The sequence below is a fragment of the Vicia villosa genome, linkage group LG1 (genome assembly GCF_029867415.1).
Source record: "Vicia villosa cultivar HV-30 ecotype Madison, WI linkage group LG1, Vvil1.0, whole genome shotgun sequence".
Taxonomy (NCBI): Eukaryota; Viridiplantae; Streptophyta; class Magnoliopsida; order Fabales; family Fabaceae; genus Vicia; species Vicia villosa.
In genome coordinates, this window is record NC_081180.1 from 40,873,562 (window position 1) to 40,934,509 (window position 60,948).

A 60,948-nucleotide genomic window follows, 5' to 3' on the forward strand; every position below is an offset into this window, starting at 1 on the left:
CCAAAGGCGGCTCATCCTCCATATCTTTCTACAAGGATGAACTGCCCGGCGGAGCGCCCAATGCGACCATCCCCCTCCTTATCCGAGCCCAGATGGCCAACTTTGACGTTCGCCGCATTTTAGTCGATCAAGGAAGTTCAGTGGACATCATGTACTCCCAGTTATTCAAGACATTGCAACTGAACGACAGCCACCTCACCCCCTACGTAGGGTCCGACCTACAAGGTTTCAACGGCACCGTGACTAAACCATGAGGATTCGTTGAGCTCATCGTTTCAATCGGGTCGGCAGAAACCGCAAGGGCCATCAAAGTCCAGTTCCTGGTCATTGATTGCCCCTCAATCTACCAGTGCATCTTAGGGCGCCCGACGCTGGCCGAACTAATCGTAGTCCCCTCGACCGTACATCTCAAGCTCAAGTACTACACGGCCAAAGGGCAAGTTACGACGCTCAATGGCAACATCGAAGCGGCCAGAAGGTGTTTTGAAGCCTCCGCCAAAGGACTTAGCTCCATAAAAGCTGCCGCCCAAGACAAAATAGCAGGCAACCCGGGCCCCGAGCCTGGTAAACCTATGCCCCGCATCGACACCATCGACCTGGACAGCCGCTTCCACAAAGAATCTAAAAGAAAAGCGGATGCAAAGACACCAAAATGAGGTTCAACCCCGAAAAATGCACCTTCGGAGTCCGAGCCAGAAAATTCCTGGGTTTTTATCTTACAGAGCGAGGAATCGAGGCGAATCCGGACAAATGTCGGGCTGCCGGACAAGTGTCGGGCCTTTTCAGAGTTCCCAACACCGAACTCCAAAAAATCCATCCAATCCCTAAACGGCATGCTCACATCACTATCCCGATTCGTAGCCAAGTCAGCCCAGCATGCCCTCCCACTCTTCAAACTCCTCCGAAAAGAGACAACTTTCGAATGGACGGACGAATGCGAACACGCTCTGACTCACCTCAAACAAGCTCTCTTTCGCCCGCCCGTACTCTCGAGGCCCGAATCCGGAGAAATCCTCTATCTCTATCTGACCGTTTCCACCGAGGCAGTCAGCACCGCTCTCATCAGAGAAACACCAGAAGGCCAAAGACCCATTTATTTTACGAGCAAAGCACTCCAAGGCCCAGAAATCAGGTACCAGCAGATCGAGAAAGTCGCCCTTGCACTAATCACAGCGGCCAGGAGACTAAGGCACTACTTCTTAGCACACACCGTGGTCGTGCGCACCGAACAACCTATAAAACAGCTCTTAGGTCGCCCCGACATGGCCGGAAGAATGCTCCGCTGGTCCCTGGAACGCTCGGAATTTGACATAAAGTACGAGGGGAGGAAGGCGCTAAAAACACAAGTCCTGGCAGACTTTGTAGCTGAGATGGCCTTCCCGGACACGACGACGTGCAACACTCGGAAATGGACCCTGTACGTGGACAGAGCCTCCAGCCCGTCTAGAAGAGGAGCAGGCATCATTTTAGAAAACGAAGAGGGAACGCTAATAGAAGTATCGCTATCGCTCTCCTTTCCAACCTCCAACAACCAAGCAGAATACGAAGCACTGCTCGCAGGGCTACGCCTCGCCGACGACTTGGACGCCGAGGAGATCAAAGTATTCACCGACTCCCAACCGGTGGCTTCATACATCTCCAGAGAATACCAAGTCAAAAGCTACCATCTCGCCGGGTGTTTACGGTGATTTCCGGTAAACAACCGCTAGTCTTCCAAACTATAATAAATATGATTTGGTTACTCGCAGGATCGACTAGATTGATCCTAGGACACATAGTCAAAAAGATTGTTATCAATGTTCATTTGAACCATATTCATGATTCGTCTTCTTCAATAAGCGTTGTTCGATTAAAGAACAAGTAATCTTGATAATCACTTTGTTATATGTAAGTATGATTTCAATGAAAAGATAAGTAACATAACATATGAAACTAAAAGGACTGTTAAAACGTAAAGAATCTTAGAATGCAGAAACGTTAAAGACTTTGAAAATAAATGACATGAAAGTAATTCGAAAGTAAATGACATTAAAGTAAAGATACAGAAATGTAAATGGCAAGAAGTAAATGGAATGCAGTAATTCTGAAAGATATTTGAAAATGAAAGATAATACACATGTATTAAAGTGGTGGTGTCATACGTACATTTTCTCAGCGAACTCTTTCTATTAACACTTGATACTTGAGTAAATATGTGAGTGATTTGTACATAATGAACACACAGAATCCTAACATTAAGACTCCTATTTATACTAGTTTCGACCTTAACGGTCCTACACTAATCTGCTGCCACGTCTCTCATAAGAACTTCCAGCGACGCCATCTGTTACTTGGACAGTTACGAAACCATCTTCGAATTTCAAATCTTCCCGCCTGAGTCCGTCTTCGACGCGTGGCAGTGTATTAAAAACACTACGAAAACACGCTAAGTAGTAATACTTGAATATATTTTATAAATTTTGTCTAAGTCCCCGAAGACACATACTTTCACTAGCTTTCAGTATTCATTATCTTCATAACGAACTTAGAAATCTTTATTCTCGAAGCATGGCCATCAGTAGCCATCTTTTATTTTTAAGGGATGGCCATCAGTAACCATCTTTCCTTCGATTTTCCACTTCTTCGAAGGACAAATATTACAAGACGAAATCTTCAGCTAACAAATTGCCCCCAATAAATGCCTGTTTCGAAAATCAACCAGAAATAGGCGTTTCTTGTTATCATAAGATTTCGTTTGTTATTGATCTTTGAGAGTTCCAAGACTGCTGACTAACGTCATAATCATTGATGACCCTGTTCCCGAAACGTGTTGTCATTTTCAAAGATGTCTTCTCATAACTTACATTCCCACGTTTTTGACCTTACTTCTTGATCATTACTCCTACATACTAGGAGTGAAGCTAATTTATTCGACCGCCGTCGGATTAAATCACCAGCCGCCACGTGTTCTTTGGGTTTTACCCAAAAGATTTAAAAAGGGTTTCCGTTAAACCTTTAAATACTTGGTCTTACACTTCTATACAACCTTTCATTCCTATTTCTTCATCTTCTTCAACAGAAAAACCAACATCCTCAATCTTTTCAAAATCTTGCTTTCTTAATCAAAATCTCTCTATGGCTTCATCTTCAAATGTTCTTCAACCTGTTCTGAAGCTCCAATCAACAACACGGTCTGGGGAACAAGAGCACATTCCAAACCCTAACACCGAAGAAGTACGCACTATTTACGCTTCCCAGGTAATCATTCCCTTTGAAATTTCTGGAAAATCTCTTGCTTTTATGGGTCCGTTACCAGGTGAAAATATTTCATCTCTGAATAGATTCTTCCCTGCTTATTACAAGACTAGACCATTAGTTAGCAAAACTAAGATAGATGAAGATGGTTGTTCTCCCTCAGGAGAATCTGCTAACATTGGAGAAACTTCAACTGTAACCCCTTTGGCTTTGACGAAAATTAGGTTAAACTATATGACCAACTTTGTAAAAGTGTTTAGGTCAATTCCTTTAGCCAAATATCCTGATTTGTACTATGCCTGGTTAGAAAAAGTAGAGAAACAGAAAGAATCCTTCTGGAAATCGTTAGGAATATACGATTTGATTCAACTGTCAAAAACAGGCTTAGAATATAACCAACCCATGCTAGTAGCAGCGGTTCACTTTTGGGATGCTTCTCACAACACTTTCCATCTCCCATGTGGAATGGTTACCCCCACTCTTTTCGATGTGGCTGCGATTACAGGACTTCGACCAACTGGCGAAACCTTCGATCCCAATGAGATGGATACTGATACTATTGGTTTTAATGACTCTCTAGTCACTTATACTGCATTCATCCAGAAGCACCATATCACCACCGAAACGGCAGTATCCGATGAAGAGCATATTGCTTTCTTAGCGCTATGGCTCTCACGATGTGCCTTCTGCTCAAGATCCATACAAGTTGCAAAGAGATACCTTTGCATGGCTAATCAGTTGCATGCTGGAAAAAAGCTCAACCTCAGCCAACTGCTTTTAGGGTTTCTTTATGAAAACCTCAGCGAAGCTGCAAACCTTACCAAGAATTACAAATCCGGTACTTTGCTTTATGCTGGTCCTTTCTGGCTATTGCAACTGTGGCTTAACGCTACATTCGAAACTCATCTTCCCTTTCGAGGAAACGTCAATGAGGAAGATAGCAAAATCAAGAATCGAACTATAGAAGGGACCAGGTTAGCTTACCTAACTCCAAAAGAAGAAACTGGGAAGCTTCGTGAACACTTTCTGGCGTATTCAATGATGTTTGCCCAGCGTAATCAGTTCGATCCTTCTATGGCCCCGTTTGTACACAGAACAATAGGTCCCGAATGGTTTACTCGAAAATTCCCATCAACATCTCAGGATCAACAAACTGAGTCTATGGAAATTTGGGAAGCCTTTCTGACTCCAAGGTTATTTTCTCATCGCCTTCGACCATCAAAAGGTCAATGTATTCTCGTGTGCTATCAACCAAATTTGGTCTCGAGACAGTTTGGGTTGGTTCAAATAAAACCCAAGTGCTTATATGAGAAAAGGAGCCATATGTGTTTCCATACCTTGTACTTGACTGAAGGAGAATGTGAAACAAAAATCAACAAATACGTTGGCACCACCAATTTTTCTCCTGTTCCTTTCGAACCTGATTTTTACTATACACCAGATTTTCACCAATGGTGGACGGATTATTATAGCTCCCAAATCTTTGATGCCGATAGTCTTGCTCAAGAACTAACTACAGCTTTTGCTGATGTGCAGGAGAATTTTCACAAAGGTACTTCAACTCATATTAAAGAAATCCAAGCTTTTCAAAAATTCTTTGAAACTATCTACAGGCCTGATGATCTTAGTCGGACCGTTCGTGAGGCTGCAGTCATTTTGCGCGAAAAGTTTTCCGCCAAACTGGATAAGTTGAAATTGCCCTCGTATGTTCGACCAGAACTACGTTATGAAGTGGCTTTCAAACTTAATCCTCCAAAATTCCCTCCACTGCCAAGTGCGGATTTTGGTGTGGCTTTGAGCCCTCCTTTTCCAAATTGGTTTGTGTGTGGCAACGTTCTAAAAGACCTTCAAAACAGTACTAAAAAACGCGCCGAACGAGTGGTTCCGACTAAGCATACCTTGGATACTTTCAAAGGACATCTTCATATAGATCTTGAACATGTTCGTGTCTTGAATCCAATACCTGAAGGTTTGGATTCAGACAATCTTTTCGACTGACTTTTCTTTTCTTTGCTGATATACTGATTTCAGTTTCAACTACAGCTGTTGCTCGAAGGAGGAAGATTAAGGAAGCTCATGCCCAAAAGGATTCTGGGACATCTAAAAGCAACAAACCAAGTGAGAGTGACTCCATCGTCACTGACAAAAAGCCCACGGTACATACCCATCTCATATTCTTAATCTTGTACAATCTGTGAGTAGTACTCATCTTACTTATCATCTATTTTCCAGAGCTCGAAACCCCCAACAGGTTCGAAGCGGAAAGTTTCTTCGACAGCTGCCTCAGATGACGAAGATAAATCCCCTCCTCGTACTAGACAAGGACACAGGAAGAAACAAAAAGCTGTTACCCCTTCAAGAAAAGGGAAAGGGATAAGTCCCTCTAAAGCTGCTTCTCCTGGCGATAAGGCATCCTCTGAAGAGTCTCCTTTGAAAGTTGCTAGTAATGCTTTCGTTGTAGAAAGTCATAATTCAAGTCCAGACAATATCCCAACCAAGGTATTTGGGTTTCACCCCACATATTATCTTGTGATTTTAACTAAATAATTGAACTGACATTTTACCTTGTTATTGCAGGATGATGCTGACACTGCCACTTCAGGTTTTAAGGATCATGGCCTTACCATTAATGTTGAAAACTTTACGGTAATCGCCAAACTTTAACTTTCGTCAATAAACCCCCCAAAGGCTTATCTTTATGACTAACTCTGCTTCGTTTAATATAGATACCTCTCAAAACAAAACTCATGTTCTCTCGCCAGTCTTCGAAGATGCTAGGCCAATCGCCACCATATTGCCTAATAAACCAGTCGAAGAAAGCCAATCCACTGACGAATCCCCACCTACTCACCAAGACAAAAATTTGGAAGAAGATCACCCATTCTCAGGCAGCGACAATGTGAACCTACAACCACATGACAGCGAAGATACTGCATCGGAGCAAGATGCTATGGAGGAGACTTCTAAACCAGAAAAACAAGATCCTCAAGGAACTTCGACTCTTGATACAGAAGCCATTCCTGGGACAACTTCGACGCTTGCCCCTGCGAAGCCTACTCCTTCGGAGCTGGAACAACTTAAGCAAACTGATCCTCTTAGTTTCCTAAAGGCTATTATGAATGTGAATACTTCTTCGCCTTCGGAACTTGATGTCTCTCCAGCTGTGACTGTAGAATCTAGTGACAAGGAAGATATTCCTAGCCTCCTTCGACAAATAAAAGAGAGATTCTTTGGGGTCAATCTTGTGGATGTCCTCAGCCGGGAACCTATTAAGAGTCACAACTTAAATCAACTTTTAAAGAAAGTAGATTTGCTTCAAGTCTCCACAGAAGTTTCAGAGGTAATTGTTCTGCTAGGTTCTCTAATTGATCAACTCCAGGCCAACATTCTTCGAAAGCAAAATGTCGAAAAAGAGCTATCTGAGACAATGGCCTCTCATGACTCTTCATGGAATTCTGTTGTGGATGCAACGAAACAAGGTGAGGCCCTCAAGCTTAAGCATTCAGAAAATCAGAAGGCTTTTGATGATTATGAGAAGAACATCAACTCCTGGAAACAAGAGATAAAGGTACTTGAGGACAAGATAAAGGAAGCTGAACGTTGTCAGGCAGCCATACAAAAATCCAACCAACAGGATTTGCTCGAAGTGGTGCAGTCGGGGATTAAACATTTCGAGACTGCACAGAAATTAGTGCCAGAGATCGAAAGATTGAAGAAACAACGGGCACTAATTGAGCTTCGTATGTCTTCGTGGGAAACTCAATACTTGAAGATCAAAAACAATCTCCCTGAGGATTTTAACTAGCTGTTTCCAATCCTGTAACTTGTTGCATTTTCGTTTTGTAATCGAAGCTTTTGTAGAAACATCTATTTGTATGCTTGACTTCTATTTTCTTCGTTCATATCTACAATGTTCGCCAACACTATTTTAGCGAATCTTTCAATTTCTGCCAAAATATATCTTTAGATTTTCTACAGTGCTTTTATTTAATGCAACGTATAGACCCTGAACATCCTTCGCAGCATCCTTGCCTCTAGACTTGACGTTTCCACTTCTCTAGCCATAATCATTATTGAACAGTGACGTCACTTTCTTCGAAACGTCAATTTAAGACGTGCGTGCATCAGTTTCATGATTACTTCTCAACTTCCAAGGGCGGGAAACGGCGGAAGCCATAACTTCTCTCTTTGGAAAACCAAACGCAGTCCAATCAATCATTAACAATTTAAAACCACCCTTCAGTATCCCCAGTCTATATAAAGGGTCTAATATTGCCTTCATTTCTTCATTCATGCGCTTTCTCTCCAAACCAAACACAAAAAAAGAAAACACACAACTTCTTTCTTAAAAACCTTTCTTTTCCTTGCAATGGCTGAACCTCTTTCCTTTAATAACATCAAAGCCCTCATCAAGAACGAGTTCAGACTCTCTGAGGATGAACTTGTTCGTAACTTCATCAACATCGAAACCCTCTTTGTCAATCAAGAACTGGACTTCTATTTTGAAGAAGTCCTGGAGGGTGCTATCTACCCCAACATGGTGGCAGAATTCTGGATGAATGCGTCTTTACGCATAGATCCTGAAGGTAGGACCACCATTGATTCTGATATTCGACATGCTCGTCTTAGCATCACTCCCACCACCATTGCCAACCTAATGAGATGCAAAAACTCTGGGGAAACTTTTGATGACAACAGTTTCAACATGACTACTCATCTCATGTTGAGAACTCTTATGGACAACGACCGCTTTAGTGCCAAAGTTATCAGGATCTGGCACCAGATGCTCGTGGGAAACTTTCAACCTCGGAGGATTGATGAAAACAACATCATGGTTGAAGACTTGGAGTTTATCCTCTGTGGTCTTCGAGGGAAGAAAATTAACATTCCTTTGATGATCTTTAAAGGACTTGTTAAGGCTGTCTCTATTGGTGTCAACCGTCAAGGGAGTGTGACCTGTCTTCCATACGGGAGACTCCTCAGTTACATTTTCCTTAGGAAAGGTGTAGTGAAGAGGATGCGCAATTCTGGAGCCATGGATATGTTCGAAGCTGAACCCTCGCCTGTGCTGTCCTTGGAAGGTTTAGACCAAAGGATTAACTAGCAAGTATTTACCTTAGGTTTTTTATGCTTTCTTTTTCTTTTGTAATCTCAGATCCTGTTCTTTGGATCCTTTTGTAATGCACGTACTCCTATGTTTTGAATGAAAAATATTTTGGTGTCTCTTTAGACTCTTTTCCTTCCATTTAACAATCTATTCTGATTGTAAAGCCATTTTGATCAATGTGACATATATGTTTTGACACATGCCTGACCATTTTGGCTTTCGTAGTACCCTGAGTATCTACGTTTTTGCAATCTTTACTTCGTACATACTTGGTTTATATCTCTTCAAATATTTCCCGTTTACTCTTAAGATCCTACGATCTTCTGCTAACTCTTCAATTTCGTAAGCATTGCTCGAAAATACTTTTAAGATTCGAAAGGGTCCTTCCCAATGTGGGGACCATTTACCAAGTGCCTGATTCTTTCGATCTATAGGTAAAATAACTTTCCAAACTAAGTCATTATTAACAAAAGTTTTACCTTTCACCTTTTTGTTGTATGCTCTGGACACTCTTTCCTTTTGCCTTTTTATCATTTCCAGTGCTCGAAGTCTGTCTTCGTCCAAATCTACTAACTCATTCATCATTAACTCCCAGTACACGTTGGGAGGAATGTCTGCTTGTCTTTGTATTCTTACCGATTGCAAATATATCTCAATTGGGAGTATTGCATCATGTCCAAACGTCAACTGGAAAGGAGTTGTATTTGTAGCTTCTTTTGGGGATGTTCGACAAGCCTAGAGTGCTTGATCTAAAGTCTTATGCCAGTTCTTGGGTTTCTTTCCCACATGTTTTTTAATAAGGCCAATTATTATTTTGTTTGCTGCTTCAACCTGTCCATTTGCTTGAGCGTAGTAAGGTGTAGAAGTAAATAACTTGAAACCTATTTCTCTGGCAAAGTCTTGCATTTTTCGTCCAGTAAAGACTGATCCCTGATCGGTTGTTATACTTTATGGGATTCCAAACCTATATATAATATATTTCTGAATAAACTCAATCACAGCCTCTTGATCCATATTTGCCAGTGGTATTGCTTCGACCCATTTTGTGAAATAGTCTATTCCTACCAAAATGTACCTTTGACCTTTAGATGACTTGGGGTGAATTTCTCCAATCAAATCTAATGCCCATCCCCTAAAAGGCCACGGTTTTACTATCGTACTTAATTCGTTTGCTGGAGCGTGTTGGATACCTGCATGTTCTTGGCACTCTTGGCACCCTTTCGCAAACTCTATGCAATCTTTTAACATCGAAGGCCAATACATCCCATAACGAAACAAGAGCCATTTCATTTTGTGCCCTGCTTGATGTGCACCACATGCCCCACTATGTACGTTCGACAGAGCCAAGTATGCTTCTGCTTCATCCAAGCATTTCAACAATACCCCTTCAGGAGTTTTCTTGAACAATTCATTTCCCATCAGGAAATATGATAAGGCTCTATACTTGATTTTCCTGTCTGTATCCGTTGAAGGATTTTTCAGATAGTTAATAATTGGACTCCTCCAATATGTGTCTGCCAACGAGTCTATATTTAGTACTTCGAATTCTTCTTTGTTGGCATAACCCAATTGTGAGTTCTCTAGATCACTTGGAGAAAGTTTAGTAGACATTGCTCTTCCTCTTACTTCAATCAATTCCTCCAACTTTTCTTTTGATACTTTATATCCTGAAGCTAATTGTGCCAAGTCGTTTGCTTCCTGGTTATTCACCCTTGATACGTGTTTTAATTCCACATATTCGAATCTCTTGAGTAGCCTATTTGCAATGACAAAATACATGATCAAATTCTCTTTGATACACTTGTACTCCTTTGTCAATTGTTTGATGACCAATTCAGAGTCTCCTTTAATTTTGACTCTGGTTGCCCCCAATTCTAACAAAGCCTCAAGTCCAGCAATTAATGCTTCGTATTCAGCTTCATTGTTGGAGCATAATGGACCTTCTATTTTATACTTGAGCTTTGTTGGAATTCCATCAGGAGAAATTATCAACATTCCAACTCCAGTACCCTCTCTATGTGTTGAACCATCGAAGTATAACTTCCAAGGTTTTAAGTCCACATAATGCTGATGATTCTCAACCACCGCATGGTCGACAATGAAGTCTGACACAATTTGACCTTTCATTGCCTTGAGAGGCTGAAATATTAATGAATATTCAGTAAGGGCCAAAGCCCACTTGCCAATTCGACTATGTAGTATTGACTTAGATAACATATGTTTAATAACATCACAATGAGATGAAACGTAAACATCAATTGGCTTTATATAATACTTAAGTTTGATACAGGAGAAATACAAGCAAAGGCAGAGCTTTTCTATATCAGTATATCTAGTCTCTGCATCATTGAGTACTCTACTTAAGTAATAAATGGCTCTTTCGATGCCATTCTCATCTTCTTGTGCCAGCATGCTGCCTATTGTTTTATCTGACGCTGAAATGTATAGGCGCATGTGCTTCTTCCCATTTGGGGGAGACAGAATTGGTGGACAAGTCAAGTATTGCTTTATCTGATCGAAAACTTCTTGATGTTCAGCACGCCATTCAAATTTTCCTTGCTTAAGCCGCAGTAGAGGTGAGAAAGCTTGCGTGCGTCCACTCAAGTTAGAGATAAATCTCCTTAAGAAATTTATCTTACCCAATAATGATTGTAGTTCTTTCTTCGTGGATGGAGACTTGGTTTCCATAATGGCTTTTGTCTTGTTCTGGTTAATTTCTACCCCTTTTTTGTGGACTACGAAACCCAAGAAATCACCTGCCTGCACAAAGAAAGCACATTTGAGGGGGTTCATCTTCAAGCCATATTTCCTCATTCTTTCGAATGATTGGCTCAGATGATCGAGATGACTCATACCCGAGGTAGATTTTACCACAATGTCATCTATATATACTTGCATGAATGTTTCTATAAAGTCGTGAAATATAGAATTCATTGCTCTTTGATAAGTTGCCCCAGCGTTTTTCAAACCAAAAGGCATCACAACCCATTCGTAAGTGCCTATTGCCCCTGGGCAACGAAATGCTATTTTGGATACATCATCTTCTGCTATAAAGATTTGATTGTATCCCGAATATCCATCCAACATGCTCAAATACTCAAAACCTGCGGCTGAGTCTACTAGCATTTCTGCTACAGGCATGGGATACTCGTCTTTAGGAGTAGCTGCATTAAGGTCACGAAAGTCTATGCATACTCTTAATGAGCCATTCTTTTTAATTACAGGTACTATATTAGCAATCCATTCAACATACCTTGTAGTTTGGATAAATTTGCAACGCAAGAGCCTTTCGACCTCTGCTTTAATCTTCGAGTGAATCTCTGGCGCGAATCTTTTGGGAGTTTGCTTTATAGGCTTCTTCCCTTCTTTTATTGGTAATTTTAATTCGACTAAGTCTCTTCCTAGACCAGGCATCTCATCGTAATCCCAAGCAAAACAATCTCTGTTTTCTTTCAGCATTTTGATGACCGTTGCTTTTAATTCTGGTTCTAGTTTCGCGCTGATATATGTTATCCTTTTTTGATCATTGTCTCCAAGATTTACTTCTTCAAGTGGATCTTGGGCCAACATCTTTATGTTCGACGCCATTGGGTCTTTTTCGAATCCCAAAGGTTCCTCGTCGTATATTGCATCTAACCTTTGATTTGGTTCTTCTCTTATGATCTCTTCGTCTGGAGCCGTGTCTTCAGAGAGTTCGAAACTCATACGTATCTCCAATTCTGTTATTCCTTCTTTGGTTAGAACTGCATCTATCTTTGTATTTGATAGTTCGGCTTCGAGAGCCGCCTTCCTTTTGTTCTCGGCCACATAGGCCGAAATCTTTTCGAAGAACGAAGACTCAGACATGATTAATGTCATCGTCCCAGCCTGTTGGCCGTATTGTTGGATAATTCTCCAATGGTGCTGTATCTGCTGGACCATCCATGATCTCTCTATCCCATTGGAATCCATTTGGGTGTAGAGTTAAATAGTACAATGCATTTTTATTTGGGGTATACATCTCTTCTGCAGCATGACAAGGGCCTATGTTTGCCAGGTTCCTATCGAAGTTGGTTTTATTCACCTGGTTGACTTCAGCCATATAGTAACTCTGATCACCTTCGATATTCTCCACTATACCATCTTCCCTCCAAATTGTCACCCTCTGATGCATTGTTGAGGGCACAGCTGCTACCCCATGAATCCATTCCCTACCAAGCAAAAGGTTGTAGTTTGCTTTTGCTGGTATAACCATGAACATAGTTGGCCTGGTAACTGAGCCTACTGTCAAATTGACCTGAACGACTCCCAGTGTTTGTCCTATTTTGCCTTCGTAGTTAGATAAAACCATGTTATGTGGCCTTATATCCGTATCGAACATACCAATTCTCTTTAGCATGTATTGAGGCATTAGGTTCACTGCTGCTCCCCCATCAACTAGGACTTTATTAATGCCAACATTCTCAATCTTAGCCCTGATATAGAGTGGCTTCAAATGATTTCGCATACCCTCATCAGGCCTTTCGAAGAAAGCATTCTGTTCTTCAACTGCACCATTATTCAGCACATAGTAACACACAGGTCTGTGTTTTGCCATTTCTTCGATATCAGCCTCTTCACAGTCTTCCACTTCAGTTTCTTGATTAAACTCGTGAGGGAGTACGGATACAACATTGCAATTCAAGTTTATAGATGACACTCCATCAGAATCAAAATCATTTGTCATTCTATCCTCTTCTTTCCATGAATTTGAACGCATCTTTTCTTCTTCATCCAAGAGTTTTTCAGCTTTGAATAATCTGCGTTCCACCGGAGGTTTGTTTGACTTTGCCCCCTGGTGTGGGACTTGGTTGCTACTAGATTCTCCAGTTTCTCTTGGCCTGTATTCCTTCTGAGCCTTTTTTATTCTCTGATGCCTTCTCCACTGGGACCGAGACATAGGATTTTTTCCTTTATAATTCTCCAATCGATACGCCTCTCGATTTGGTCTTTGAAATTGTTTCCTATATGCCATTGCAGTTCTCCCTCCTTGGTCCCAACTTCGCCATTTGTTGGTTCTTGCATCAGCTTACACCCACCTATCCCTGGGTGCATCTGCGGGGATTTTGAATGTTACCCTTCGAGCTCTGGGGTGTGGGCTATCAGGCCTCTTTGTTGGAGTCCATATGTCGAAACCGTACAGGTTAGGACGCAACCCCTGAGTTTCTCGACTCATGTAGCAGTACACACGTTCGAATGATCGTGCTAGCATTTCATCATAGACTGCCCCACATCTGGGGCACAGAGCAACTTCAGTGTTTCCTTTGTGGCATCTGACCAAAAATCCTACTAAGCTTTCCTCCATCCTTGGGTACAGTTGTAGTAGGGGATTTGGCTCTCTTCCTGGGTGTTCCTATCTTTCACGTCGAGCCCTTTCGAAGTTGGCTTCGACCCTTCGATTCAGCATGATCGAACACCTTGGACACATCCATTGTTTACCACCATTTCTCTCATGGCAATTCCAGAGGTAGTCTTTGAGGCTCTCAGTTTTTGGAGGAACTTCGATGCCCCCATTTTGCCTCGTCAGCCATGTCTCTAGTTCGCCAAACTCAGACACTGGGCGTCTGGCGCTGACCATGTTAACCACTGCTGGAGGAACTTCAGAGATTTGGATTTTCTGGAGTTTCATCCTGAGGTCTTCAGTGGCCTCACTGTTTTCTTCCTTCGATGCTTCAGTTATCTCTGTCTTGGAAGATTCTTCAACATCAGTCTTGAAGACTATGTCACCATTTAGGCTTTCAGTAGCCTGCTTTCCATTGAACATTGTTTTAGTTTCCACAACTTCGACTTCAGATGCCTCCACCATGTTGATATCTTCTACCTCACAGAGGCTAGCGTCAGCAATGTTCAGGGGATTGGTATCGACCCTCATGTGACTCTTGGTCTTGTCAGCAAACTTCAACCTTCCATCATTGATAGCATTTTGAATTAGATCCCTGAAAAGAAAACATTGAGAAGTTTTATGGCCTAAAAAACCATGATATTTACAAAAACCTCTTTTCTTCCGTTGTTCCAACGGAGGAATTTTGGAATTTGGAGGTAGTATCATTTGGCCATCTTTTACCAGTAAATCAAATATTTCATCACACTTGGTAACGTCGAATGTATAAGTTTTCTTAGGGAACCTATCATTCTTATCGTTTTCTACTGGGTTTTTTCCATTTGCAGGATTTAGCAATTTGCAGGCATAAGGTGGCGCCTCTTTCAACTCAGCCAAGTCTATTTCGACTTCTTCAGGGCTATATGAGTCATTGAAAGACTCACCATCAGCGTCCTCGGCTTCGACGTACGCTACCCTTTCCTTCTTATAACTTTTATTTGCCCTAACTTTTTCTGCCTTCAGACGTTCGACCTGTCGAACCCTGTCTGCTAATTGGGCCATGTCCCTAAGGTATTGGGTATCTAGTTTCTTTCTTATTGAATAATCTAGACCACCCGCAGCCATCTCGACAAGTTCATGCTCTGGGACTGTTGTAAAACACCTTGATTTCAACAGACGGAACCTATTCAAGTAGTCATCAATTGTTTCTGTGAATTTTCTCTTAATACTGGCCAATTCTTTCAAACTTATCTTAGTTTGGCCCATATAAAATTGCTCATGGAACAGCCTTTCTAAGTATGCCCACGCATCTATCGAATTTGGTGGCAAAGTAGTAAACCAAATGAAGGCATTCTTTGTCAGCGAACTAGGGAAATATTTGATCCTTAAATCCTCGTTTCCCGCTAAGTCTCCTGCTTCTGTCAAATATCTAGCAATATGTTCCACCGTTGACTCATTAGTTTCGCCTGAAAATTTTGTAAATTTGGGTACCTTAGTGCCCCTAGGCAATTCTGTCTGCATGATATAATCTGATACAGGGGATGTATAATTTGGACGTCTAAGTCCAGTACTAAGGCCATTATTGGCCATAACCCTTTCTATCATGGCAGTTAAGTTATTTTCTGTAGCCAGATTTTCTCTTCTGACTCTTTGGACAACCTCATCTGGGTGTTCGTTCCTACCCACAACCCTTAATCTGGGTCGCTCTTCCTCCGTTTCCTGTCGAACGGGGACGGTTCTTTGATTTGAAGTCTCTAAGTTAATTACTGGAGTTCCTTCGATCGTCTCTGTTCTTCGTGAGGGGCCTACATCCCTAGTGGCTGTCCTAGATAACGGAACTATATCTTGTACACGCTCCATAATGGGCCTCTCTTCTTGATTCGAAGGCTGTTTGTCTTTCCTTCTAGGTGGTGTTACTCCCATGAACTCTGCCATTCGATTCATTTGAGATGATATCTTTTGGAAAGTCTCCACGTTTTCCCTATTTGTAGTAGCAATATTTGTCACTAGTGGGTTTAAAATTGAAGTCAATTCTCTGGCCAAAGCCCCTAGCATATCATGGTTGCTTGCATCCATTTCCTGTCGAAATGCTGCTTGGTTATTTGTGGTAAAGTGGGGCATCTGGGTAGAAAAACTAGTGTTGTGTGCACTTCGACCCACTGAACTAACATTCGGTCAAAATGTCGCATTGTTAGTTGGGGCATATATAGGTCCTGCCCCTCGTACGCCTGTTCCATATTGGTATGACATTCCATATGGATTATTTGGTCTCCATTCGAAAGCAGAATTCGTGCCTTGACCAAACAAATTGTTTGCAGCATTTGTCGAGGAAAACGATACGTCCTCTGCACTTGTGGATGAGGGTGCGGTTGTCGACACTGAAACTGGAATAGTCCCTGAGGGTCCTGTATTATTTTCAGGCATAGCCTGGGAATTATCTGCAGGTCTCGATCCATTTGGACCCGTTGTATCCTGTGTTCCTTGAGTGGAAGTCGAATTTGCCGCTCTTGATCCTGAACCTTGTGGGGGATTTTGATCACCCCCTGCACTGGCCGTGACGACCATTTTCTTGTTGTACCTTCGTTTGGGAATCGGTTGTGCATTGTTCGTTAATTTACCGTTCCTAAGGTTCATACAAGGTCTTGATATTGTCTAGACAAAAATAAAGCAATTGATTAAAACAATCCGCTTGACACGGTCCCACCAGGTGTGCCAATTTGTTTACGGCGATTTCCGGTAAACAACCGCTAGTCTTCCAAACTATAATAAATATGATTTGGTTACTCGCAGGATCGACTAGATTGATCTTAGGACACATAGTCAAAAAGATTGTTATCAATGTTCATTTGAACCATATTCATGATTCGTCTTCTTCAATAAGCGTTGTTCGATTAAAGAACAAGTAATCTTGATAATCACTTTGTTATATGTAAGTATGATTTCAATGAAAAGATAAGTAACATAACATATGAAACTAAAAGGACTGTTAAAACGTAAAGAATCTTAGAATGCAGAAACGTTAAAGACTTTGAAAATAAATGACATGAAAGTAATTCGAAAATAAATGACATTAAAGTAAAGATACAGAAATGTAAACGGCAAGAAGTAAATGGAATGCAGTAATTCTGAAAGATATTTGAAAATGAAAGATAATACACATGTATTAAAGTGGTGGTGTCATACGTACATTTTCTCAGCGAACTCTTTCTCTTAACACTTGATACTTGAGTAAATATGTGAGTGATTTGTACAAAATGAACACACAGAATCCTAACATTAAGACTCCTATTTATACTAGTTTCGACCTTAACGGTCCTACACTAATCTGCTGCCACGTCTCTCATAAGAACTTCCAGCGACGCCATCTGTTACTTGGACAGTTACGAAACCGTCTTCGAATTTCAAATCTTCCCGCCTGAGTCTGTCTTTGACGCGTGGCAGTGTATTAAAAACACTACGAAAACACGCTAAGTAGTAATACTTGAATATATTTTATAAATTTTGTCTAAGTCCCCGAAGACACATACTTTCACTAGCTTTCAGTATTCATTATCTTCATAACGAACTTAGAAATCTTTATTCTCGAAGCATGGCCATCAGTAGCCATCTTTTATTTTTAAGGGATGACCATCAGTAACCATCTTTCCTTCGATTTTCCACTTCTTCGAAGGACAAATATTACAAGACGAAATCTTCAGCTAACACCGGGTGCCTGAGCCTCGTGCGTGGAAAGATGGCCCGGTTCAAGAGCGCCAAAGTAAAACATATCCCTAGGGAACATAACGCCTGAGCGGACGTTCTATCGAAACTCGCCAGCACAAGGAAGAAAGGGGGCAATAAGTCCGTGATCCAGGAAATACTGCCCAGACCCAGCACCGAACCTCAAACCGGGCTAACACTCGTCAGAGTGATCGGAGACACATCCTACTGGATGACCCCCGTATACAACTATCTCACGAGCGACCTCCTGCCGAGCGATCCCAAGGAAGCCTCCACGATCAGGAGAAGAGCCTGCTCGTACGTCCTAGTCAAAGACCGTCTCTACCGACGAGGGTTCTCCATACCCCTCCTCAAATGCGTCGACGAGGGCACCGTACCCCACGTACTCCGAGAAATACACGAAGGCATCAACTCCCAACACCTAGGGGGAAGATCCCTCGCCAGGAAAGCGCTCCGAGCCGGGTACTATTGGCCCACCATGCAGCACGACGCTAAAGAATACGTAAAGAAATGTGACAAGTGTCAACGCTTTGGGGACATGCACCTCGCACCCCCCAACAAACTCAAGTCTTTGTCATCTCCCTGGACGTTCGCATGGTGGGGCATGGACCTCCTCGGCCCCTTCGTGACCGGGATCAATCAGAACAAATACCTCATAGTCGCAGTCGACTACTTCACCAAATGGATCGAAGCCGAACCATTGGCAAAAATCATGTCTCTAAACGTACTACGTTTCTACAAAAGGAACATTCTCGCCCGGTTCAGAATACCCCTGGCTATCATCACCGACAACGGCACCCAGTTTACTGACGGGCGCTTCCAGGAGTTTGTGATGAAGTTAGGAACTAAGCAACACTTCGCATCAGTCGAACACCCCCAGACGAACGGGCAAGCCGAGGCCGCCAACAGAGTAATTCTGAGGCGCATCAAAAGAAGACTGGACGAAATTAAAAAAGGATGGGTCGAGGAGCTACACAGCGTCCTCTGGGCCTACCGCACCACCCCCCATTCCACAACCGGGGAGACTCCTTTTCGACTTACATACGGAACGGAAGTCGTGATCCCCGTCGAAGTACATGTGCCCACTAGGCGCACCGAGGAACCCCTCGAAACGGGAGGCAACCTCGAGGCGATTAGAGAAGAGCTCGACCTGGTCGAAGAAATTCGAACATGAGCCGCTATGCACGAAGCGTCACTCAAACAAAAAATCGCCCTAAGACACGACGCAAAGGTCATTAAACGGGAATTCGAGGTAGAGAACCTAGTACTCAGGAGAAACCACAAGGACTCCCAAGAAGGTAAACTGGCTGCAAACTGGGAGGGCCCCTATCGTGTCCGAGCGAAGACCGAAAATGGGGCATATTACTTAGAGAACTTACAAGGAGAAGAACTCGCTCGACCTTGGAACACCGAAAAACTTAAGCAATATTATAGCTAAAACACAGGGGCGGCCCGAGTACACGCTGAGCACCTAAAGAAATGAAACAAAAAGACAGAAGTCCGCTCTCTTAATCGAGCAGACTCCTCGTCCTTCGGGGGGGCACGAATACCGAGCACTCCCGTTGATCAGTGCATTTTGATGCACATTCCTCTACGGTTGTACTTATACATTTCCATGGTTTGTTTGTCTTATTTTTGTATTTTATAATGTTTTTATATTTTAATTTATTTTTATTGTTATTTGATTTTCGTATTTAATTTTCAGCTTTAGCAGTCTGCACGGAAACAATCATAACTGGAGTTCCAGGAGTCCGATTGAGGCGTTCTAATAATCGACGGAAAGCTAAGAGAAAGAGCCACAATTCTTATGTTGGAGTCGAAGTCAGAATCGGACTGTAGAAGGGCCAGAAAATTCGTTGAAGTTGCAGCACTAGTTTTAGTTAAGTTTCGGGTCAATTAGTTTTGGGCCAGGGTCGTATGTTTGACCCAGTTGGATTGTAAAACGGGTTGTACTATTTCCCCTTAGGGTAGCAGCCGCGGACTGTAGCATCTTCATCTTCCATTCACGAAAAATATTGAAGCTTGTATGAATTCCATGGCGAACTAATACCCTCTGGACGGATTTACTGTACTCAGGTTCCAAACTTTGAGATTGCTATGATATTTACAATTTAATTTCGATTCCTTTCAATTATATTGTGTGATTGTTGTTTGCTTAATCCAATTTTCATACGATATTATTGATTTAATTTGATTGATATGTGTTCCGAATTTTAATCGTAGATTGACTTTGCTTAATTGTTAATTTGCGCCATCTTTTACCGTATGCTTAATCCGGCAATAGGAACATATTTCTCATGATATCATTTACGCTTGTTAACTGATATTATCATCAAATAGGATAGAAAATCCGCTTAGGGAATTGTAATTTCTTCAGTCAATGATTAGTAAGAACCGAGACAATGGATCCGTTATTATAATCACTTAATTTAAAACAACTTATTTTCAGAAGCACTTATTTTAAGCGCTTTTTCTTAATCAGAAACCAAACCAAACCCCCCCAAATATTAATTTCGGTAGATTAATTTAAACAAGAATCCTTTTGAGAACGATATTTCGAGTCAATTGTCGCCGTACTGCTTTTATACAAAACAACTCGTTTTTGATCCGCGCGCGACAGCGGATCTCCTGTCGTAAACAAGTACCATGAAGGCAGAGCACCCCGCTCGCGAGGGGAACGTTCATGCCATGAGCCTCAGAGCTCAGCACAACGAGAACCGAGACTCACCCTCGCCATGCACATGTCCCCGGTAATTGACCACAATTCCACACACTGGGCGATCAAATACACTACAGTCGAGCAAATCTTCCAATTAAACAAAAAAAAATATACACGCAAAAAGCACAACAACGATACTTTATTCATCATCCATGAGAATTACAAAGTACACATCAAATAAAAGAAAAATGCATCATTCTACCCGACGGGCGAACTCCTCCGAATGGAGATACTGATACCAATCCTCGTCCCACTCAGTCTCAGAACCATCAGCATCGACCACGACTCTCACACCTGAAGACTGAGCCTGCGCGTCCGAGCCCTGGGTCCCCTGGGGACGAGAAGCAGATCCGGTCGAAACCTTCTTCTTCTCCTTCACCTCATTCACTCCGCGAGAACACGAGGTTGTAGAAACTTTTCCTCCCTTAGCGCCACCCATTCTTGCGTAAAAATGAAGAAAGAAAGGTCCATGAGACCTCCTTTTATAGAAGAAGAAAGGGGATACAAACGCTTGGGAAACAGAAAAAGTAATTAAAGGACAAAAACGTTGGAAACCAACACGCTGTCCAAGGAGTCAAAACGCATGCACACAGGCTCCAAGGAACGGGCACGACAAATAAGAAAACTAAGTACTTCTTAATTAAAACGGGCAAAAAGCCCGGAAATGTGCCCAACTACGGCCATGAAGACTAAGCTGGTAAAGTGCTTACAAAATCAAAACGGGGGGCATACCCCCCGGAATAGCATTACAAGAACAAAGGGTCGCAGTCCAAATACTTAAACACAGAAAAACCCACATACACCTTCTGCCATCTGGACGTCCTCAGCCTCCTGAGTCACCGGCTCTTCCCCAAAGTTCGGAGAGACGATCTGGTCCCCCTCCACGCGGTGATATGGTCCGGTCCCCTCGGTCACCAACTCCACCCCAGGATTCTTTAACTTAAGCTGGGCCACGGTGGAATTGTAGGTGTCCTCGGCAGCAGCAACACAGTCGCCCCCAGGACTCTGATATACTGAATCAAATCCGCCCGGGTCAAGAGAGCTCTCTCCTCCTCCGTCTCATCCTCTGCAGGAGCCTGAGATCGACGAAGAGAAGCCTCCTTCACCGAGGAAGACATCGTCGTTCCATACAGAGTCCGAGAGAGCAATGTAACACTCCACATTTTCATAATTTAATTTTAAATTAATTTAATTGAATTATGGGGAATTATTTGGAATTATTGAGAGCTATTGAGAAATTAAGCAAATGGGCTTAAGTCGTGATGAGTAAAGAGGGGGGTGTATTGGTAGGCCCTATTACTAATTAAAATGGTTTTATTTTATTTTCCACAAAATAGAGGGATTGTGAGAAAAGAAGAATAGAACCAAGAGAAGAAAGAAAGCTTGAACGTGAAAAGAGAAGAGGAGCAGAGAAGTGCGACAGAGGAAGAGCGAAGGATCAACCTTCAAGTAAGGGGGGACTCTTCCATTTATCTTCTATTATGGGGTTATAGGCAGTAAGATATATTGAGCATGTTTGTTTGTATCAATTGAGTTACGTTTAGGTTTTAGGATGTTAGGTTGGGATTGGGACAATTTGATGAAAGTCACACGATTTGGTTAATTCTGGATGTTAGATACTGATATGATGTTAATAGATGCTTAATTGTGTGCTGGATGTGTGTTATAATATGTGTTGTTTTACTGTACGTGGAATCTGGTAAAAATGGAATCAGTTTGGTAATGATTCGGTGAAATAAGGATAGAATCGTAGGCTGTTTTCTGCGATTCGGATTCCTGGAAATCGCCAGTTCGTGTCGCGTCCAGGGGTTGGCGCCGCGAACTGCTTGGCAGAAAGCCGGGAAGTTTTGATGTATTCAGTACGCGCCGCGAGCACATGGTTGTGCCGCGAAGGCCTACTTCTTTTCTCGTTTCGTGCCGCGAACACATGTTTGCACCGCGAAGTGCTTGGCAGAAGGTTAAGGAATTTTTACTCGCTCAGTTCGCGTCGCGAACCAATGTTGGCGTCGCGTGCTGTTAGTGACAGGCCATTTTGGAAAGTTTAAAGAGGCATAACTTTTAAACCGTAAATCAGATTTTGGTGCCGTTTTGAGCATAGTAAAACTAATCAAATGAGTTGCATAATAAAATAGTGTTTTGGGTCGTGAGCCGAAATTATTTTAAAAACACTCGAGTTTATTTAATTGTGGTGGTTTATGTGTACAGGTACATTAATGCATGTTTACCGTTATGAGGTCGTGGTTGTAATTGGTGTTTGTTATATATACATTGTTGATGTAAAATATGTATTCTATTTGGTTGAGGATAGCATAACTGGTGTGGCTATTGATTACTGTATTGGTTGATGATTATGACATTTGGTTGGTTTATGTGGAAGATGAGCATGTTATGGTTGATACATGTATTTCATAATCATTACGTGGCTGATCCTTGATGATGGTGGATCAGTGGTAGCTAATTCCCATTGTGTGGAATTAGTGAGTGGGTGTTGCCGTATCCTTGACGATGGTGGATCGGTGAGATGGGTTATCCCAGATTTTGGTACCACGTGCATGTAGTTGCATTGCATTAGGTTACTTGCGTTATTATAATATGAATGGAAGATTGTCCAATGTTATAATACGTGTGATTGTGTATTGGTTGTGATTAATTGTGTGTTTGGGAATCTGATCGTAACTGTAATTGGATGAATGATATGTGATTGATATTTTATTATCTATATCTTATAACATTAGTTAAATGTGAATGAGACTCACCCTTACTGTTGTTATTTTTCAGATTGAGGAGTAGCCCTCGTACTTGGTGAGGATTAGCTCGTCAAGTAGTTCGTTAGAGTCGGTTGGGTCCGTGTCATGCTCTGGTCGTGTAACACTAGGAATGTTGTTTAGAGTTACTTGTTAAACTCTTTTATTTGGGTGGATTGCTTATGTTGGTGTTTTAAGTCTATGACTGGTTGTTTGATTATTCAGATGTTAAATATAATTCCGCTGTGTTAACATGATGATCTGAATAAGTTTGGTTTGACGTTCTCTTTTATGGCATGACATGAGTATTGTTTAATTATATGGAAGTTGTAATGCCCTTTTTTCATCTTTTACTCTGATTATTGTTTAATATTTATGTGGGGTATTAGAGGGGTGTTACAATAGTGGTATCAAAGCATAGTTGGTCGTTTGAGTCAGAGTCTTAGTGTCGGTTAATCCCTCGTATGCGATTAGTGTAAGGTTGACACTGTCGATACTTCTTGTTCTAACAAATATTGTTTTATATTTAGCAGAACAATGGCCGGAAGAGGAGGAAGAAACGATGACGCGATTGCTGAGGCTCTGGGTATGATTGCTGGTGTGCTGGGAGGGAATGCCAATGGGGCTGGAATTGGTGTTGACAGGCAGTTGAACAGTTTTCAGAGGAACAACCCTCTGTTGTTCAAAGGCACTCACGATCCCGAAGGCGCTCAGAGGTGGTTGAAGGAAATTGAAAGGATCTTCCGGGTGATTGATTGCGATGAAAATCTGAAGGTGAGATATGGTACTCAGATGCTGTCTGAAGAAGCTGATGATTGGTGGATGGCTAGTAGGGATGAACTGCAAGCTGCTGGTGTTGCAATTACTTGGGTTGTGTTCAAGAGAGAATTCTTGCGGAGGTACTTTCCTGAGGATGTTAGAGGCAGGAAAGAGGTCGAATTTTTGGAGCTGACACAAGGTAACATGACCGTGCCAAAGTATGCGTCCAAGTTTGTTGAACTGGCGAAGTATTATGTCCACTACAATAATGATGAGGCTAGCGAGTTCTCAAAGTGTGTTAAGTTTGAGAATGGTCTCCGTGATGAGATTAAACAGGGTATCAGATATCAGAGGATTCGTAGGTTTGTTGATTTGGTTGACTGCAGCCGAATCTTTGAAGAGGACAATATTAAGCTGAAGTCGTCACACTCTCGCGAGTTAGTCGACATGAAAGGGAAGAAGCATATGGATCGTGGTAAGCCGTATGGTAAAGGTAACCAGAAAACTGGAGGCTGGAATAAGCCTAGTGGGGGAGATTCAAGTGCCCCTATTAAGTGCTTCAAGTGTGGAGAACCTGGACATCGCATTCACGAGTGCAAAAGTGAAGAAAAGAAGTGCTATAAATGTGGAAAGGCAGGTCACATTACTATCGAGTGCAAAGGAAACACTGTAACTTGTTTCAATTGCGGAGAAGAGGGCCATATTAGTCCTAAGTTTCCTAAGCCGAGGAAGAATCAAGCTGGTGGTAAGGTGTTCGCCTTATCTGGTTCCGAGACTACTCTAGAGGATCGGTTGATTAAAGGTACGTGTTTTATCCATGGCACTCCTTTAATTGCGATTATAGACACTGGCGCGACACACTCTTTTATTTCTATGGATTGTGCTAAAAGGTTGAATTTAGAAATATCTGATATAAATGGAAGTATGGTTATTGACACTCCTGCGCCGGGTTCAGTGACTACTTCATTTGCTTGCTTGAATTGTCCAATTGATATCTTTGGTAGAGAATTCGGAATGGATTTAGTGTGCCTTCCGTTGGAACAACTCGATGTTATTTTGGGAATGAACTGGTTGCAATTCAATCGGGTTCATATCAATTGTTTCTCAAAGACGGTTATTTTTCCGGAAGATGTGAGTGGGGAAGGTTTGGCGATGACTGCTAGGCAGGTAGCTGAAGCGGTTAAGGACGAGGCTGTCGTGTTTATGTTGATTGCATCTATGGCAGTGAAGGAGAAAGTGATAAGTGGTGAATTACCGGTAGTATGCGACTTTCCCGAAGTCTTTCCAGAAGATGTTAGAGAGTTGCCACCTGAGAGAGAAGTGGAATTTGCTATTGAGTTAATTCCGGGAACTAGTCCTGTGTCGATGGCACCTTATCGTATGTCGGCATCGGAATTGGCTGAATTGAAAAGTCAATTGGGAGAGTTACTTGAGAAGGAATTTATTCGTCCTAGTGTTTCACCGTGGGGTGCACCGGTGTTACTAGTAAAGAAGAAAGAAGGCTCGATGAGGCTGTGTGTGGATTATAGACAGCTGAATAAAGTTACTATCAAAAATCGGTATTCGTTGCCGAGGATTGATGATCTAATGGATCAACTGGTTGGGGCGTGCGTGTTCAGTAAGATTGACTTGAGGTCGGGATATCATCAGATTCGGGTGAAGACAGACGATATTCAGAAGACTGCATTTAGAACGAGGTATGGTCATTACGAATATATTGTGATGCCATTTGGAGTTACTAATGCACCTGGTGTTTTTATGGAATATATGAATAAGATCTTTCATCCTTATCTCGACCAGTTCGTAGTGGTGTTCATAGATGATATTTTAATATATTCTAAGAATGAAGAAGAGCATGCAAATAATCTTAGAGTGGTATTATAATTGCTGAGAGAGAAGAAACTGTATGCTAAACTGTCGAAGTTTGATTTCTGGTTAAGCGAAGTGAGTTTCCTTGGACATGTGATTTCCAAAAATGGTATCGCCGTGGATCCAACAAAGGTAGAAGCTGTGTCTCAGTGGGAAGCTCTGAAGTCAGTTTCTGAAATCCGTAGTTTTCTTGGTCTGGCCGATTATTATAGAAAGTTCATTGAAGGCTTTTCAAAGTTAGCGTTGCCATTAACTAAGTTGACTAGAAAGGTCAAGCGTTCATCTAGGATTCGAAATGTGAAGGAGGATTCCAAGAGTTAAAGAGGAGGTTGACTAGTGCGCCGATCTTGATTTTGCCAAATCCGGCGGAATCTTTTGTTGCTTATTGTGATGCTTCATTGATGGGGTTAGGAGGTGTACTAATGCAGAATCAACAGGTAGTCGCTTATGCGTCAAGACAACTCAAAGTGCATGAGAAGAATTATCCGACTCACGACTTAGAGTTGGCAGCAGTTGTATTTGTGTTGAAGCTGTGGAGGCATTATCTGTATGGTTTAAGGTTTGAAGTATTTTATGATCACAAGAGTCTGGAGTATCTATTTGATCAAAAAGAGCTAAATATGAGACAAAGAAGATGGTTAGAATTTCTCAAGGATTATGATTTTTGACTGAATTACCATCCGGGTAAAGCAAACGTTGTTGCCGATGCTTTGAGTAGGAAGTCCTTGCATATGTCTATGTTGATGGTGAGAGAATTGGACTTAATTGAACAATTCAGAGATTTGAGTTTAGTATGCGAAGACACTCCTAACAGTGTTAAATTGGGTATGCTGAAGCTGACTAGTGGTATTCTTGAGGAAATTCGAGAGGGTTAAAAGACTGATGTAGAGTTGGTTGATAAGTTGACTCTGATTAACCAATGTAAAGGAGGTGAATTCAGAATCGACGAGAATGGTATAATGAGGTTTGGCAATCGTGTTTGTGTCCCTGATGTTGCCGAATTGAGAAGGAGTATTCTTGAGGAAGGACATCGTATTGGATTGAGTATTCATCCTGGTGCTACCAAGATGTACCATGACTTGAAGAAGCTGTTTTGGTGGCCTGGAATGAAAAAGGAGATAGCTGAATTTGTTTATGCTTGTTTGACTTGCCAGAAGTCGAAGATTGAGCATCAGAAGCCGTATGGAGCTATCTAACCGTTATTTATTCCTGAATGGAAGTGGGATAGTATATCTATGGATTTTGTTTCTGGTTTGCCGAGGACGGTGAAGAACTGTGAAGCTATTTGGATTATTGTGGACAGGTTGACGAAGTCTGCTCACTTTATACCGATGAGAATGGATTATCCGATGGAGAGATTAGCTCAATTGTATATTGAGAAGATAGTAAGTCTGCATGGTATTCCTTCGAGTATCGTATCAGATAGAGATCCAAGGTTTACATCTCGATTCTGGGAAGGTTTGCATAAGGCTTTGGGTACTAAATTGAGGTTGAGTTCTGCTTATCATCCGCAAACTGATGTATTCAGTACGCGCCGCGAGCACATGGTTGCGCCGCTAAGGCGTACTTCTTTTCTCGTTTCGCGCCGCGAACACATGTTTGCGCCGCGAAGTGCTTGGCAGAAGGTTAAGGAATTTTTACTCGCTCAGTTCGCGCTGCGAACCAATGTTGGCGCCGCGTGCTGTTAGTGACAGGCCATTTTGGAAAGTTTAAAGAGGCATAACTTTTAAACCGTAAATCAGATTTTGGTGCCGTTTTGAGCATAGTAAAACTAATCAAATGACTTGCATAAGCTCTTGTGTTGTGTTGGAGTTGTGTTAATGTGATGTCAGACCACATGTCTAGACATCTGACTTCTGTAGAGCTTTTAAGAAGAGGTCTCTCTATAGCTGTAATGTATATCTGATTTATTCTCATGTTTGCAGTTTGTACAAAGTTTACATGTATTCTTGTAGCTTGTGTTGTGGTTTTATTCCTATCTCTAGGACTTATTGTGCTTTGGCTGTTTTAGCCAACTTTTTTCAAAGGGGGAGAGTGTTAGATCCATGGTTTTATGATTGGCATAATTTTTGCTAAAACATGGTTCTTAACTGACGTTGAGCAATATGTTGTGACATCTTGACCAATTGTCATGACATGTTTTGTTGTCATGTGTTTTAGACAGATGTTGAGCCAGATGTCTTGATATCTTGGCCTATTGTACAGTAGACGTTGTTCTTATATCTCATTGATTTGCGTAGGTCAAGGAGATTTTATCATGAACAATGCAGATTTGTTTAAGTTTCATTAAAAAGGATCTTGAAGACTTTTTAGGAAACTTTGAAGAGTCGTTCCTATTTTTGTGTAAAGATCCTGCAGTTGATTTAATAGTAGAAGATTGAATTTGATTGAAGAGTCCAAGCCCATACTGCAAGAGTCTATAAATAAGGACTTGCTAAACCTAAAATAGCAAGAATTCATAAAAAAGAACCCGTGGATGCAAAAATAAGGTTTTAGGGTTTTAAGAATACTTTAAGTTTTTTGTTTTTATGTATGTCACTCATGTATCTTTTGATACATTGATGTAGACAAATTGTTCTCACTCATGAGCTTTTAAGCAAAGAGTTGAGTATTGTTCTTAGTTAAAAGCTTTTAATCAAAACTAAGTATTGTTTATTGGAAGTGTAATCTCCTGTTTTAGTTTTGGTTTTATCACTGAGGTGATTGTGGTAAGTGATAGGGGATCTCATATCTAGAGGGTTCTAGGTAGAAGTTGCACAAGGTAGTGATTAGGAGATAAGTTGTTACTTGAAATTGTTTAGGCTTTGAACTGATACTATCATAGTGAATTTCCTTCCGGGCTTCATAAATAAATGATTCATTCTCAGTCTATATTTATGTTAGAGTATAGAAACAATTCACTCACAAATGGAGGCTCGAGAAAATAACACGCATCATAAATAAATGATCCATTCTTAGTCTATATTTATCATATGCTCCACATCCAAAAGAAACCAGACACGTTGGGTTCTTAATTTTAGTCCACCGTTAATAAGGCATCCTCAAGTTCAGTAAAATCACATAACAAGTTAAGCAAGAACAATAACGATTCTTTAATGGATTCGACTTGAAATTCACAAAAGCACAATTTCATGTAATGAAAACTATCAAATATTGTGCATGTCAAACATTACTTTTGTTTTAATTAAAATGAAGATGTTGGCTTAAAAAGTGTGATAAAAAATTTTAAAAATATTTTATATCCCCTCAATCAAATTAATGAATGTAATTAAATAAATTCTGTTCAAAAGAATAATTATTGTTTTCTAAATATCAAAAGTATTATTAAAGATATGTTTGATAATAATTCAATTAAAAAAGCCTAATAAAAAATAATATCCATTTATAAATTTTTAAAAAATAAAAATAACATAATATATTGTCTTAATTGAATACACATATGACTTTTTGAATTTTATAATAATCTTAATTAAGTACCACAAAAAAAGTTGAATTTTATAATAATCTTAATTAAGTGCCACAAAAAAATTCGAATTTTATAATAATCTTAATTAAATGCCACAAAAATAAAAGTTTATCATAAAAATAAAAATAAAAATAAAAATCCTATAAATTTCTAATTCAATAGTAGTTTTGAAAAATATCTCATTTATTTTACAACGTCAGGAAAATTTAATGAGAGTAAGGAAATTATTCTATAGTCTTTAAACATTTTTGTAATCAGCTAAATTGGTATTCTATTCTTAAAGATCCAATTTTTCATCCGTAAAAAAAAAAATCGAGCTTTTCAAAAGTTCCCAAATCTAAATAATGAGAACTTTTCAGTATGTATATAGTTTCATTTTGAAATACTATTGGTGTTCAATCCTCCAGCCACAATTGAAAATATTAGAAACTCTTAATTTGACAAAATAAAATAATGCAACACGCCACGTTGAAGTAGCAGCATTTGAAAACTTTTTAAGTCGGTTAGGACGTCGTTTTTAAATCGGTTTTGAAACCGACTTAAAAAGATAGGACGTCGTTTTTAAATCGGTTCGAAACCGACTTAAATAGGTTAAAAATAAAAATAAAAGTTGGCCCATGCAGGTCTCGAACCTGCGACCTTCGCGTTATTAGCACGACGCTCTAACCAACTGAGCTAATGGGCCAGTTGTTACAGCTTTAAAATATAAATTATTTAAACTTTAATACACCTGCTACAATTCATTTGGCTTTAAAAATGTAAAACTACCGTCAATGCACATATTATTAGTCGCATTTGTACCTCCGTTACAACCAGTTAAAACAAGTTTTTATTATTTATTTTGCAAGTGTGTCGCACCAATAATTAATTATATAGTAATACATAATTTTTAATATTAAATTAAGATCATGTAAAAGTTATGGAATATGTTTGGTGTCTTTGAGGCATAAAAAACATCATGCATTTGTGTCTCTCTCTCTTACAAAATATTTTTACTCACCTTTTTCTATATATCTTTTAAATTATTTTTTCTCTTAACAAAATATGATTTAATTACTAAAATATTGAAAACTATGTATATATTAAAATATTAAAAACTAATTTAATTATTAAAAATAATTTTAGTAATTTAAATTATTTTTTCTCCTATCCATTCTTTACAAAATCATTCCTAATGTCAATAGAGATTGAATCTTCTTTCAAGAGTTTGAGTTGACCAAATCAAAAAAACATTTAAAACAAATACATTAGATTTCTACAACAAAGTCTCAAAAGCATATATCTATAGTGAATTAGAGAGCTTGTAACTCTTAACACAATTTGTATTTCTATTTTTTTCTTTTATTCATTTTGCTACTCGCTTTTTCTTGAAAACTATTTATTTTATTCTATACGTATAACTTTAAATATATTTTTCTCTTATACAAAGAAAAAATATTTTTTATTTGTGTATATAGTGATATAAATAAATTTAACTAATTTTATAATAACTAACTATATTCTTTAAATATATTTATGGGGTCCAAATACTATGTAAATGATTAGAATGTAATAAGGCAGCTAGTTGGAGCCGCTTATTTTTACTCTTTTGTTACACCATTTTATTAATAAGATGAAGAACAATTACAAGTTTTTTCTCTATACTTTGTATCTTGATGATGGGATATTTTTTGGGGATTTAAAGGAGGCGGTGAGATATGTGATATGGACTTTGATTTTGATAGAACTTAGAATGGTTTTAGTCATATGATTCTTACTTTTGACGTTAATCGTTTTACTAGCAATGCCACAGTCTCCTAAAACTCAATACTTTTTAACGCGTTACATCATTCATTCTTGAGGGTTTCCATAACATTTTTAGGCTCACTTTTGGATATAAGACACATATTGGCTATTAATTTTCTATAATTGATAGACTCTTTTAACCTGGTTGTAACTCCATCATTCAGATCCCCCATTATGTTTTTAGTGAGATGATTCTTCTGCACCCTTGTGGATTGTCCTCTGTTCTTTGGAGCACTACCTTCATCAATTTATGTGTCATCGTCTACAGATGGCATAATGATGTTTGTATTCTTGTTTGGAACATTATGTAAGACATGTTTCTCTAGAATAACATAATCATCCCCTTCCTCCACTGCACCCAATTCCTTTGCGTGTAGCTCCCTAACTTAAGTGTTAATTTCCCGATCCCTCAAGTTAAGTACACCGTTAAACCAGACAACACATCGCGTTAATCCCTAAGTCAAAGTTCCTAATCATACTATCCCTAGTCAATTAGCGATTTCAACAGTTAAAGTATGTTAGATAAATAGCCCTAGGGTGTAACACCCCGTTTCATGATTAGATGTTTTATTCTAATTTAATTTTTGAATATTGCATATATATTATGTGATTTATTCGGAAAATATTTGACTAAAAAAACAATTCATGGGTAATTTTAACGAGTTAATTGATCAAGTCTTCGTCTTTGGGAGATGGTAAAACAAAAGAGATCATTAACATTTTTGAAGTGGTTAAACTCCCCTTACAGGTAAAAATAGTATACCCAACAAAAAAGGAGATATTAACGTTTTAACGAAAGAAGATTATTTTCTCCCCAACAGTGTAGAAAAACTCAATATCTCCGACCTCTTTGGGCACTACGATGGGGCAACCATTGTTTCTTGGGAACACAAAAGACAAAAAGAAAGCACCATTATCATCACAATTGCTACTAAAACTACTAGAGCTCTCGATCTCACAAAACTAAAAGCTCTAGGCCTTCCTATGGCTTTATGAAGTTGCCTTTTCTTTCTCTAAATCCATAACCATTCTTATTATGAAAAGGAAATAGACAAAGGAATCAAAACTTGAAAGGGGCTTGAATAGAAGGAAGTTGGAAGGAGCTTGGAGAGAGTTGAACGAACAAAATAAGTAGAGAAAATGAAAAAGGGGCCAAAGAAGTCCTTTTATAGGAGAGTTAGAGCTACACTAAAAAGTCTTTTAGCCCCCATTTGAAAAGCTCAGAAGAACCCTAACATGTGCAAGGACCATGCCTATTTAACATTTCAAGGGTAAACCATCATTGTTTGTGTTAAATGTAATCGGGCGCTTTCATCACTCGACTAATATTTGATATCCCTTAACTGACACACAAGCTACACATAAGACACTTGGCAAGGACATGGTGACTCACCTCTAATTGAGAGACTCACTTGAAAGGAATAAAATGCTTACATTATGTGGAGGATGAGCATAATCGCTTCGCCTTTCACAAATCCTCGTGTTTGAGGGACTGTGTAATATATATTTATAAAAGGCATGCAAGGGTGACTATTGAATATTGATGGAAAAAAGAGAATTCTTTTTGAGTATTTTATATCCTCAAATTGATTTTTATTGATTCATATCAATGTAATTTTAGTTTTTTTTTTGGTGTACATTCAACAATATTTTTATTTATTTTAAGTATAAATTTTTTTTGGCTTAAATGCACTTTTGGTCCATGTAAGTTTTGTTTTGGGTTTGAGTCCCTATATTTCACTTTCCCGTTCGTTTTAGTCCCTAAAATCAAAATCCGCACGAAAATTCGCAGGAAAATCTGCAGGAAACCTACAGATTTTCCTGCGGATTTTGGCTTTAGGGACTAAACCTCAAGCAAAAAGAAAGATATAGGGACTAAAACCCAAAAAAAAACTTACAAGGACGAAAACTAAAAACTCGGTAATTTACAAGGACCAAAAGTGCATTAAAGCTCTTTTTTATTATGAATATTTTATAATACTTCCTAATTTTTTTAGTATAATACTTCCTAAGTTTTGTCATATCATCAATTGATCAACCATAATAGTTAATCAAGACTAAAATTCCAAAAAAAAATCATGAATTTTAAAATAGAAGAAACTAATATTCTAAAAATACTTAAATAAAGAATAAAATTGTAATTAAGTCTAGTATTATTTACTAACTGACTAGTCAGAAACTCGTGCTATCGCACGGGTCCCGTCTAGATTATATTACGCGTTTATTATATCATCATTTATAAAGTATGAATTCATTCCTCAATTGGTTGACATTCACATAATTACAATTCAAATACCATTACGTTTTAGATATTAGTCAATTTTCCAATCCTAAAATTTATGACAGTTTTCCGTTAAATATCAATTTTAAATCCTTCTTATCGTATCTTATTTACAATTTTTACATACCTATAATGTATGACAACTACCCATCAAATTTCAGTTCTAAATGAATATTTACACTCCATGGTATCTTGAAATTAATTATATAGTTAAAATTAGTTAGAATATTGAGTTATTTGTGTTTATAGTATAACATGAATCTTTCTCATTTATATAAGTCTTTCAACATTAGCTAAATTCTGAGCATTATAGACTCTAACAACAACCATGACTTTAGCTCATTTTGTCTTATTTAACTTTCTTTTATTTATATATTATTGTTTTTTTTTAAACAACAAAACTTGTGCTAAGGTTATTGTAACTTTTCTGCTATATTTTTTTATTGATTCCATTACCATATTTTTAGAGATAAGAAAAATAAGTATGGTTACCACACTAAAGTGAGCGTGTGAGCTTCACTCCATAGGAACAATAGGAACTTTGTTACTCGCCATTAATCTATAAATAAAATAAAGAACAAAAATCTTTGCATCGTTCATGTCTTGAGACATCCCACTGTTCAACGAAGAAATCTCTCTCAGAATCACCTTTGACGCTACTTGAAGAGTTGCCAAAATTTCCATAAGTGGTATGCTGGAAATGAAACAGAGAAAGTTTGGTGAAAACATTGAACAAGTGAAGTTGTGTATGTTCATGTATAACCTTTCTAACATGGTATACTTACGTCTACTGTACAACCAATCATCTGAGAAGGCCGAGCAACGGGAGAACCTTTAACAATAAGGTGAACTAAAGAAGACTTCCTAACACCTGCAAGAATGAGGAAATGTCATATATATGAAAAATGCTTATAAAGCGAGTCATAAAGTAGGGGGAAAGACATGTAATAACAATCATTTACCTACAATTGACTAACTGAAACCACACAAAATAACAAAAACGATTTTTCTTGTCAATTTATACTATGAAAGGAAAATCCTTATAAGAAAACAACTCATTAAAACCATGGCAAATTCATAATACGAATGGAAGTATAAGGCTGAAATCAGTTACCTCAACGGAATAGTGACGTACACAGAGGCCAAGTGGTTATCCAACGGCCTGTAATGAGATCGTTGGAGAATCAGCGAAATAGAACACGGTTCCAACGGTTTATCTGTGTTGTTTTGAACTTTGAGGAGCGAAATAGAATAAGCGAAAAAGAACACTTGAGTTTTTTTAGAGGAAATGTATGAGGTCAGAGAGAGAGGAAATGATATAGGGTTTTTATGTTTTACATGAAAGAAATAGAAAGTTAGAAAGTGGGAGTAATAGTTGTATTTGGGAAGTTGTGTTATCTATTTTCAAAGAAGTTTTTCACTTTCCAAGTATGTGGAATAACAATAATAAGAGGCTCACTAGCTTAAGTGTTAATTTCTCGATCCCTCAGGTTAAGTACACCGTTAAACCAGACAACGCATCACATTATTCCCTAAGTCACAATTCCTAATCATACTATCCCTAGTCAATTAGCGAGTTCAATAGTTAAAGTATGTTAGATAAATAGCCATAGGGTGTAACACCCCGTTTCGTGATTAAATGTTTTATTCTAATTTAATTTGTTAATATTGCATATTATGTGATTTATTCGGGTTATTGAATTATTTAGTGGGGATGAGAGTCCTTGAGTTAGGGACATAATAAGGTAATTATTGGAACCTTTGTTAGATAAAAGGTGAGCATAAGGAGAACTGGTATTCATATGGATATCATGCTTTATGTTAAAAGTGGTAGTACTAGTTCGATTGCCCTACAAAAAAGGAAATTACTTAGTATTAGTCATGTGCAATATTTGACAAACAAGAAAGTTAATTGAAGACTGGATTACCTTAGGTCCGTTATCACCTAGACTGGAATTATCTCTTTCGACAAGCTCAGATGCAACAACGATCGACCCAGGATCAAGTTCGATCACCCTTTTTACAGACAACTTCGTTTGCCTGAGTTTAATGTTAAGCTTTAGGGGAGCAATAGAGTCAGATGTTGTTGACTTCTTTTTCTTTGCGGCAGGTTTCAAAGTGTCGGGAGAAAGATCTTTGGAATCTGACTCAACCAGTTTGGGTTTAGGATTATTTTGCTTCCGCTTTTTGGGAGTTGGAGGAGGTTTTCGACTAACCTGAAAATGACAAGGGTATTAGTACAGTTTAAAGTTATGAATATAAACGAAAAGTTTAAAATAGACACATTTACTATGGTTTTCAGAAGAGTATTCTTTTCATCGCCACCCGTTGATAAGGAAGCGGCCTTCTTCGCCGCATCAACGACTTTGTCCTTGATCTGTTGTTTTTGATCAACGACTAAAGAAGAGACAGATGAACCACACAATTAAAATAAAGAAGAACACATTTAAAAAAAGAATATTTTGAAAGCGAAAGTCAAAAGATCCTCCAATTCCACACCTCCAAGTATTGGAGAAAGAACGCAAATGTGTTATATACCAACATGAATGTAACACCCCATACATATACGTCTAGAATAATATGTAGTGATGCTATAAATGGTACAAGAAACATACGTAAGCGGAAAAAGACAAGAAATAAAATCGTATATAAATAAACTCTAAGTATAAAGTGTATACAATCAGCTTGTCTAAATTATTGCACAGCGGAAAGATAACGTCTGTCGAGGTCTTCCTGCCATTTGCTCATCCACGGTCTTCAAAGCAATCCATCAAACAATTCTTATACTTCTAACCTGTTCCTGAAAAAGTGATAAGAGGACTTTGGTGAGTACCAAAATCAAGGGTAAACACCCAGACAAATGGGTATCAACATGGGTGCGTTGAGTAATCGTTAGCCAAGTCTTTCGAATTAAGTTTCACAAGTCCAACAAGGGACTGCTCATGCACCAAAGAAGGTATGCTCTTGAGATATTAAAGAAGTTTAAAATAGAACATTGTGATGCTGCCATTAGTCCAGTTGAACCGAGGCTACATTTGTTGAATAATAACAATGAGCAAGATGTTAATCCAACTCAACATAGGAGGCCGATTGGATTCTTGCGTTACTTGTGAAATACGGGTCGAGTTTGACGTTTAGTGTCAGTACTATGAGTAAATTCATGGAGAGACCGAAAGTGTCTCACTCGACAGTATTCAAAAGGATTCTAAGATACGTTAAAGGTTCTATTGGCTGCAGAATTCTCTTTCTCGCAACAGACACGACAGAAAATGCAATTTACTCGGTCTTACTGATTCCAATTCGTGCGGAGATAAAAATGATCGAAAGTCTACAATTAGATACATCTTTATGTTTGGTAGAACAATGATCTCATGGTGTTTGAAGAAGGAACTAGTGGTAGTATTATTGTCCCGCGAGGCAGAGTATATTACGACTTCGTTGTGTGTGTGCCAAGCCGTATGGCTAATGAATATATTAAAGGTGTTGGGCAGTGATGTGGGTGACGTTGTACCGCTCTTGGTTAATAATATTTATGCTATTAATCTTGCTAAGAACCCGATTTCACATGGGAGGAGGAAGCATGTTGAGATGAAATTTTATTACTTGAGGGAGCTTGTTAGTGAATGAAGGTTGAGATTGTGATATTGTAGAAGTGAACACTAAGTGGTTGATTTGTTGACCAAGGGGGTCACAATTGAAGTGTTCAAAAGATTGAATATGAACATGGGGATGGAAGACTTGGAGCACTTGAATTAATGTGGTGTATTAAGTGAAAACTTATAATTCAAGTGTTGTAACCGGTTATCACGGGGGTGTAACCAGTTACAGCTGAGTGAAATTCACTTTTGGGCAAGTTATTATAGGCATAATCGGTTAACGTAACGAGTTACCACTAAATAAATTTATTTTTTGTAACAACTGTAACCAATTACAAGTTTAGTGTAATCGATTACAAGTTCGAGAATTTAGTTTTTCTATTATTTGAATGGTGTTGCTTGTGTCCCAATCAACTTGTAATGTTTGTATAAATGTCTTGGAGGCATCCTCATCAATGTTAATGAAAATACACATTCTCACCCTCAATTCTCTCTCTCTCTCTCTCTCTCTCCTCTAATTTTCTCTCACTCTTCACATTCAAATCCTCCATTTCACCAATCAAATGATTCTAAGTTCTAACAATTCAGAGGTTGAATAACACCAAGGAAAAACTTACACACCACTAAGGGGAGGATGAAGCACTACAAGAAAGAATAAACCACAACAATTCCTGAATTCACTCAGAATGAATATGACCATACTCACACAAAATTACTAAATTCGTAGGAGAAAGAATTGCCACACCACAACACGAGACAAATGTGTTCAAAATACAAAAGAATGAGAATGAAGATTGATCATAGGACAAAAGGAAAAAGATTGAAAGCTTCAATCTTCTTTATTGTTACTTTTAACTACAAATGTCCCTTTTAGTTTAATTCAAGAGAAGTAGTAGCTTAAAAAAAAAACAAACAAAAAAGAAAATGGAACATAAGTAACATAAACTTATTAGATAATTTCAATCACAATAGAAAAAAATATGAAAAGAAATTCAGACATTGAATTTTCACATTTTCACAACTTTTTATAATTTCTATAGTGAAAATTTGTCTCTATAAAAATATTAAAATTTTACAAATTGTTCCAATTTTTATAGTTTGACATTGGTTAAGACAAACAAAAAATTTAAGAATTAAATTAAAATATTTGAATAGTCTAAAATAATTATTTCCCAAAAATTCCAAATTACGTAATCCTAAAATATTTTAATTTTCAAAAGGTGACGTAAAAGGAAAACTAGGGTATCCAAATTGTGAACATGGTTTGGGCTAATTCTTCAATAGCCCAATTCATATTCCTGCGGCAGCTCATTCTCAAATACCCTAATTCCTTCTATATATTTACCCACAATCATAAACCCTAACATACTCAGCAGCTTCGAAAGCCAACCAGCGTGTTCTTCTCCCACCGCGGTTTGTTGTATTCTCTTTCATTTTTTTCCTTGAAAGACATCATTAGATTCTTTTCATGTCGATGTATTTTATGTCGTGTGCCTATGATGGTGTTAAATATACTTTGAGATTAATCTCCATGAAACAAACTTTACTCTGAGGCACCGTTTTTAACCACACACTTCTGAAATTCAATTTTGATGTATTTATAATAATTATTTTTCATTGAACCATTATACAGTTTGCAAGTGACGAAAAAACAGACAGGGACATCAGATCTCCTAATTAGAGAAAATGATGACATGTCGTTGGGAATCTCTCTGATGCATTATGTATATTTTGCAATTACTATTATTTTTTAATTCATACTTTTATACCTTTTGTTGATTTGCATTGTTAAAGTTTTTTATTAGAGAACTAATTGTGCGCAGATGATGACAATATATAGACAGGGACTCAGCACTCTTATGGAGAATGTTGATTTGTCTAATGGGAAAAATCTCTGATGCCTTTGCAAAATATTTTTTTGATTATCTAATTGTCTTATTTCATGTTTTTTCAATTGCTCAATTTTGTTGTTTTTCAATTGTAATACAATTTGCAAATGATGAAAAAACAGACAGGGACATCAGATCTCCTAATTAGAGAAAATGATGACTCGTCGTTGGGAATCTCTCTGATGCTTAATGTATTTCTAAACCAATTTATATAGAAAATTTATTCTTTTAAACAATTAAGTATTTTTGTTTTAAAATTTCTCTCAGTGATTTGGCCAATGATGTACTAATTGCACGTATTACCAGATATATAATTTGATGATTAATGCTAATTGTCACTACCGCTGAGGCCGTGTTACTGTTAATTTATGTACTTCCCGTGTGATTTTTTTAAGATGTCTTTTTATTTTAGTATATTGCATCAAGCCTAGTGATTGTCATAAAGAACGGAGATTTGAAAGTTGCTTTTGTTGAAGCCTTTGTTAATCCAAGGGCTCCAAAAGCATAGTATGAAATAAACCGTTTTATGTTGGTATCAATGAAGGCAATTTATGTTGAGGCAGTTTATTGGTAATTGGATATTAAATTGTTTCACTCAGTTCATATGGTTGACTAAAATTTGTACATCCAACATATTAGTTGTATATCCAAATGGTTGAATTGGTTTAGGTGAAAAATTAAATATAGCACAACAATAAACTTGCTCAACTTTTAATCATACATTCTACTAATAAAAGAGAACCTTATTGACCACTAAGTACCTAGTGGTTTATGATAAATAAATTTTACCACTAAATGAATTGAATTGACGTTTAGGTGAAAAATTAAATATAGCACACAACAATAAATGGCCAAAACATATATGCACATCTGCTTCTGAATTGAAATCCTGCTGCACCGAGTTGATAATTCCATGCTGCACCTCCTAAACAAGATTGTAAATTAAGAGCTCAGCCATTACGGTCAATAAAACTACAACAAGGAGATGAACAGTCCTATCCCCTCTGCTGCCAAACACACTATAGGATGTGATAACCACTCTGCAATATTATTTGCTATTGAATTAACCATGTCCAAGATAACAACTTCACCTCTTCCACTGTTTTCACTACTAGTTAGAAGACCAATAACCACCAACTTCCACGATATTGATCTGTTTTGGGGAAGAAAACCTTTGAATTGAGCCAAGAGATGCCACCCTTTAGATTGTAATGCTGATAACTTTAAGGTTGACTTTGGTTTTTGATAACTTTTTTTTATATTGCTCTAAATCAATCTCGCTCTCAATAAATTATTATTGGGAAAACCTTCGAATTTTATGTTTGAACTTATAATTTATATCATGTTACTTATTTAAGTTAAAAATGTATTTATTTAATGTTTGTTTCAAAGTAATAAAGTCACTATAATACTTGGCATATTTGAAGGAAGATAAAATGATTCTTATTTAAGTTAAGCATAGTACTTGATAAAAGTATAATTGTGTGACAACACTATTGATTAAGGATCGTTAGAGGTTTTAAGGTTTGTTATGAGGTTGAGAGCTATCTCTTGAGGGATGAGAAGTTTTGTATGCGTGCATTTTTATGTTGAAGTTAGGTTGTCTTTTGTTAAGTTTAATATTAAGATATTTATAGCTGCATCAAGCATAATTTTGAGGCCTCATGGGAGATACCAACTGCTTAAAGAATGAACTTTCGATTCTTTAATATTCATGCCACCCCCCATAATAACGCGATACGAAGGGAATATTGAGGACTCTGGCAACGTATTTTAAAAAGGGGCATCATACCCCATATACGGGTGCTCGAATTGTAAAAGGGGTGACCTTAATGGGACACCGGGCGAGATATATACCTTTGTCATGAGAATTTCCAGGGGCTAAAGTGTTTTTGGTTCCTTTTCTATTGTACACTCTAAAAATTCCCAAAACTGACTTGTTAATCGTATAAAGAATACATATGGAAGCACGGTTAAAGAACAAGAGGATGATGTATACATGTAAGTAGACAGATGTAACTATTATTGTTAAAGAACAAGGGGGTTCCTCAACCCGGAGTCGATGAACAAGGTTGGTAGGCCGAGATGTACATCTTGTCAGGTGCCCGAGGCATCAGATCGGCACGATAGTTACGATAACTTAAAGGTTGCATAGGAGTTACATAAATGGAGAAGGAGTGTAACACTCTTCTCATCCAGTGTTTTAAAAATTGAACCGGACATCAAATCGGTGAAGGTATTGGGTCACTGGTTTATTGGTTGAACCACTCAGTCACTGGTTGAACTGCATGACTAAACTGGGTTAAATCAGATAACTCGGTTGAATAGATCGGTCGTTTTAACAAAATTATATGGGTATAAAATCTGTCGAACCGGATGATTCAGTTTCTACAAAATATAACTAGCACTTAAATTTTTTAAAAATAACATATTATAAATAAATTCACAAGTTTTTTAATTTAAATTCAAATTTTACACATAGGTATCACACACAATAAAATAGTACATAATTATAAAATATAATTGCAAACTAAAGTTTAATCGCAACATAATCTAATTGAATAATTTATAACAAAATAATTTCATTGTCTACTAAATTTAATTTCAATAAATGAAAAATTGTTTCAATGTTGGGATCTCCTTCTTCAATATCAAAATAATCGGTAACAAAATCAACCGCATTTGTAATAATTTTTTTTTTTTTCATTAAAATAGTCAAAACTGTTTTAATTTTTTAAATAAAAAAATTTAAAAAATACATTTAAATCGCCGGTTCACAAAAATTGTCGGTTTTCCCGATTTTAACGGTTTACACCGGTTTTAACCGGTTCAATAACATTTCCGATCCAACTATTGAACCAGACCGATTATCTGACCGGTTCCCGGTTCGACCGGTCCGACCGGCCGGTCCGGTTTTTAAAACACTGCTCTCATCAAGTGTGACGGTGGACGTTATAGAAACTTTAAAATAGTAGCTGATGGGTGGTCATTTCATGATGATGGAGTGAAAAGGCTAACTATAAAAGGGAAAGCCTCCCGTTGGGGGAAGGACGAGACATCTTAACCACTAATCACTCAATACCCTTAAAGAATACAGAAGAGCTGCAGTCCTGCCGAATTTATTTCGGGAGGACTATCCAAAGGCGTTTATCAAGAACACTTACCTTTGGCCATTTTATAGGAGCTTTATCAGAGTTTTATGTGAGACTCTAACTTTCCTACCAAAAATTATTTGAATCTCTCAGGCAATACTTAATTATGTCCCTCAGGCGAGACGTAATTGAGTCCCTTAGGCAATACTTGGTTGAGTCTTCTTAACAAGACTTAATCGATTCTTCCTGATAAGACTTAGTTGAGTCCCTAAGGCGAGACTTCTTTGAGTCTTCCTAACGAGATTTAGTTGAGTCTCTGAGGCGAGAATTAGTTGAGACTTTCTGACGAGACTTAGTTGAGCCTTTTTTACGAGACTTAGTTGAATCTCTTAGTTGAGACTTAGTTGCGTAGTCTGTTGATCTTGGACAATATTTTTTAAGACAATTACCCCGTAGGGCGAGAAATATCTCCCTATGAAAGTCCAAGGATCTTCCCGTAGAAGTCTAACAATTTAATTATCCCATTAGGCAACAAAGATCTTTATGTGGAAATCCAAAAATTTAATTACCTGTAGGGTGACAAGGATCTTCCTATGGAAGTCCAACAATTATTTGACAGCCAAAACATAATGACCTGTTGCAATATTTAATTCCACGTATGCTTCATTCTTAGTCGAGATATGTTGTTGAAAATTTCTTCAGAAGGGAAATTTTGAGTTTATGAATTTCTTTGATCAAGTCGGGTTGAAAAACTTTATCTATAACAAAATATAGCCCATGTATCCAAAGTTGGTAAAAAAAAGTTCAACTCCAAACTTCGCCAAAAAGATGGAGCCATGATTTTGGAGATATGCAGAATTCCAATCCCTCTCATGGTTGAAGAATTTGGGGATATTTTGGGTTTTCCCAGAGAAGATACTCTTTACTCTTTTGAATCACGCGATGATTTGCAGGAAGTTTTCAACCTTCATTTTGCTACCCGATCTCTATTGGTCGATCCTTCGTAAAGTCATAGAGCACCTGTCACAGTTGGACTTATTAGTATGACTTGTCATCTCGTTCATTATGTGGTTACAAATGTGATGATTCAAAGAAATTCAAACCAAATTCTATGTTGAAATTAAATATGGCTGTTACTAGGCTCATTATTACCAATCTTCAAACCTGTTGGGCTAGTAAATTGATGTAACACATGTTGGATTGTATAAGTGCAAGTTCTTGGGTGCCTTATAATGACCTCGTCACGAAGATCCTGATACATGTTAGGGGTAAGTTTGTAAGGGGAAGAATGCAACACGAGCAAATTAGGGAACCTGGATAAAATGAAGGTCTTGAAAATGTTAGAAGGTAGAGTTAATGATCTAAATGCCCACGTTGAGCTAACTCCTCAAGATCTTTTTGCTTCTCAGCAAGCAAAGTAAACAAATTTAGAAGAATTCGATTATAAAGTGCCTCCAACACCTTATACTAAAGCTTTCCTTCAAACCATACTTGCAAGTACTCAAAATAGCAACACGATGCTTTGTCATTTGATTGTTACAATCGATTTCATCATAAATCACTTGGCTCATACGAGGGCCATTGTTCCTCGTGAGTTTCATGGGAAAGATGACGATGATGTATGTTGATTTCATCTGTTTATCTTGTTTATTTGTTTCTTTTCATTGTTGCCTTGTTTATATATATATATATATATATATATATATATATATATATATATATATATATATATATATATATATATAGTTCTGGGCTGGGAAGGCCCAACACTTAGGTCGTAGCCGAATAGGCCCATTCCTATGATCATAACCAAACAAGCCCAAATCCAGTTCTGGCCCAATGCACATGTGTACTAGCCGTTGTAACCGTCAGCCCCATATGCATTCACGTGGTCAAACCCACTAGCGAGGGATTCAGGCAACTTGCCCCGAACCCTACGCTCCACTCATCCAGGATACAAGCCACCTGCTAACTCAGCCCTAACATAGGGGATTCTGGCAGTTTCCTAACACGCGGGCCTCCATTGGTTCTGGCTCAAATAGGAGATCTTGGCCTAACGTCGGGGTCTATAAACACCCTCTTTCATTAGAGGGTCAAGTAAAATTTTATTTATTCTCTCTCTACCTTGTACTTGTACTTTGATTTCTCTCTTTTCTCACTTAGGCATCGGAGTACCTTACAGGTACACCCCCCAATTCACTAGATGCAATTTGTTGCAGGCCATGAAGATCCGTCTAATCAGGTACGACCAGTGGTGCCGTCTGTGGGAAACTTGCTTCCCCATCCTTTATGAACAAAGATCAAAGCAAAAAATCAACCTTCGATCATCATGGCTGAAAATAACAACAATCACCAAAACGGTGACCCTTTCAACATCGACCCATTGCTCCATAACACCACGGCTGACGGGCAGACCCGCTTCAGGCGTGATGAACCAAATCAAACCGCTCTCGATGGGCAGACTCGAGAGACAGAAAGGAAGCTTCATCCTCAACTTAAGTCTCTCGTTGGAACGAGGACCATCAGGAACACAATTACGAGCATGTAGACGTTCCCATCCCCGAGAACTCCGACCCCACCACTGCTCTCCGGCTCACTGCCATCAATCAGACCAATCGTCTCTTACGCTAGCAAAATTAATATAAATATATATATATATATATATATATATATATATATATATATAAATAAATAAATAAAACATTTCATTTTCAAAAATATAAATATACATCATATTGTTCTCTACGATTTTTCATATTTTGAAAATGTTGAATGAATCTCTTTCAATGTAAGAAACTAAGCAATCATTTAACCATTCATGACCCATGCGATTGCGCATCTGATTCTTGATAATATTAATACCATAGAATGCTCTTTCACATATTGCAGTTGTCACCGGTAATATTAGAGATAATTTTAAAAGCAAATAAACCAGTGGGTAGACAATTTGTTCTTTGGTCTCTACGAACTTGATAGAAAGATCACTAATCCCCTATAATTCTAAAAAATTCATTGTCAGAGCATACATCTAAGAAATAGTTTTCAAGCTGATAATCTAGTGCCAATAATTTAACTTGAGAAAACTCTGAAGCGTAAAACTGAGATAAACGAATCAACCTCTCTTTATCAAACGCAGAAAATGAACTTCTTAGACTTAAACATGATACACAACGGAGCATATCATTCACTTTAGTAAAACGATTATTCAACTCTTGAAGTTGTCGACCGATCACTTCATAAAACAATTGAACTTGAAAATGATGTAAATTAGATACTTTCTCCATTTTTCTCTTTGACTTTTTTTTGTGCTGGTTGAAAAGTGTCATCCATGTTTGGAATGTCAATATCATTGTGCTCGTAAAATAATGAAACATCATTCAACAAAGAATCCCAACCATTATCTCTTATATCTTGCAGTCTTATTTTGGATACTTTTACTAACTCCATAGCATTTACAATATCTTGATCACTTCTTTGTAATGCTTGAGATAAATTATGTGTAATTCCTAAAACATTTTTCATCAAGTTCAAATTGAAAATAAATTCAAAAGATTGCATATAATTCATTAGAATTAGTGCTTCGCCTTTTTTTTAATCTAAATCACTACCATCTTCCTCAACCATTTCTAACACATCAATCATAGAAGAAAATAGAGAAACTATACTAAGTAATATACCATAATGTGAGCTCCATCTTGTTTCTCCCACCTTCTTAATTGTAATTTCTTGATTCAAGACACGTCCACTAGAGATTTCTCCTTGATGGACAAAATAATGAATAAAAAATGTAGAACTATTCTCTTTTAATATCAAGCTTTTTAGACCATTGTATTCACCTTGCATATTACTTGATCCATCATATCCTTGTCCACGTATCCTTGACAAACTTAAGCCATATTTTGCAAATAATGATTCCAAAGCCAATTTCAGTGTTAGAGACCTAGTATTTGAAATATGAACAACACTAAGAAAACGCTCAATAACTTTCCCTTCATTATTCACATAACGTATAACCACAACCATTTGCTCCTTCATTGAAATATCACGAGATTCATCAATTAAAATAGCCAATAAATCATCTCCAATATCATCAAGTATAACTTGTGTGGTGACACTTGAAGCAGGTTTAACAATATCCTTTTAAATATCAGGAGATGTTAACTTAAGATTTCCACGACAATTTTTCCAAACTTTATAAATAGGTTCATTGTAGTTAACAAGAAAGTTCATAAGTTCAAGAAAATTTCCCTTATTTCTAGATGAAATTGACTCATCATTACCACGAAGAGATAAACCTTAAACTAATAAAAATCAAATGCAATCAACTACACCGGTCAAATGAATTCGATAATCCTCTTTAACTTGATTGGATTGTTTTTACAAGATGCCTTCAATATGTTACTTTTGTTTCATTAGGGCTTGGCGATTTCTCCATGCTTGATTATGAGAGCTATTTGTATCTCCAAGATGAACTCGAAACCTTTCACTTTTTTCCAATTTGTAAAGCCTTCTGTTACAAAGGAATCACCACAACCTTTATGTTCTTCTACATGCAACCTCATAAGATAACAACATAAACAATATGCAGCATCCTCACTTTGACTATATTCCAACCAACTGCCATATTTTAAATACCAATCTGAATTAAATTTACGAAATATATCTCCAAATTTTCTTTGTGGAAAATTAATATCTTTTTGTTGACAAGGACCCTTTTGCAAATAATATCTTCTAATTTCATCTCTATCACTTGGATGATAATCTGACATTTTTGGCCTTAAACCGGGATCATTGTGAATTTTTTCCAATTCAAACTCTAATTTTTTTCAAAGGGGGCCCCGTTTTGATGCTTCCAGTTTCATTAAGTGTTTGAGGATTAGAAGCTGATGATTACTCTTTTGATTTTCTTTTGAAATACTTTTCCATTGCTTATTACTAAAAATTATAATAAAAGGAAGAAATAACACAATTAAAATTATATTCAAAATCAATTCATACTAATAGTATAAAGTTGATACACAACAATTTCAAATAAGAACTAAAAAACTCTAATAAATTTTCCATCATTAACATAATCTCAAACTCAATAAGGTAATAATATATTTTCACTCTTATTATAATAATAAAAATAAATTATAAAACTCATAAAATTTATAAAAAAATTTTACCTTTTAAAAGATCAACAATGAAAAAGAAAATAGTAATAGAGAAGCACTTTGAGAGAGGGGGAAATACCAAAGTAATTTTTTTGTGTTTGAAAAGAGTCAAGGAAAATTAATATGAATAGGAAAACAAGAAAAATTAATAGGAATAGAAAAAGAAGAGTTAATTTTATTTTATTTTATTAAAGTATTTATTTTATTTAATATATGAAAAAAAATTATTTCCTAAAAAAGGTAAGAGACGTGGTGACACACACGCGCGCGCGCGCGCGCGCGCACACACACACACACACATATATATATATATATATATATATATATATATATATATATATACATCATGGAATGGTATCAGGTAGAAATTGAATCATTATTAATTAAGTGGGGGCCATGAGAGAAGTTTATTCCTAATATTTACTAGTAGCATACTTAATATTTAAATGTATTATTAATATTACTATTATTAAAATTATGGCAAATGTGGTGGGGGTATGAGCCCACTCTTTCACAACAATAGCTCCCTGGTAAAAGGTTTTGATAATGACAAAGAGAACATATAAAAAATCGTAATCATCATCAAATAAAGAAGAAAATTTTAAATAAATAAAAAACAAAAACATTTATGGTGATTGGTGCAAAAGAATCAAAAGCCAAAGATTATCATCATTAAATGGTGTCAACTACTAAAATCTCGCATGTGATCATGTGCTCTGTTATTTATTTTTATAGGATAAAAAACGTAAAATTTAATGTGTGCTCTCGAACTACTAAGATTGTATCATATACACACACAAAATTTGTTTTCAAACTTATGTTTTCCAAAATTTCTTCTAAAACATCTTGGTTTGAGAAAAGCTTTTGAAAACCAAAGCTTAATCAATTATAATGCTTTTTCAATCGATTACACATGGAAATTCACTCTATAATTGATTATGAAACTTGTGTTCTCAATTATTGGTAGAACTCGTTCAATAATCGATTAAGGAAGTTTTCTAATCAATTATGATTCAGATCTAGCAAAATATATGCTAGGTCATAATCAATTATGGCCTTAACCTTTGCATTTACATTGAGAACTTTTTTTAACACAAACAAAAAAAGGAAAAAGTTTTAAATACTCACACAATTCAAATCCCATTTCTTGTGTGTTTGTCACCTTCAGTTGAAATCAAAGCTCTGGTCTCTTATTTAAACACTTAACACTTTGAGAGTAAATATTTTAAGAAAGATAATGAGTGCAACAAGTTGTATCAATAAAAATGAAGAAAATGGTATTGACTACTAAAATAATCCTTATATGTTTGATGAAGACAAATTTGATTACTAGAAGGACATGTTGTACATTTTTTTGTTATAACAACATGTAGATCTTTGGTATATGATATAAGATCGATAAATGACACCTTCAAACACACTTGAAGTTCTTTTGACAAGAAAGAAAATGAATAGTGAACAAAAGATTGAAATTAAAATGCATATCAAACCCATAAGTTATCTTTTGAATGTTATCGCCTTAAAAGAGTATGATAAAATTCCAAAAAAGGAATGCACAAAGAGTATTTATGAATATTTATTTGTTAACTATGAAGAAAAAATGCAAGTGAAAGAATCTAAGGCAAGTGTGCAAATGAGAAAATTTGGTTTATTCCAAACTCTGGCTTCTTGTCTCAAAGTCCTTGAATAAAAGTTACATTACTTTTCACCATATCAAGAAGATTCTTAGAAGTACCCCTAGACGATGGAAACCCAAGGTCACTACCACACAATAGGTAAAAAAACCTGAACAAGCTCCCTCTAAAGAGCTTATAAACTACCTCGAAATTCATGAGATTGAACTAAATGAAAATGGGCTTAAAAAGAAGCCATCTTTTATTGAATTAAAGTCTAAATACAAGATAATGAGTACAAAGGTGTTCCTAAGATGAAGAACCATGGGAAGAATACCCTGAGGAAAAGAATGAAGCATAAGAAAATGATGATATTTCTTCATATCCAGATAGCTTCAACTTCTGTGAAGTACTAGGAAGAAAAAAAATCCCTATAAATGCTTTCATGCATTCCAAATATTCCAAACCCAAGAAATATGAATTTGTCAAGTAGGTCATCTTCCACAAGTGCAAAGAACCCGGTCACTTTGGAAGTGAATATCCAAAGTTTGTGAAAGAGAAACCCAAAATAAATGGCCTAAAGGGAAAGAAGGAAAACTTAACAGAAACATAAGATGATTTTGATCAATCCTTTAACGAAGATAATGAAAAGCATGTTAACTTTGGTCTAATGACCAATATATATTTTGACATTGATCTAGATGACATTATAGAAAATGATAATGATGATAAGGTATTTTCACATTCGTGTTGTGATCAACTTGCTATGTCCTTAAATGAATTACTGGGTAAAATTTTGGTTATAACTTATTAAATACAGGAACCTTAAAAATGATTATGGTATTTAATCGAGCATCGTGATAATTTGTAAAAATAGATTGATATTTTGAAAATTGAAAAACAAAGCTTTAAAAAATGAAGTATCTATTCTTCTAAAGCTATTGAATGCAATTTTATTAAGTATGAAAGTTATTTTCAAGAATTCTTTTTTCAAACACACACACACACACACGTATGTGTGTATAAAAAGAATTCTTGAAAAAACTTTCATACTCAATAAAATTGCATTCAATAGCTTTAGAAGAATGGAGACTTCATTTTTTATGGGCTTAGAAGGAATAACAAGGTAGACAATAGATTTATGGATGATCCAACCTTTAAATCTCGTGATCTGAATGAATTGTGATCTTATTTTATGAAAGGGAGGTTGTTCTCCCTAAAATTACAATGAATGACAATCCATAGCCGCATGGGGGCTGTATGAGGATTATAATCTTATTATGGTGTTCGTGCAAGGTCACACAGGATTGGTGAGAAGCTTTATATATTGGTGCTTATTAAATGAATTGAATGTCCTCCTTAACCTTATGGCTGAGGTATTTATAGGAACCTCTCGAGCCTAAATCTTAGGCTCCAAGAAAGTAGTACCAACATTTTTCTCCCTCAGAAGCATGAGAAATGGGTAGTTATTTCCCATATTATATTAGAGAATGTAGCCCTCTTCCTTGACCGTCCTTCCTATATGGTTACTAGGTAGGATACATCATTCCCCATATTTTCATAAGTGAGTGAGTATTTTAATCAATAAGAAAGCGTTACAGATAATGGGTGCACGTTGTGATAAATGGGTGGGCATTGCAATAAATGAGCATCTATCTGCCATACTTTGGACGACTAGTGTTATCTGCCAGCTTTTAGTGACTCTTGCATCGCCTCCTGTATATCCTTAGCAAATATACCAATACAAAGGCCCTAATAATTGTTGATGAGTATAAAATACGGACATGAGTGAAATTACTTAAACGCGAGGATGAGTCACACTCATTATTCTCAGTCTTTTGCAAACAATTGCAAGTTGAAAAAGATTTAAAAATTGCAATAGGTAGAATTGAGCATGGTGGGGGCTTTGATGACAAATATTTTTAAATTTTGGAACTCAAATTTCCCATGATTTCTCCTTTACTATACTCCACAACAAAACAAGGTTGTAGAAAAGAAAGTTAAATCTTTTCATGAGAAGACAAGAATCATGATCAATGAGAAAAATATTGCAAAATACTTTTGGACAAAATATTTTAACATTACTTGTTACTTGTAAAATAGAATCTATATAAGACATTTTGAATAAGACTCCTTATGAATTGTGGAAAAGTAGAAAGCCAAATAATTCTTATTTCCATCAATTTGGTTGTACATGTTATATTATGAACACTAAAGAATACCTTCATAAAGTTTGATTCCAAAGCACAAAAGTGTATCTTGTTAGTATGATCTCAATGTTCTAAAACTTAAAAAGTTTATAACAAATAAATCTTAGTAGAGGAAGAGTCATCACATGTAACACCCCAGGTAATATGTGTCTAGAATCATGCTATTCGAAACGTTAACTTTTGGTACTGAAACATAAAAACAACAATATATAAAATGCATAATTACAAGATTTCGTATACATACATCAGATTGATGTCCAAGTTACAACAAAGGAATACTGAATACACAAGGGAACTAATTAATGAAGATAAACAACGAGAGTGGGGTGATATTATTAAATCTAAATAAGCTCTAGACTACAACATTAAGTCCACTCGGCTCTACAAGGTAGGCTATTCACACTCGAACTATCAGCACTCTAACTAGGTGCTATACAAGGAATACACCATTACTTAATTTACACACATATATCTCATTGTCCATTGAATGTATGACGTGCTGTACTTATTGCCTAGTAGAACATCGGGAGACTACGAACTGTGTCACTACTGCTTGTATCTAGGGATGTTCATTGATTTAGGCAAATCCGAATCAAACCAAAATCCAAACCAAACCATAGTGTTTGGGTTGGACATTTTTTTAGTTCGGGAAAAAACCGAACCAAACCAATGAAACCCGATGCTAAATCGTTGGGGCAACGAATTTCTAAAATTCTACCTGCGAGCCCGTCTACCCGATATATATTATTATTATTATTATTATTATTATTATTATTATTATTATCATGAAAGCTAATGTAAAGTTGTACCCTTTGAAAAGTAATTCTTAGTTATGCACATGCCAATTTTGAAATTGTAGTTCGTTATGAAATAGAAATGGGTGATTAGAGATGGAAGATGCGAAGAGTCATTAACAAACAATAGGAGTTAGTTTAACCAATTTTATGCCAAGTATGCTTTCATAGTTAACCTTGCTTCAATTAGGGCTTTTGAATGTTGTATCGTGGCCATGGTTCGTGGTTTAAGAAACAAAGGATATAAGGCTCAAAATTTGATTTAACCCACCCCATTCTCCTTGATTTTCTCCGATCCTAAAATTCGTTTAATCCAATGAATGTATTTAGTTTGCAAGAGAGTTTGTTTTGTTCCGATGATGAGCAGAAGCATTAGTGAAGATCCAAGCACCAATGAAGAATGTTGTTAAGATCCAAGCGTTGATGGGAAGCTTTGATGATTTAACAGTCACAAGATTATCCTTCCAATTTTGTTTTTGTTTTCTTTATCCCCTATTATTTTTTTGCATGTACCAATTTTTTTGAATTTCGGTCCAACGGAATGATGCTCTAACTTTTGTCTAAGTCAAGTTTATTTTGTTTTATGGAATTTTCCATTTGACCTAGCGAGCTTTCTCCTTTTGATTTTTTTTATAGGAAAGTTAATAATGAAGATAATAATCATTTTAATATACGACAATAATACTTCTTGTCAAAAATTAATTCCTAATAATCCTAATAAAGAAGTTTAATCTAATATTTCTAATTTTAAAAATAATATGAGATAGAAATAATAACATATAAAAAAACCTAATAGTGAAAATAACTAATAAAATTTAGTTATAATAATATGAACTAATAAAAAAAATCTAAAATTCTAATAATGAGAAATATGTCAACAGTGAAAAATAGAGTAAAAAAATAATGTCAACAGTGGAGTTTGAAGTCAAGACCTTTGAGGCTAGTAACTCCTTAAACATATTCCATTGCCAATTGTGCTATTCAATTTATTCAAAATAAAGATGCACTTGAAAACATGTGAGGTGTCAAGCAAAATTTATTTATTCATGCTATACATATAAAAATTACTGTTAAAATGTTAGTAAAATAGGACCCGAAAAATCTAAAAATACCCAAAGGGAAAAACAATTTAGAAAATAAGACGGACAAATTTTGGGGTAGGACAGTTGCCCCTATTTAATTACTCTTTGATTGAAGGGTGCGAGAGGGCGCAGTTCTCGCACGTTCGAATCGAAGGGTTATTAAATACCAGAAGACCCTAGAATTTGTCCCGAGTTTTGAAATAATTTGTGAAAATAAACACTGATATGGTTACTGGCGTTGGTAAGGTTACCATATGAAAAACATAGTAAAGCCATTATCGTCGGTAAGGTTATCGGAAAGGGATCAAGATAGTAAGGGCCCCATTATATTTTCAAACGTTCATTAAATGAATACAACTACCTTTCACATTATGTAACTCACCTATGTGATATTCAACTTCAATAAGAAGAAAATGAAACGTCATTTGTGATATTCACAACTTATATGGAGAAATGAAAAAATGGGAGATTTTATATTATTTAGAAAAATTAGTTGATGTAAATTCGATATTTTTTAATATTTGTTTTTAATGTATCTGATCAATCCAACCCAAACCAACCTGTTATTTATCGTTTGATTCGGTTTGAGCTCTATCGAAAAAATATGCAAATCCAATCCAAAGCAATTCATATATTTTTGATTGGTTTGGACATCAGATTCTCTCGAAATCAAATCAAACTGATCCACGAACACCCCTACTTGTATCATAATTGATACCTCTAATTCGTTGTCTAATAAAGGAGAACCGTAGAATCTTTCCACATGAAAGTCACTACTATCATGCAGGAGATTTGTTAAAAGTCCCATATCGGACAATATATGACCTAAACATGTGCTTATAAGTGTGGGCAATCTTCACCCTATTAGCCGGTTTTGTAGGGATGAATTAGGCCCAACCATATTTCTTAACATGATATCAAAGCCTAGTTTAAAATCCGGTGGACCACCTATTATGGTGTATGCTATCGGGCCACCCATCATTTATTTTCACGCTCTAATTGTCTAGTCCTGGACGTTATAAGTGGAGGCAATCCTAACCAAGAAAATTCTGCAGGAGAACCAAGGAAATCCCAACTCTGGAGATTCCTCACTATTCTGTATCGAGGTTTACTTTAAAGTATAGAAAAACCAAACGGAGTATCGTTACGAAAATTCCTCACTATCCTTGCACTGTGTTGGAAATGTCTCTTGTTATTGATCATAAGTGGGACGACACACACAATATGCCATCAATACTATACCATATACATGTTAGGTATACATGTTATAAGTGCTCAAGAGGCCACCAAGAAGTCACCATGATGTTATATTTGTACACTGGGCAAATCAGGTTTGCTATCCTTACACTAGAAAACCTTACACCGTATTTACACCATATGTCTTTCAAAACATTTTAGCTTGGACACAAATATCAAGACAAGAAAAATTTATTAAAAAAAAACAAAAAAGTGCATGAAACCGTATGTATATACGGTGTTGGTGTAATTTTTAGTGTATGTTTATCATTTCTGCTGGGCAAATATATGTTCATACTTGGCAGTACCTTCTGGTTCGTCAACAATGTAAGCCAACAACCGACATTTTATTGCTGACTGATGGTATCAACCAGTTAAAAATACAGGCTGGAGAACTAATTTACAGTAATATTTAGGCTATGTTTGCGAGTTTGGAGGGGAAGGGAGAGGAGAGCTTTGAAAAATAGGAAGAATTGAGTGAAAAGGATAAAAAAAATTGGGTAGGAGGATTTTGGAGGGTTTGAGTTTATTCATAACACCAAAAATCCCATAAAATGGGGGAACTCAAAAATTGTATTGAATGAGGGTTTTGGAGGGTTTTGAAGGGCTTATATAAATTTTCTAAATATCTTTTAGGTTGTTATAGTATTTTGAAAATTAAAAATTTAGTTATGATAATGACTCTTTTATCATTCTAAATAAAATCATTTTTTCAAAAAATGTCAAATATTTTCCTATATTTTTTTAAAATTTCATTTTTAGAAGCCTTCCCCTCCCCTCCCCTCCAAACTCCCAAACATAGCCTTAGAAAAATAAAACAAACTAGATTGTGAACATGTTACAGAGACAGAGACTATAACATCCAATAATGTTCAGGTTTTATGTATAAACAATGGACGAAGGTTCTGCCCCAACAAACTACCAACTCCCTCCTTGAACATTTCTCAGAAAATGAAACAGAGTGAATTCTTAAATGAATTTATAATTAAAGAGATTTATGAGAAACAACCATCTGATTTTGAAGATAAATGTGATCTTGTAAACATAAATAAGAATACATAATAAATATTTATTTGGTACTATTTAAAATTCAGCATCATGGGGATGTAGCTCAGATGGTAGAGCGCTCGCTTAGCATGCGAGAGGTACGGGGATCGATACCCCGCATCTCCAATTACACCAAGTATTTTTGATTTTGTTGAGGATTTGCTTCTGGTTTCTAAATCCATCCTTCATATTAAAAATTTCATTGTTTTAGTTTTAATTTGTTGATATAAGATTACTTTGTTTTAACTTGATTTTGGTTTTAAGAACTCATTTAAAGGTTTTGTTTCACTTTATAAATTGTCCTATAACATCAAATAAATAAGCCATACACCTAAGTTTGGTATACCAGGGCCTTAGAAAGCTTGACCCACCATTAGGGGTCTTGATATTAGTATATGATTACACTTGATTTTCTACAAAAATCAAATTTACAACTTGGATCACTAACTCAACTAAAAAAACTACTAGTAAACAAGTCAGTATTCAAGGCAACACAATATTTGTATATGGACAAACTATATCCTATATGGCATACACTATATATACAACTGTCATAGACAACCCTCTGTTAGGATTTAGGAACATCTTTGGTTTGGTCTCATTGGTGAAGAAGCAAGACAACCCTCTATTAGGATTTAGGAACATCTTTGGTTTGGTCTCATAGGTGGAGAAGCAACATAATCTGGTTCTTGCTGAGATAATTTGCAAATAATGGTCACATCATTGAAGTCACCACCATCCTTTTCAATTGATGAAGCTGGCATGAACCAATCAGTTACTGCAAAATAACGGAAATAATAAACCATCCAAGCCAACTTGTTTACTAGATGAGCAGAAACCAAAACAGAAAAAAAATGCTATTATTTGCTTACCCTGTGGTAGCCATTCTCATTATACATTGCAATCCCACAAGAGCCGGGAGTAGAATTCCAGAACTGATGTCCCGTTTCAAATAGCGATCTCGGAAGTTCATAATTGTTATTAACTTGGTAATCCGTAGTATTTGATTTACTATTCATTGTTTGGTGATGTTTCGCGTCCTCGAGATCTTGCGAAGGAGGGTATGCAAACTGCTGCTCACAATGTTGTACATTTAAGTAAGGATTTGGATTTCCATTTAACTCGTTCAAGTTGCCGTTTCCCTGACCCAAAGTAGTGACATTTGGAGAGCTTCCAACCTCAAGTTTGCCATTCCCAATATAACCGGAGTACCCTGGGAGTGAAATATCGGTGGAGCACTCCGCGTCTCTATTGCCATTATCACTGTATGTTATAGAATTGAACCAGTAAATAGATTGTAAGATGAGACACAAGGCTATATATATTATGCTCATAAGGAAAATTTGAAAAATCATTGGTCTAATTGTGAATGCGAGCTTCATATCATAGTTAACTCACCTAAATGGCAGAAATTTCGGTTCACTAGGTAACATCATCTGGTGATTATCACCGCTTAGAAGCCAAGACAAGGGTTGGGATTCTTGTAGACCAGCCATCATCAAGGGTAAAGTCATCCCTTCCGGTAACTATGAAGCAATGTAATCTCAAATAAGATTATCTCGAAGAAAATATGAAGAGATAAAAGAGAGATAGAGAGAATGCAACATTATTTACCTGGTTAGCACATTCAAGTGACATTAATTGGCGTTTTCCAAAATTTTCCTGCAATGAAAATGATATATCAATATACACCACTTCATAACTCTTAATTCCCTTAAGGGGATGAGAGCATGTTGAAGTACTCATCTAATATTTAAGTGGCTATTCATCAGAACCACTTGAAAATGACAGAATGATATGACAATCGGCACGAAACCAAATATTACCTTTTGTATGCACATCCGATTGATTGATTCCCTGAGTGAGTCTTCCATTTGTCTAAGATGTTCCAAGTTGTTGATCTTCTCAACATTACTCCAATAGCTGAGATATTGCAAATTCAAAACAAGATTACTATGATGGCCAGTTTAGGTGTTTTTGACATATTTATGAGCATAGTTTGACATAAATTGACATAAATACACACCAATTGATATTTCTCAATTTATGATAGTATTTGACATAAATTGACAGTGTCTTTATCAATAGAGTTTGTATAGGGAAAACCAGGTTCCCTCAAACACATAATTTTGGTGGTGGTTTTTTATGATGTGTGAAATGTTTGGGGATTAGGGTAGAATAACAATGTATAGTTAACTTTGTTTTACCTCTCCATTGTTATGATTAAAACAATCAAAAGCCAAATAGATTGCAAAAATATCTATAATGCTCGTATCAAACATATAACCATGTCTAAAATAAATAAAAAATTTGTTTTAGGCTTGTTTTATAGGCGTGAGAGATGTAAAAGTGCATCATCTGAAACAACTTTGCCGGCATGTAAACGAGAATATGAGGTTTAAATGAATAGTAGTTCAACAAGAGAGCAATAAAATAACACCAAAAAAGAAAAAAGAAATACTTTAACAACCAAAAGCTCCAAAGTTGCACCTCAGTCTCTGTTGTATTTCTGCAAGTTGCGCTTGCGAAACTCTCACTTGATGACTTAGATCCTGCAAATGGCAATTCAACTAGTAACCATTTGGTCTTTAAACTACCAACTTAAGATTTTGAAGTAATTTTTAACCAAGATGATGTTTGTGAATAAATTGTACCTCCACCGTTTGACTGCTGCAAGATGAAAATAAGAACAAGTCAGAATCTTCAAAACCATTTACAACAAAGAAGACATTCACAATACGATAATTACAATCGCTTACCTTGAACCCAAGAAATCTTGTATTTTTACGTCATGATCCAATTTCTTGAAGGTTTTTTTCAGTGCCTACATTTTAAACAAGTCCAGATTATTAACTTTTAAGCATTGAGAAAACAAAATGAGGAGACGACATAGTATATGCAATATGAAAAGAGCATAGTAATCTTACTTCAAGGCTTTCCATTTTCCTGCTCAATTAGAACAAGAAAAGAGATTAATTAGCTCATTCATCATCATGAATGAAAATAAAAAAAACTTCAGTGAAAGAAATTTTCTCACCGTTTGGCCCTTTCTTGTGGACTAAGTTGGGCAAATTTTGCAATAATCTCCTCCATATTACTGAAAATAAAACCAACATATGCATAATTGTTGTAAACTAAAGAATATAATTCAACAAAATGAACTTATTGAGTCCAGCTTTTTTTTAGAAAACTCTCTTATTCGACGCTAATTATCGTCTAACAACTTCTTTTGAAACAAATTTGCCCCTTTTACAGTGCGGCCTTCCTCATCTTTACAAAACCACGGGCTTGTAGGGTGAAGAGTGCCTTCCACAAGCACATGTTTAGGCCATGCCATATATTATATTGTCCAATGTGAGACTCTTAAATGATAGGCGACTCGATAGTAGAAACCTAAAACCTTATGGTAGATGGCCCACCTCCCTCAAAGTTACAAGGTCAAGTGCATAGTAACATGCCAATCAATACATGCGTATTGAATCAATTATGATTTACTCATAGAAATGCAAAATTGTTCATCATACTAGAAACACGTGACACATCATGATTCATTGATATTGTTATTACCTGCGTTCTCCTTGTAACAAGGTAGGTTTTCCGGTAGGAGAAAACATGAGAAGGAGAATATCAATATCACATAGAATTGATAATTCCTTTGCTTTCTTTAAGATTCCACTTTTCCTTTTGGAATAAGTCACATGTCTATTGCTTGTGCTCTCCAATTTCTTTATCTTGAGTTTAACTCTCCCCATTCTGCAAATTTAGGATGAACACATTTTTAGGATCAAAATGTCTTAATCAAAGAGAGAGAGAGAAATTGAAATAAATTATAATAAAACATAAAACGAACCTTGTTGAGATACTAAAGACGAATATAGAAAAGAATTAAGTGGAAACAAATATGATTTATTTTGAGGGAACATGCAGAGTAAAAAGAAAGAGAAAAAAGATGAATCTAAGAGGAAATGAATTGTTGAAGACGAAGGGTGTAGCTATGATTTCGGTGGAAAGAGTTTGGGGAACCAGAGAAAGTGACAAAAGTTGAAAATGAACGGTGAGATTTTACAACAACCATTTATCTTTCTCTACCAACAAACAAACATAATCCTCTATCTGTCACCTCCCTTACATTCAGGGAGCGTTTTACCTTCTTCTGCATGGTGCCACGTTGTCCAAAATATATTCAAATGGTGTCACCGTTTTTTCATTCTTTGCTTTTTTGCATGAAACAATGATATGTAATTATCTTTAATTTCATCACCTTTTATTTATTTTATTAAATATTAATTTGAAAATACAAATTTACCAATTTTTTAAAAAATAATAAATGTTAAAATCTACCCACTTGAAATAATCAATGTGTTAGAGATCTCATCCAAATTAATTTGAAATCCAATCATTTTATTATAGAATATTTCGGACCAATACATATTATTTGACTACTCAATCGCACTTTTAGAATTTTCTTCTAATCACTTAACTATCACGTACCTCGCTCCAGGAAATTTACACCTCAGATACATCTAACGGTCTTCCGGATTTCATGCCTGAAAGATAGCGAGGTCGTTATTCCACTCCTTATGTATAGGAAATGACATCATTTCAGGTAACAAATTTCAAATATAATTTGATTACTCTATACTCTTTCACTTAAGCGTGAGAGTGCTAACCTTACAGGTACACCTCATTCTCCACATCGAAACTCTATTCCATCATAGCTTATGTATCTCACTCATTTCAGGTTCTAGAACGGAACATGACCTAATTTTAGACACGCAGAAATGTTAAATAATGAAGTACAAATATTTTTTGGAGCAGACGTGTCTTAATGTTCAATACTTGTTTGTGTCTGACACTTCATGACATTTGTATGACAAATATCGTCAAAAAACATGTGTCTAGAAAATTAGATAAATATCTTCAATAATTTTTTTTTTGTTTTAACCATTTGAATCAGTGTTCGACACCCATATGATACTCATACAACATATGTCTGACAATTTCATGTAAATATTTTAAAATAATATATATTTATATTTTCTTCAACACATTTTATACATTTTTAAACAAATCTCATACAGAATTAAAATGCTTAAAACATGTATTAAAATGATGTTATCAATAAAGAATTGAAGACATAAATGTCGGAAGAAATAAAGACGGACAACTTTAGAAAGAGAAGCTCTCCCCTCTCTCTAAAGTTAGGGTTTCTCTCATATGATGAGAGCTGACGCCTGCCCTTCGATAGGAGTTTCTCCTTCGGCATCGGAGCTGTTCACCATCAGTATGGTTATCTTCTCTTCAATGGTGGTTCTCCCTCCACTGTAAGTTTTTCTCCATCCTTTCTCATTCCACCGAAATCCTCTTCCCGGTTAGATCGACACAACTTTCTTCCTCCTACCTCCATCAAGCTTTTCCTCTCCCCCGCCATCAACTATCAACCGCTTGGAACTTCCAAATCAACTCTCCCAACCGATGGGCCAAGGGGTTTCTGTCACGAAATACGGCCTTCTCCAGAGCCTCCACCATCAGAAGATTTGGATTTTTTGAGTTTATGTGTGTGTATTCCTGTATTGAGTACTATTGTTATGTTTGTATTGTTGTGGTTGCTGCTATGTCTTGTTTGGTTTGTTCTTAAGTTTAGATTGCCGTAAGTTTGTGCTTAAGGTGTTTGTTGAAATTACTCAAAAAAGCTTGGATGAAGGAGATGTGTTTTGGAGTGAGATTCCTTTTAGGCTGGTGCTAATCAAACTCATTCTTCTGGTCAACAATTGATTCCTCCATAATTTGTGAGTTTAATCAACCTTGTGAACCTGTATAATCGATTTGTGCGTGATAAAACTAAAGAAGTGATCCATAACTGGATAGATTTAAAGATTGTGGTTTCAAAACTCACTTGGCTCTTACGGAAGAAGTTTGATTGGTTGCTTGGATCAAGGATTTGGGTTGGTACCTCTCTATTGAATTCAAATTTCTCAAAGATTTTTGATGTCCACAGCGATTTTAGTTTAATTATTAGTGTTGTTGTTAAATTGTAGTTGGGAAATGTCCTAACACAATATCTTTGTTCATGTTTGTACTCTTTCCTTTTCATTTAATGCATGAGTTTATTTCTTATAAAAAAAAGGTTAAATTACTCCCAAGATCCTTTAAGTTATTTAATTATAACAATTGGGTCCTTCAAGCTTTTTTTGTAACAACTTTGTCCTTT

The 60,948-nt window shown here is 36.9% G+C and overlaps 1 long non-coding RNA gene, 7 other non-coding genes and 2 pseudogenes across 8 annotated transcripts; 7 read left to right on the plus strand and 3 right to left on the minus strand.

The window, feature by feature from the left end:
* Positions 1-29,567: 29,567 nt before the first annotated feature.
* On the minus strand, positions 29,568-29,641 carry TRNAI-AAU (transfer RNA isoleucine (anticodon AAU)). The gene has a single exon. It is a non-coding gene; the product is annotated as a tRNA-Ile (tRNA).
* Positions 29,642-37,809: 8,168 nt separating this feature from the next.
* Positions 37,810-39,081, plus strand: LOC131604784 (uncharacterized). Its single transcript, XR_009284647.1, has 2 exons — positions 37,810-38,031; positions 38,252-39,081. It is a non-coding gene; the product is annotated as an uncharacterized LOC131604784 (long non-coding RNA).
* LOC131645484 (small nucleolar RNA Z267) lies at positions 38,106-38,178 on the plus strand. Its single transcript, XR_009297102.1, has one exon. It is a non-coding gene; the product is annotated as a small nucleolar RNA Z267 (small nucleolar RNA).
* On the plus strand, positions 38,252-38,340 carry LOC131645489 (small nucleolar RNA R44/J54/Z268 family). The gene has a single exon (XR_009297106.1). It is a non-coding gene; the product is annotated as a small nucleolar RNA R44/J54/Z268 family (small nucleolar RNA).
* Positions 38,435-38,522, plus strand: LOC131645490 (small nucleolar RNA R44/J54/Z268 family). The gene has a single exon (XR_009297107.1). It is a non-coding gene; the product is annotated as a small nucleolar RNA R44/J54/Z268 family (small nucleolar RNA).
* LOC131645488 (small nucleolar RNA R44/J54/Z268 family) lies at positions 38,608-38,696 on the plus strand. Its single transcript, XR_009297105.1, has one exon. It is a non-coding gene; the product is annotated as a small nucleolar RNA R44/J54/Z268 family (small nucleolar RNA).
* On the plus strand, positions 38,781-38,859 carry LOC131645572 (small nucleolar RNA snoR122). The gene has a single exon (XR_009297173.1). It is a non-coding gene; the product is annotated as a small nucleolar RNA snoR122 (small nucleolar RNA).
* A 5,270-nt stretch (positions 39,082-44,351) lies between the features above and the next one.
* On the minus strand, positions 44,352-46,525 carry LOC131619808 (uncharacterized; annotated as a pseudogene).
* An 8,265-nt stretch (positions 46,526-54,790) lies between these two features.
* Positions 54,791-54,863, plus strand: TRNAA-AGC (transfer RNA alanine (anticodon AGC)). Its single transcript has one exon. It is a non-coding gene; the product is annotated as a tRNA-Ala (tRNA).
* Positions 54,864-55,664: 801 nt separating this feature from the next.
* Positions 55,665-58,884, minus strand: LOC131604788 (agamous-like MADS-box protein AGL65; annotated as a pseudogene).
* Positions 58,885-60,948: the final 2,064 nt, after the last annotated feature.